The sequence below is a fragment of the Thalia democratica genome, chromosome 1 (genome assembly GCF_965202585.1).
Source record: "Thalia democratica chromosome 1, ktThaDemo2.hap1.1, whole genome shotgun sequence".
Classification (NCBI taxonomy): domain Eukaryota; kingdom Metazoa; phylum Chordata; class Thaliacea; order Salpida; family Salpidae; genus Thalia; species Thalia democratica.
In genome coordinates this window covers 62,688,306-62,760,394 of record NC_139165.1, presented here as the reverse complement: position 1 = coordinate 62,760,394, position 72,089 = coordinate 62,688,306, and the positions used below count along the sequence as shown (strand labels likewise).

The window sequence follows — 72,089 nt, the reverse complement described above, 5'->3', positions numbered from 1 at the left end:
TAGATATCAATACCCCACAGTATACTATGGTTTAATTGTATTGTTTGTAGACTATAATTTGATAGTTTTAAAATTAAAGGTTGTTCTACATTAGTATAATTCTTAATTTATTTTTTATTTTTTTATATCAGCTTAACTCAAACCAATTTTCAAATATTTGTCATTTTTAATATTATTATTTTACCACAGATTTACAATTTGAAAATCCGCTCTGCGGTGAAACTGAGTAATTGTTTATTCTCAAAAATAATAAATTATTAATTATCTCTTGACTAACTATAGTAAATTAACTAAATCTGAAAAATATTAAAGTTTAAAAACAATAAGTTTATTATATACCTGTTATTTAAAATACATGCTTTTATCACTTATTTTGAACTTATTAAACAAAAACGAAATTTTAAAATAAGCTTCATTTTGCTACTTAAAATTGTCTAAGTGTTATAATAAACTAAAACATTTAAAAAGAGTAGTATAAAAATTACTGTCAACTCATTAACTTGTAATTTATGACTGTACTAATATAAAACTTAAATCTTTAAGCTAAGTTTTGGTCTTGTGAATATCTTGAATAACTTTAAATAAACAAAAAATAAAATATACTAATAAACTGCTAAGAGTCTTAATCTAAAAAGTATTTAGTATAGAGACTTTAAATTAGAAATCAAAACAGTTTAACCAACTAAGCTTTTAAAAACATAGCTCATGTAAACAAATTCAGACAAACAGCGAAGTTGTTGAACTAGACTGTAATGTTTTTACTGTATTTTTTATGAACTTTCATAATTATGACGTATATAATCTACTCAAAACAAAATAATAAAGATTCTTAAAATTTTTTAGAGATTCACAAAAGGTTTTAAGTATTTATTTCTACAAATACTGACTGATTTTGTCTTTGATAACTGAATCTTTATTTAGAAATAAATTCACATCTCAATTTGATCTTAAAAAGATTTCTCAGTTTTTTTTTATCAAAAATTTTCAAGCATTTGAACTGAGATTCTCAAACTTTTAAATAAAAAAATTGATTTAGCCTGACGTTTTTCGACTTTTTTCAAAAAAATTGATTTAGCCTGACGCGCACGAACCCTGTCTTATTTAACTAAAAGACTACTGACTCTTTACCTGGAGGACGTCATGTAGGGTTCTAGTGTAGTTTACAACCACACTAAAAACCATAAAAATCAAAATAATGTAACCTAGTTTAAGTTGAACTCATATCAAGTTATAGTACTAAATTACATTAGAAATATTTATTATATAAAAGAAGCTCAAAACTTAAAAATAATAATATTTGATCAAACATTTTTTTAGTTGATACAAAACTCAATATAAAAAAGTAATATAATAAAAGAAAGTGAATAAAACAATTTGAAAATAATAAACAATTTATTTTAAATTACATGTGAACACATGCACAATTTCTAAGCTTTCAAATTAAGTGCTTAAAATATACTTGTAACAAATTATAACTTTAACAAACTACTTGATTTCATTCAAGTTAGTTTTAACAAACGTCATTACGATGTAGAAAGTAGTTTGCTTTGAAAAAATTTTTAAATAATAAAACAAGTCAAATGAACAAATTTAACTTCAGAATCATTATTGAGTATAAACTTGTTAAATATTTTTTAAATAATTCAGTTATTTTCAAATTTACTGTCAAATAAATTAATGTATTATAATAACAGAAAAAAAAAAAACATAGTGTATAAGTTTGAGTAAGTAAAACTTTATGTAATGTATTTTTTAAATTTACTGACAAATATTTTTTTATTTCATAATGAAGATAACAAATCTAAATAGTAGTAATTTACATACATTTTGAACATAGCTAATAAAATTAATATTATGTCAATTATTTTAGGGATTTTTTGTTTAAAAATAAGGTCAAGGAACACATCTGTAATAAAAACTAAAACGTCAGTTTCCAATTTTAATTATTTCTTTTTGGCTCATAACTAAAAAAGTAAACTTAACCAGCTAAAAATTGTTTTTAAAAAATTAAGTTAATATAAGTATATATAAATTGTAAATAATAATTATGTAAATTTATTCACCTTGTTAAAAAATACACGAAGTATATACAGGGTTGCCAAATTTTTTTGGCAAGTTTTCTCCAGGTTTTCAAAAATTTCTTCAGCTTTTTAAAAGTACACATTTTTGGGTCTATTTTTATTTTAAAATTAAGTTTAAGGTAAGAAATGTGTTAAATAGTATAAAAACATTGAAAAGATACTCTAAGGCTACTTTAAATGTGTTTTTTAATATAAATAAATGTTGATGATGACAAAAATTGTTTACCTATTTTTTGAGTCAAATCGAAACTTTACTACTTAACATGTAAAAATTTTTTAAATTTCCAGGTTTTTTTCAAAATTTCTCAAAGTCCAGGTTTTTTAGCCTAAATTGTCAAATTCCAGGTTTTTTCAGGTTTCAAGGCAACCCTGTGTATAAATATATATTAACAACAAAAAATTCTTGAGAAATTTTTATTTAATTGTTACTGATATAAGTTTTTTTGTCAAAGTTTAATGTATAATAAAAGTTATTTGTAATTTTTAAAAGTCTAAATTAAAATAACCTATTTTATAAAAATAAAAAATAATTTACAACTAAATAAAAACAAAATAAACAAAAATGAATAATATATTTTTAAATTAAACTAAGTCTTTATTTTTAACACTAAAACAGAATCAACAAAGTAATTACACTTAAATTTATTTTTTGGAAATTTAAAAGTAAAAAATCAATCATAATAAATAACAAAATGGTTAGTGTTACTTACAAACACAAAAAAAAAATCAATACTAGTTTACTTTGATATACTTTATAACATATAAACTTTTTATAGAGTCAAGTCTTTAATTTACTAACAATGCTACAACTAATCATCGTACGACTGGCCAATAAAACTACTAAAACCTTTAAAACTTATATAAAGCTTAATCAAAAACGATAAAATTTAAACTGCATAATTTAAAACACAAAAAATCAATAATCTTAATCTATAATAATCTTAATTAATTCAATAACAAAATAATTACTAAAAATAAAAAATATTACATATTATAAAAAATTGTATCATAATATAACTAGTAAACAGAAAAATAACAAAACATTACTATACCTTATTAAAATAATAATTTTATATAGTAAAATTAAAGTAAAAAAATTGAGTACTTAAAATTTATAAATTATAAATAGCTTATTTAATTTGAAAGTTAAGATTGAACACTTGTGTCATTTTTATGTATGCAAGACTTTAAATTATTTTATAAGTAATAAACCTTACAAATACTTAGAGAAAAGTAAACCAGTTTTTAAGATTTAATTGATTATAGTTATATAGTTAAAAAATTAAAAATTTGATAGTGTAAATGAAAATTTACGAGCATAAAAACTTAAAAATAAATTATAAAGCTTAGTGTAGTAACTAAAAAATAAAACTTTATAAAAACATAAAATTCTATATAATTTAATGTTAATCACTATATGTGTATTTTTATGCTGTCTTAACATATATATTTGGACCTTATAGTTAATAATTTTTATTGTGTAAGAAATTTTTTTTATTACAGTTTAACTCTAAATAATCATAATGAAACAGAAAATTACTTCAAATGTATATATTTTCCAAAGTGATTACTAAGTAAAAAATAATAGTTTGGTTCAGTTGATGAAAAAAAATTATAAGTTTTAGACATACGAAACTAATAATAATTGAATTAGACTGTAAAGTTTTACTTTTTTTTCAACCAAACTTATAAAAAGGTATAAGCTTCAATTATATCAGTGTAGTTTTAGTACAATAAAAGACTAAATACGATTAATTTACACACATTTAGTTTGTAAATACAGTAGTCTACAGCTTGAGTTGGCACTTTGTATACAGCCCAAACAAACGAAATTAGCAAAATTCTGGTCTAATATAAATCATATTAGAACAGTGTCTTCGCAAGTCTATATTATTTTATAATGCTTTTTTTATAAAGACTTTTGAAAAATTTTATTTTTGCTAGTTAGGTACTATTATATTATTTCTTGATTCAAATTAAGTGTTTTAAAAAATTAAAAATATTTTATCTAAGAAAAAAACATCCCAAACTTTATAAAAGAAGACTGGAATCTCAGAAATAATATAAAAGCATCTAGTTTTAAGTTAATAACGATTCTACTATTAACTACTTTCTTAAAATAACTTAACTCTAGAATAATTTTTTATAAACTGTGTTTTAATTAATGAAAATAAATGGTTTGAAGGTGGTCTGCCTTTTTTATATAAGAAGTTGGACAGATTTGAATAGTTTGAACATACAATGAAATTGGTAAAAAAAAAAAAAACAAAGAAAAAAGCTGCCTCAACTAGTTAAAAACAAAAAAAAAATTCAGAGTTCTATCGTTTTATTTAAAAAAATCTGCTCTTTAAAATAGAACTTTTTTTTTGTTTATAAAGCATTGAGATAGCATTTTTTTTTGGGGTTTCTTTTAACCAACTTCATTGTGTTTTAATTATTAATTAATGTAAAGATACTAATATAGTTTAAAAATATATTTTGTATGCTCATTATTTACGAAATACTTTTATAATTTTAATATATCTGTTTAAAATACGATTAAGTTTGGTTATTGGGTGATAAAAAAAGTTTTTTTTAAGTTTAAAAAAACTTTCTACTTGAAAACAATTTATTCGTCAAAAATTCCGAACTCAAACCGCAGTACGAACTCAAGTAGCATACTACAGTACTAAGTAAGCTGTTTAATATTGAATATCTATTATGGTACAGTAACTAGTAAACTGTAAATGTTTTAATTAACTTATTTATTCAAACTTTACACTATTCTTTGATACTTTGTATTTGGTTTACTTAAAAAACTTATTGAAAAACTTGACACTTTGATAAATGCTATAAACTATAAAAAGAGTTTTAACATATAAATTTAGCCATGTAAAGGGAGAGAGCTAGTTGATGCGATATCTCGCAACACCATGGGAGAATTTTCATTAGAATAAGATGGAGGAGCTTCTACTAACGATGTTTCACTCACTATGCTACCTCTCACTACAAAGCTTCGTTGAAAGCATCTACAAATTTTAGTTTAAAAAACATATTGTTTTAAAATAGATTAAATTTTAATATACAAAACCTTTTTGTAAACTTTAAAAATTTTTAAGTACACTATTCTGAAAAAAATTACGCTATTCTTATTCTCAAATATAAAACACTAAGTAATGAACTTTAACTTATTTAAAACTTCTTCCTTCAAAACTTTAAAATACTTAAAAACTTAACTTATAAACATTGTCTAAGAACTAACAAACATTTACAAGTAAGTTTAAAAAAAAAAAAAGTAAACTTTTTATCAATTTTATAGCAGCTGATTTAGTAGTTACTTTCAATTAATCGAAGTTTTCCTTACGTAAAATTTTAGAGAAAGGCAACCCGTAACATTAAAATTAACTTTAAAAACCTGCAATTAAGTTGGTTGTTTTCATCACAATGACATTTGTACAAATCATCATATGTCGGAGGATCACTGTATGAGAGCACGTTTCCCTGGTCACGATTTGTTTGTAGTCTTATTATAGGAGGCAAAGACCTCTGGTTCTCTACTGTTGATGAAAAATACAAAATTTTAAACTAGATAAAAAAATAAGATTTTTTGTTTGTATATTTCTTACTGCTTGATGTTCTGATAAAATTTTATTCTTTAACACGCTTTATTAAATCATAATTGTCAATTATTTGGAAAAATTTCTATGAGATTTAATAGAAGCTATTATAGTGCAGTAAATTTTAAAATAATTTATTTTGAAATAGAGTATCTTTAATTGAATTTGTTATTAATTGTATCTAAAATTAAGTCCAACTTAAACATCAGAGTAGTTTTTAAAACTTACAATTCATTCTATGAACTCTGCTTCTTCTAAAATGATGACTGTACACAATATGTCGCTTTAACAAGTGCCTACTGAATAATATAACTATTGCGACAACTAAAAATATAAGAAGACCAGTCACCATCATCTGCTGCGATTCATCCAATCTACGGTAATCTAATGTACAAAATAGATTTATTATAGGTTATGTGTAATCAAACTTTTAACAAGGCGAAAAATTTACAAAAAAAGGTCATTGTGTATATATAAAGGAGTAGAAATTAAGTTATTACTTTACTTTTTGTAATAATCTTAATTTGAAGTATGCACATGCATGGTTGCCACTGATCAAGCTGAGAAAAATTTCCTGACTTTTCCTGACTTTTTACAAAAATTTTCCTCACTTTTCTAAATCAAACTCTTAAATTAAACTTATTCTAAAATACATAATCTAACACTTGAAACTATATATAGCTTTTAATCTAATTTTAATACAGGTAATAAACAACAGTTTTTGCTGAATTCTATCATCAAACTTCCAGTACAACACTTAAACCATCTGTGTATGATTGATGTTTGTAATAAACAGCTCTATCAGCAAAATACTTGTATTATTACCTTATAAACACAGCTTGTCTGAAAAAAGACACAATTTTTTAGCATTTCCTAGCATAAATTTATCTAGATATACAAACGACATATAAGGAACTTTTACAATTAAAACCTTGAATTAATAACGAACTTTCACAACTAAAATCTTAAAACAATAACGAACTTTTACAGTTAAAACATCAAAACAATAAAGAACTTAATAAAATATTGTTTTTTTAAATGTATGTACTAAAATTTATCTTCTCAGTTTTTTTATTAGCACTTCAACCTCTTCATCAAATGAAGATATGGTTTCCTTCATCTGAACTGCATTCCGCTTCATTTTCTTGGCAGTTAAAATCATTTGCCTCATTTTATTTAAATCGCTCTCATCTGCTGCCCCTACACTTGTTAAAGAGAATCTTTACTCTAAATCAAGCCACAACTTATAGGCTTCATTTCTTTTCTTTTGGCACTCATTTATTTTTATATTCATTTATAAAATATTTACTCTTATCATTTAGTATAAAATTTGTAACATTTAAGTTATACTCTTATTTACTTTAAAAACTTAAGTTACTCTACAAAAAATACAAATAATAAGTAAACTTAATCTTGGCAAATACCTCTCTTATAACTTGTTTTATAAACTTAAACAACTTTGAAAAAATTATAAAGAGGTAAAGTATACACATTAAATTGTTACATAAAATACTAAACTAGCTGCTTAGTTGTAAGGAACTCAATTATTTACTTAAACAAAAACCACTTTGATTCTAAAATTATGCTAGATAAACTTTTGTGCATATATCACAATTTCACTATGGAAGTGTCCTTGCTACAGATCTTCAATACTAAAAAGCTTACAAAATCTGCTTGTTCAAGTAGGGTACTTGTTCAATATGTTAATAGAAAATTTTTGCAGTTTTGTAAAGGTTATTTTACTAATTTATACCAGATGAAAGCATTGGAAATAAAATTAAATATTTTTATAAATTTCTAGGAAAATTTTGGATTTTTTTTCTGTATTTAAAGGACTTTTAATTAATTTTTACCATTTGAAGGCATTGGAAAACAATAAATTTTGTAAATTTAAACTGACAAAATCTGACTTTTTTTTAAATTTATCAAATTTCCTGACTTTTTTTCAAAACCCTCCATTTTTTCTTGACTTTTGTCATTTTTTAAATTTTCCTGACTTTTCCTGACCGAGTGGCAACCCTGCACATGTAATTTAAATTTGTTTTTTATTGTGATATGTTTATGTATTTACCAATATACTTAAAATAATTTAAAAAAACAATACACACCATACTTTATTCGGGGACTAGTCAAATATGCACGAAGGGTGACTTTTGCACGAAGACAACTTTGCGCAAAGGGTCACTTTGTGCGTACTTGACATCTACACACTATATTCATATGCACATAGATGGTAAAATAAATTATAATTCTGATGCCATAATACTACAGCTTCTTATGATCAATTCACTGAAGTTTAAAGAAGGTTCCAAATTAAGTTTTTACTATAATGCAAATGACCACTTAGTAGTTATTTCATTTCGCTTATGGACTTGTAGTTTTAAGTTTTGAATTTATTAAGATATATTGATTTTAATTCAGGTTATAACTTTTTAATTATTTTTAAAATAATTTTTCTTAAAATTCAATTTTCTAAAAATATTGTGATTAAATTGTGATAAAACAAGAAATTTCATCTTAAAACTTTATTTATTCTCAGCAATACGGTTTTTAAATGATATCCGAGTGTTTAAGAAATTTATGTTTTTCAACCTTTTTCAGTCTATACAGTAGACATATAAGTTAATTTTCACTAAGAGTTTTCAATCATTCAGGCATTTTTGAATTCTACATTTGTATTTATTTTGTACTATTCTTATCTTTAGGACCCTTTAATGAGGTGCCAAGATTAGTTGTTTCTTTTTTTAAATAATATATTTTAAATATGATATTTTTAAAAATTTTACTTTGAGAACTTGGGTATATTTTTAGGGTCGTCTTTTTTGTTAAGGTTTTTCAACAATTGCTAAGAAGTTTTTATCAACTCGTTTTGAAAGCAGTAATAGATAACTTGTTTTTTTTTTGTTTTATAACTGACAGGTGATTGTGATTTTTAATTTACTCAACTTGCATGTTAAAAAATTTGTTTGTTGACCAAATACTTACTACTTGTTGAAACCCTCATAAAATTATTAAGATATAAAGTTCCTAAGTATGACTTATTTGCTAACTAAACAAATACAAACAACTTGTAACTTACCTTTACTACAACAGCATTTCCTACTGACAATATCTGTACTACAATCAACAGTAGAGTCACATATAGGTGAGTAACAGGCATCTACAGTGTTGTTGTGTCCACACTTGCAAAACAAGCAATCCTTACTTCTGATAGGGGTGTACGTATCTCCTGCTTTCACCTTTATGCCTGACTTGTCCACGCAAAAACCTATAAGTTATTATTCAATTTGTTGAACCTTGTTTTGAAGTATACTTAACTTAGTCTTTTATTTCAGTTTATTATTAAACCAGGGTTGCCACTCGTTTTTTAAATTTTTTTTCCAGGTTTTTAAAAGTACACATTTTTGGGTTTATTTTTAGTTTTAGAATAATTTCTATATAAGAAACTGTATTAAATAGTATAAAAACATTAAAAAGATACTGTGAAGTTACTTTAATTGTGTTTTTAATAAAAAAAATTTTGATGATGACAAAAAAATCTTATTTATATGATAGATTTTTTGTGTCAAATCAAAATCTTACTACTGATAATGTTAGAATTATTAAAATTTCCAGGTTTTTCCTTATTTTTTTCAAAATTTCTCAAATTCCAGGTTTTTCCAGGTTATTTTTGCTTAAATTGTCGAATTCCAGGTTTTTCAAGGTTTCCAGGTAAAGTGGCAACCCTGTTAAAAATTTTTTAATTTACAATAGATCAAAAAAAACTGCTAATTATCATAGTATTATCATAGTATAGTAAAACCTTGTGTATACTGTAATATTGTTATTATTAACTTTTTCTTTTAGCTATAAAAAAGTCTTCATTTTACTCTAATTCATTTGGAATTACTTTATCAAAGTAAATTTTTATAGTTTCTTTTTCTAATCTAAAATTAATTAAATTAAACTTATAAAACTGAGTTTAATAAAGTGCAATAATACACAAACTAAAGTGCTTGAATTTTGTTTTGTTATGCAAACATAATATATCAAGCAATTTTATTAAGAAAAAAGTATACTTTATTAACAAGACCAAATAGTTCAGTGTTAAGATATATATTTCTTGTATATACTAAAACACAATAAACTAATTATAATATTAGCACATCTACGTATATAATAAAAATGAGTTCTGGTTTTCATATATACTTTTTCGTTTATCAAAAGTCGAACTTATAAAACTATAAGAATCACTTTGTTATATCATTAGTTAAAACTCATAGCAAAGATTTTAAATATGTTACTAATATTCAGTTTTAAACCAAAAATGTTAGCACAAATTTCAAAAACTAATATTATATCAACTTTAACAGGACTAGTTTATTTATACATATATTTACTATTAGTATGTAAAGTAGTTATTGGTTTTTACTTGTGTTATTATTTGACAGAAAATATTTGGCTGAATTATTTTATACTATATAAAAAAGTATTTAAAGTTCTCAGAAACTCAAGTAATCCAAAACATAAAATTTACATAAGTATAAGAAGAGATAAGAAAACTTATATTTAAATAGAAGGTTATAATGTGGATTCTGCTCAAAGATATCAAAGTTATTTTAAGCAAGTACAAATCTTTATTTGATAAAAAATATTAACTTATATTTAAGAGATGATTGTATCAAATTAAAAACAAATTTATTAAAAAGTAGTATGATATTTACAAAAAAAAGCTTAAGGTTTTTACTAAACTTACAAAAAATATTTTAAAAACTAGCCCGAGTTAGAGGCAACCCTTAACTATACTTATTTTTAAAACTTATTAATGAAACACATTCACCTGCTTCTTGAGTATGCACTCTTAACAAAACCCAAAATTCAAAAAATTCTGGTATGTATTTTTTTGCATACATGCTAATTATGATATGCTTAAGTCACTAATGTTATGAAGACTCTAAAACCCCTTTGAACACAATATTAAACACTCATTATAAACATTTTTGCTATGGAAACTATAAAAATAATCTTAATTATTGAACTTTTTAAGTAAGTGTTTTTAATAAATCTTGTAATCTGTTTTGTATCTCCCTCCTAAATTTAAGTTTATTGAATTATTGTTTAAATAACTAATAATTTTTTTTTTACAATGGATATTAACAAGAATAATAACTTTTAGCAGAAAAATAATTGCAATTTAGTTTTGAGATTAAACTAAAAGAAAATTTTCATAAAAGCTTGTAAAAGATTTATTTTAGGGGCTTATTTCAATATTTTCATTCTAAATTTTTAGGATTGTACTGCATATTTTTTAATGTTTGAGTATGTTAATTTTATTTTTTCGTTTAATTTATAAAAATTGATAAAATTAAAGAAACTAATTATTTTATTTTATTAAGAGAGTTTTATAAGTGAAACTTAAAAATACAAACTTGCATTTAGAACACAACATTTTTAGGTAAAAAGTGGGTACCCAACAGGAAAGTTACTTTTTTGAAATTAAATACAAAATTGTGTGTTTAAATCTATCCATTATTTTCATTTACTTTGTGTATATTTCTGTCAAATTAAAAACCTTCCAGATTTTGACAATTGTCCTCATCAGTTCCATCTAAACAATCATAGATTCCATCACATAAATTAGATTTGTTTAAACATGTTTTGTGACCATCACAATAGTAACCACTTGCTTTCATATGTGAGTTACAATTACTGTAAAAACATTATTTGCTACTTCAGTGACATAATTTCATATTTGTTTATAACTCAGATAATTTCTAAAGATAAAAAATAACAAAATATGTAAACAAAAAACTCTATATAAACTACTTTTCTTAGAACTCCATAATGTTTAATCAACAAAAATCATGTAGCTTTAAACAGAAATTTATTAATAATTTACCCAACTGATTTGCTACCAAACAATGTTCTAGCTTTTTCAAAAGTTAGCCTTTGATTAAAAGAAACGCTTCCATGTACATTTTCTTTGGTGTAAATATCTATTTTGAATTTTTGCTCCTCAGAATCACCAGTCCAAAGCGATATGAAATCACATGTGTTTCTGTTAAATAGTTTTATTGCATAATTATTAATATTATATATTAACATATAATATTAATACACCAGAAACTTGCTTTAAAAAAATATATATATTCTAGTCTAAACTCATTAAAAACTATACTTATAATGATTAGAATTCATATGTTATCTAATTATTGATAAAAAGAGAGCTTTTGGATTCATATTTAATTCTTAGAGCATCCATATTTTTTTACTTATAAATAAAAATTATATGTTTGATTGTTGGAAAAACAACTAAAGGTCTCTCTCTACTATGTAAAAATAAACAAATGCACTTATTATTTTTTCAATTGTATATTTGTCAAAATAAAAAAAATTCTCGTTCAAAAAGAAGAAATGTTCTATTTGAATAACTATGTTTTTAGTTTTGTTTAAGCATTGACAAGCTCTTTGAAGGACACTTAGTTTGCAAAATAAACTATTGAAAAATATAAAACATAAAATAAAGACCATAAATTGATTTTTACAATACAGTTAGTTAAGTTAAAAAATACTTTTTGAGCTTTTGGAAGTTAGTTTTTCAGACTTAATGTTTTAGTCTTAAGATCTATAAGCAGTTATGATTTAAAACTGTTAGCAACGCTTAATGCAGTTTATTTAAATTTTCAAATTAACAAAAAAAAAAAAATTTTTTTTTAATTTTTTTATTGCATTTTTGATTTTTTAAACTTTTTATATACTTGTTAAAATGTTTAAAGTGTGAAATTTCTAATACTTCTGGTAGACACATAAAAATATATCTTAAGTAGGCTTTCTTACACAAATATTAAATTAAGATATTTCTTCAACTTGAGAATAATTTAATCTTAATCACAATACTGAAGTAAAAACTGTGTATGTAATCTTTACTGGGTTTAAAATTTGTGATAAATTTTTACAAACTTAGAAAAATAAAATTCAACACTAACCTTATATTTAATCATACTTTATAGAAAATAAAAGGTAAACTACTTGGGTATTGTGAAACAACCAAGATGAATAAAAAGCATCATTGACAAACAAATGTGGGGTTACAAAATATAAATAAATAATTTATATTTTTCAATAGTGATCATAAATCTCTTAAAACCATAAAAAGTTTAAATCTACAACTTTAGTTACACCTTTTAGCTTGAGATCAATTAAAGGGTTTTTGTTCTAAAAATTGTTTAAATTTTTTATTAGAAAACAAAATCTAAAAAAAATCTAAATAATATCTTTATAAGATTTTTATCATATCGATTTTCATATTTTTTAAACAATTTGCTTAACTTTATTGAGTTTATGGGCATACAGAGGGTCCAACATTTTTTTTCACTAAATAACATAAGATCTTATGAATGATCTTATTATTATTTTCGTATGAAAGCTTGAAGTACAAACTACAAGCCAGTTTTTATAGAAGAAAAAAATCTTATTTAACTTTTGAGATATTGTAATTTTTATAAAAAGTTTCGGATACAAACGTATGGACCACAAATCACTAAAAATTTATCTTCTTCATTTTTTTAGCTAGAGACCTCAAACTTTCAGGAAAATTTCCTTTTGTAGTTTAAAAGACTTTGATTGTTGCAATTTTAAAAATTTTAGATGAAAAAATCAAAAAAATTGGTGTTTTTTTTTATAAATTTTTGGATTCAATCTTTTTAAAATTTAATAAAAGACTTTCTGTAACAATTTGAAGAACATTGCTTAAAAAATGAAGGAGATAGATGTTTAGTGAAATGGTTTTTATTTGCGATTTTAGTTTGTGCCTTCCATTAGGAACCTGTTGAGGTCACCGACTTTGATCGCTCATATCTCAAAAAATAATTTTGGTTTTTTTTTAAGCAGTTAAAAATTTGTGATAGCTCAGATAAAATCTATAAAATAAGATCAACTTGTAAAAATCAAGGTGGACCCCACTATGCCCTTAATTAGTGATTTTATTCAATATTCAAGTTTTATTTCTTTTAATATGAACATGAGAAAACTGTAATATTTAGTTTTACTTTTAATTATTAGTTTTTTTTAAATAAAATAAAAAGTAACACTTTCAGTTTTAAACACAAAACTTTTGTGTAAAAAAGGTGTAACTATTGGACAATGCATACCTATGAAAGTGCAAAAGGTTTTTTTCAAGAAAAACTAGTCCTTAAAACTAAATTGTTATAACTTTTATTACATGATTTTCACTACTTGATACAAAAATTTCATTTTTTAGTAGTTTACTTATAAAAAAAAAAGTTTTTTTAGACAGTTTTTAATTCAACTTAGATAAATTTTTAGAATTTGTTTTAGATAGTTATTAAATCAGTTTAAATTTTGACTGTTATGTTAACTTAACACAAATTAGATTTTGAAATCTTCAGCAACTTTGAGTTTTATTAGTGTTTTGTTGACTCTTGGCTTAAAACCACAATTTTAGACAATTCTTAATTTCATTTAGATGAATTTCAAGGTATAAAAATGTTATCATTATTATTTTTTTTAAAGAAAAGGTATAAATATTTTATTATTATAATTTTTTTTAAAGAAAAGCTCTGGATTCAGTTTTTTTATTTGACTAGATAAATATTAATTCAATCCTTTTTTTAAAAACTAGTACCAATTTTACCTAAATATACTCTGATATGCTTGAATTTTCGAATATGCAACATTTTTGTTTTTGTTTATATTCTTCACGCATGAATAAGTTTTTAAACAACAGTATAATTAACTAACATTGTTATATGCAGTTACATACTTTATTTCTGCTTGAAAAGGTCGCAATCTCTTGCCACCAAAACCCGTCGCAAATAAAATATAAAGTTTGCATAAATCTATTTAGTTTACTTATATAAATTTATTAAGCATTATCAAAATTCATTTCACTTTAAACTATTACTACAAATTACTCTTGCAGGGTTTCCAAATGTTGTTGGCAAATTTTATCCAGGTTTCCAAAATTTCTTCCAGGTTTCCAAAATTAATCATTTTAGAGACTATTTCTAGTCTAAAATTAAGTTTAAGGTAAAAAAAAACTGTGTAATAGTATTATGTCATTGAAAATATGTTTTAAGGCTTGTTTAAATGTGTTTTTTAATAAAAAAAATTTTGATAGCGACATGTTACTCAAGTTAGACACACATTCAAATACAAATTCTATATTTGACTTACCCCTCCATTACTCACTTTAATCTTTAAATATCCTTTTAATATTTCGTACATACAATTTAGAACATCTCCTTTTTAAGAAATAGAACATATCAAGAAAAAAAGACATTTATTGACGTCATATTGACTGTATAAACCAAATACCAGTAAAAACACCAAATTATTGGAAAAATCTTCCCATTACTCCGTTTACTCCTTAAATATCCTATTAATATTTCGTACATACAATTCAGAACATCTCCTTTTTAAGAAATAGAACATATCGAGAAAAAAAGACGATTATTGACGTCATAATCGACTGTATAAATCAAATACTTGTAAAAACACCAAATTATCAGAAAGACCCTCCCATTACTCCGTTTACTCCTTAAATATCCTATTAATATTTCGTACATACAATTCAGAACATCTCCTTTTTAAGAAATAGAACATATCGAGAAAAAAAGACAATTATTGACGTCATAATCGACTGTATAAATCAAATACTTGTAAAAACACCGAATTTCGGAAAAACCCTCCCATTACTCCGTTTACTCCTTAAATATCTTTTTAATATTTCGTACATACAATTTAAACACCTCCTCATTAAGATTTAGAACATATTCACGTCATAATCAACTGTATAAACCAAATACTCGTAAAAACACTAATTAATCATATTTATTTACCCCACTTTAACTTATTGCAGGGTTTTTAAAAGGTTTTAGCATATTTTTTCCATGTTTTAACATTTTCTTCCAGGTTTTTCTCAATTTACACGTTTTAGGGTCTAATTTTGTTTAAAATTAGAGTTTAAGGTAAAAAACGGAAGTAAAACATTTAACAATATTAAAAAGATATCTGATAGCTTCTTTAACCAAGTTTATAACTAAACAAAATTTGGAAAAAAAAGACTTTATTTGTACAATAGAATTTGGTTTCTAATCGGCATTTTATACGTAAAAGTTGTTTGAAATTAAATTTATTTTTTCCGTAATTTATGCTCAAAATTCTTTTTTTTTTAATTTCCCAAATTCCCGGTAGTTTTTTGCCGGAAAAGACTAGTTCTAAGTTTTTCTTAGTTCTTTTCAGCAACGCTGATAATTCTAAATTTGTAAGTCCGTAAACGCCTTCCAAAAACAGAGTTTTGTACACAATATAGAAACTGATATAAACTTTTTTTTATCCCGTAACTAAATTTAAGTAGTCAATTAATCTCAGCTTTTTGCATAACCGCTCTGACTTTTTTATCATACTTTTAGTTTATCACTACAGTTTTTTATTTTCGCTAGTGAACTAATTTTGGAGAATATAACAATCTGGCTTATTTACTACGGAAATGTAGAAAACATTTATCAGCGTGCAATTAGAATTTATAGATAGTGTATCAATTTATAGTGAGTAATATATGTCCAAGATTAGAAGAATTTACATGGTTATTTAATTAAATATAATTATTTATTTAACTGATTTTTTAATTTATCTTATTTTCGTGTACTTTTCGGAAAGCCTGTTAGCTAGAGAAAAAAAAAGTTTAATTAAAGCTGTAACGAACTGCAGTAGTTATTTAAATTAATCATTTTTGAACTGTCTAAACTTAAGAGAATATTTAGAGCTTGCTGTAATTATGAGTAACTAGGCTTAAGATAACTGATGCAACAGTTCATCAATGCAGTTAAAATTTAAAAATTTAGATTTATGTAGCAGTCAGTGTGTTGTTGTGTAGCTGTTAGCAGAATCTACTGAACTTATTTTGAACTTGTTTGTATTTTTTCATTGTAGGTATTGTTTAAATAGAGATTTAACATTTGTAAATGCACTTTAATTGCTTTAAATTATTTGAATTTAATTTAAACGTTGAACAGTTTATTAAGCGTTATATAGTTTAGTGTTCACTAAAAGTTTTTCTTTAATTTTTATTAACTTGTTTTAAGTCTTTTTAAAATAGATTTAATAGTTATTAGTTTTTTAATTGTGTTATAGTTTGCTGCACTAAGCTTGGTTTATAATTTAGTTTTTTTTTCTGCTAAGTGATTTATAGAAGTTTTAAAAGTTATTCAAATATTAAAATATAGATTTTGTAATAGTGTTTTGTAGTAATTTATTTGTTCTTTATGTGATAGGTAAATGGCTGAAAACGTCTTGTCTAATTTTTTTAAATTAGTGTCAATTAGAAAAAAATATTTATAAGTTAGTAATTAAAGGCAATTTTAGTTAGTAAGGTAATATTTAGTTATAATGAGTATTAGTGATAAAATAAGTGTACCACAATACACACCTTATAAAGCTGGTTTTATTTGAGATTTTTTATAAAAAATGACCAAGTCTCTTATTAATACAAAGAGGAAAAAATGCAGCTTATAAAATTAAAAATAGGTAACATTTAAGTAAATTGCTGGATACTTTTAGCTACATAGTTTCAAGTTTTAATTTTATTATATACTTTGATTTATATATTTTGATTTATGACATGTATGTTATAACTTATTAAGTATTAAGATTTTGAATTGGTCACTAGTTACTACACTCTAATTATGATTAATTAAAAATAAGAATATCAATATTAAATACTTTAGGAATCTGTTTTACGTTCACTATTATGTTCATAAATAAGTTATTGCTCTTTTATGTAAAATAATTTTAAATATTTTTATACAGTTTTTTAAACTGTTTCATGCATAAACAAAAGAGAATTTATTTTTTAAGAAATTAAATTTATATAACATTTTTTCCGAAACTTATGTAGTCTTTTTAGATATATAACCTTTTCAGGTAATCAACTAACTATTTTAAAGCTACATTAAAACGTTTTAATAATAGAAATTACAAAGAGTTTATCTATTTCTCGGTTTGTTGGGTCTGACAGGTCTATATTTATAGATGCTGCAATAAAAGAAAAGTTTTTAGAAAACTTACAGATCAATGAAAATAAAGCGTTTGATCTAACTTTAAGAAAATTGTACAAGAAACATTGGTCAAAAAAAGAAAAACTTAAATACAGAAGAAAACTTAAGTTATTATGGGAAAAAAAGTTAATATAGATATAGAAAAAGTTGACCTTTTTTTTCGAATGAAATAGTTATTTTGTTGCCATTGTATTTATAAACGAGTTTAGATTTATGTTGTAACAAATAAGTTGGTTTTAGTTAAAGATTTCAATCTTCCTATGTTTAAAAAAAGATAACAAAGTTCTATTTAGATTTGATTGTACTTAGGTATTTTAATCTTAAAATTAGTATTTTAACAGCAATGGTAGTATTTGTTTTAATATATTAACTAAATACAGATCATAATTATTTTAAACTTATTTTAACCATGCACTAGGAAAAAAAAAATTAGTAAAGTTTTATTTAAATCCATTAAAAGAAGTAACTAAAATAAAATTTTTGTAAAGTTTGTGTCAGAAAATAAAAAAGTCTACGTTTTTGAATCTTTACAAGTAAGACAACAAGAGATAAATAGAGGAAATGAATTAATAAAAAACCTGAAGTAAGTTTGTTCTCTTATCAGTAAAAATCTATAGAAAGATATAAAGAAAATGCATGATCTACAAAATGTATCTAAGTTTTTTAAGTTTTGAATTTTTTATTATTGGGATTTATTGTAAATAGACAACAAATAAAAGGTTAAAGTTAAAGCTTAAGTTTTTCTTAAGTTCATTAATATCTTTAGTGGTAGTTAATAATTAATTTATAACTTCTAATTATAACAGACTTATAGCTTTAAATTTTTATCATTTTCTTATATATACATTCGTTTTAATAGACATCAATTAGAAAACAACGACAGTTTGTTAGAAAAACCAGATAATTTTCAAGCTATTGGTTTTAGTCATGGTAGACAAAAGGATGGTGTTAGCTGTGGGATACATGTCATTGAAATATAAACAAGTAGCTTTTTTTTTAAATAGCAGTTATTCTTCCTACAGTGTTTTGACAGTTTTCTATTATTTAAGTGCTGTTGTTACGTTTTAGGCTGCCAAACAGTTTATTACTCGCTTCCCTCACCAACTAAAAGAAATACATGTAGAGACTAACAGCAAACACCTTATTTGTAAACATTTGGAAATTGCGACAAGCATTATAAAGAACGGAGGTAATACTAAGTTAAATAAAATATGAATCACTACTAAGCAAAAATAAAAAGTTGCTATTTTTATGATCAATTTATCTAGTTATACCTACTTTCAGTTATAAATCAAGACATCTGCTATCAATGCCATAGAGTCGACCCTGCTATGCACAAACAAATCAAGAATGAAAAGGTAAAATGGATTAGTAAGTGTATATTTATTTTTGTTTAATTGTCCATCAGTACTATCTTATTGTAAAAAAATAACAGTTTTTAGTTTTTTGTGTTTAAAACGTATCTATATTTTCAGTTATGATGCTCAAACTGCAAAAAATTATTTCATTTCTGTTGTCTTCCATACAATAACTCAAACGAAATATTTGAGTCTTTTGATAAGAAGAAGTGGTATTGCGCACTTTGTGGATATGTCCAAAGTTCTGACGAAGAGTGTTTTAAAGAAGATTTTTTTAACCACATACAACTTGTTTAATAGTTAATAATTACGAGATGATATTTTTTGTTTAGTTTGTTTTTGTTTATAATAAATTTTGCTTACAATATGACTGACGGTTTTTTATATGCGAAGGTGGCATTAAAATAAATGACACTCTTTAATTAGTTCAAGTATGTTACATTATTAAAAATTTATTTAAAAAAATTATTAAAAGTCTAGTACTTATGAACAATAAATTTGTATTACTACATTTTTCATTTATAATATTCCATTTTATATAATTATACACTGAAAATGCTATTAGTAAAAAACAAGTAAAAACTGCAAAAAATGTACAATAATTATAACAAAATAAAATTATGAGTATTTGGTACAAAATATTAAGAGGATATTTAAGGAGTAAACGGAGTAATGGGAGGGTCTTTCCGATAACTCGGTGTTTTTACAAGTAATTGGTTTATACAGTCGATTATGACGTCAATAATTGTCTTTTTTTCTCGATATGTTCTATTTCTTAAAGATGAGATATTCTATATTGTATGTACAAAATATTAAAAGGATATTTAAGAAGTAAACGGAGTAATGGGAAGGTCTTTCCAATAATTTGGTGTTTTTACAAGTATTTGGTTTATACAGTTGATTATGACGTCAATAATCGTCTTTTTTTCTTGATATGTTCTATTTCTTAAAAAGGAGATGTTCTAAATTGTATGTACGAAATATTAAAAGGATATTTAAAGATTAAAGTGAGTAGTGGAGGGGTAAGTCAAATATAGAACTTGTATTTGAATGTGTGTCTAACTTGAGTAACGTGATAGAGACAACTTTTTTTATCTATACCAAGGGTCGGCAAACTGTGGCCCGCAAGCTCCTTTTCAGCCAAAAATATACATTTAAAAAAAAAAACGTTATATTTGATGTAATACAAACTTACAATTAGGCTCTTAATTCAATAAATACTCTTTATTGCTCTAATATTGCTTAATTTGTCATATTTTTGATCTTAAGTAATATTTTTCTACTGATTACTAGTATTTTTTTTCAAATAAATGTGGCCCTCTAAAAGGTTTTTCTTAATAGTGTGGCCTGCGAGTAATATATGGATGCCACCCCTGATCTATACAATAGATTTTTTTGTGTCAAATCAAAAGTTTACTACTTAACATATAGAAAGCTGTTTAAAATTATAGGTTTTATAGTTAATTTTTGTTCAAAATTCCAGGTTTTTTACAAAATTTCCCAAGTTCAAGATTTTTCCAGGTTTTTTTAGCCTAAATTGTCAAACTCCAGGTTTTTCCAGGATTCCAGGGTTATTGGCAACCCTGCTCTTGTGATTAAGTGTATTATGTTATTTATCAAAAAATACAAAAATCAAGGGTAAAAAGTAGGCAAAAAATAAAATTAATTAACACAAAATGGTTTTAACTAAATAAGGCTATATTGTAATCAAGTTTTTTTTCTACACAATTTAGGTTAATTTAAATGTATTAAAATAGCTTAGAGTCTGTATAATTTAAAAACATTTGAAAAATGTCTAAAACACTAAACCTATAAATTTCAAAATTATTTTGACAACTATGTTCACTAGATGTTTAACTAAAACAATCTTTTTATAGTATTTCTGACTGCCATGGTCTTCTAGTCCTTTCTATTACAAATGTAATACATAATGTACTTTTACACATGTTTTTTGATTCATGTTTTAAATGTCTGGAAATTTACTTAATCTGGCTACTTTTGTAGGAGAATTTCAATTTGTAGACTACAAAACTTTGTTTGGCAGTCAGAAATTCTATGAAAAGATCATATTTAGCTGTACACCTAGAGAACTATCCTTTTTTGAAATTTCTAGGATGAGTGTTTTGAGAGAATTTTCTAATATTTTTGAACTAATAAAGCTATTATATATTTTTAAACAAATCTTATGTAAAACAACTTCTTTTTATCAATAGTACTTAAAGAATTACTAAATTGAAGAAACCACTTCTAAATTATCTATTTGTAAAATTAAAGTATAATGTAACTTTTTATAGCTTAAGTACAAATTATTACTCAATATTAATATGGTGTACATTATTTAATATATTACAAAACTTATAGAAATTTTCAACTAACTTTTGGTGAATAAAGTTAACACCTAAACAAGATTTTGTATCACAACATAAATTTTTGCAATTTTCATAACTATAAACTTTATCCTGTATTCGGTTTAGATGATCATCTGCAAGTTGTAATGAAGGTTTTTCAATGAAAAAACACTTTCTTTTTGATTCACAGATGTTTATTACTATACTCAAAAAGACAAGTTTTATATAGTTTGTCCAAGACATAATTACATATTGTTAGCTGAAAACAATTTATATTATATTATTTTATATTTTGTAATTTTATATGACAATTTTTTTTATCTATTGCAGAATTGCTAGTCTTAAATGGATTTTACCTTACTATATCAAATTTATTAAAAAAGACTTATTTTGTTCTTAAATATATATATTATGGTGAATGACAATTCAACGTTCTGTAATTCTGAGCTGTTGTTAATTGTTTCTCTTAATGTATGTTCTATTCTGTATGATTTAATGTAATAATCTTTGTTAATTATAATTTTTAGTACATTTTTTTTCAATTTCAAAATATTTTTTTAGATTTGGCTAGCATAAATTTGTAAACTTACTGAAGTATGGCTATTTATAGTTATTATATATAATCTCTTTAAAACATTTTATCGCCATCATAGTTTGTATAAGCTGAACCTTATTGCACATTTTTTATTATATTTTATTTAAAGTTATTTCTTCAGATGGCCCATTTAAAAATGCTAAATTAATGTAATGTTTAGTTTAACTTTATGTATAACAGAAAAAAATTTGAACTTTTTTTGACATTTTAGTTGACTAAATTTAATCTTACCACAAAATGTACTTGATTGTATATTTACTAACTTCAATGTTAAACTCAATTTAAATTAAACGGTCTAATATAAACTCAAATCATGATAAATATTAATTTCAGATTTTAAACAATAACTTCAATATTATTTCTAAGAATTGTTAAGAACTAGCTGCAAGGCTAAAAATTATTAAACAAGCATTTCTAAATCATCAAAAGTTATGTTCTTGAACAAAATCAGTTATATAAAAAAAGAAAATATTAAAACTGGATCAACTAAATCTCATTCTAGATCGAGAAAAAAAATCTATCCTGAAACTTATATAAAAAATCAAAACTATACTGAGTCATCCTAAGTTTAAATAAAATAAAAAATCCTGAGTTGTACTGAGATATAAATCTTATCACAGTGGATAGTGTAAAAAAAATTGGACCCAAATTCCAGCAATGTTAATTGCTTATAATTCATGAAATTTGTAAACGTTCTCTACATGATGTCTTTACTAACCAAAATTAAAATAAACCAGATTTTTTAACTAGTATGACGCCACAATGGAAAATAAGAAGTTGATTTCTATGGAGAAATTTTTTTGGAGGAATTTGCTTATAGAAAAACTATCAACATGAACCAGAAGAAAAGTGTAGAGCAGTGGAATAAAGTATATGACTCAACACTTGTAAACTGACTCTTCTGAAAACTGCAAGGATGGAAGTACTGTTTTGTTTTGATAAGATTTAAATAATTTCTTGACAGTTAAAATTTTATTTAACCTAAAAATATTTTTTTGTTTAATGCAGTGAGTATAGTTTTATTTTAGATTTAATTGATGTTTAGATACTTTTTTAGGTTTTGACAAAAGATGAAGTTTAATTTTTGCTTTGAGTTTTCTTTTTTAATGTAATAATGTAGAATATTAAGCTAGAAAAAATGAGAGAATTTCCAAAAAGAATGATTCTCTCATTTTTAATACAGTTGCTACGCAACAAGTACATTTCAGTTAACACTTTATGTTTTCCACTTTAAAAAGTTTTACATTTATCTTGAGTGCACTGAGTGTGTGGCAACCCTGAAAAACTTAAAACCAACAATTAAAAATAGTGCAGTCTGTTGTGCTAGACATCAAAAAACACATTGTAAGTCATTAAAAATAATTATATTTTACTAAAGATAACCTTTTGACAAACAAAATATTATGTTCTATTATTTACAACTTGATTAAAGGTACATTTGCAAATATTTATTGAATTAAATTTTGTTTTAAAAACTTTTAGAGATACATTATTAATAATTAGGTCACATAACTTTGAAGTATATAACTTATGTTTTGTTGTTTTTTTTGCCATTTTAATTGTAATATTCTAACTATAATTGAAAAAAAATATTGGTAATTACCTAGCATGAATTTGCACCAATATCAAGTTAAATTATATAATGTTTGATGTCTTTTTTTACATTACATTTAGGCTAAAAATCAATGTTTCAAGCCTAATATGTTTAATCTGAAAATATACTTTGTTTAAAACAAGCTATACAAATACAGTATAAGAATTAAACTTATTTATTATAAAGTAATATATTTATTCAGTTTTATTTTGCAATATTGTAGTCAATATAAATTATTGTATTGATATAACTGCTTTATAATGTAAAATAAAAGTGATTAATATCTAAGTTTTATTAGTTTAAGATGAATAAGTTTAAGGCCATAGGGGGGTCAACATTTTTTTTTACAAAAATTAACATTAGCTTTTATACGAAAGCTTTAAGTAGAAACTATAAGCCAGTTTTTATAGAATTAAAGAATATCATTTAACTTTTGAGATATTTAATTTTTTGTAAAAAAATTCCGATATAACCGTATGGACCAAAAATTTTTCGGAGTCAATTTTCTCGAAAATTTTAAAATTCACTAAAAATCTATCATCTTTATTTTTCAAGCAATCTTCTTCAAATTTTCAGGAAACGTTCCTTATAATAAAAGGAAAAGGCGTTACTTTAGAATTTTAGTAATTTAAAAACATAAAAAAATTATCAGAAAAATTTAAAAAAAAGTGTTTATTTAAAAAAAAAAATATATTTTTACATATTTTTTTTTTCTATTTCCAAAGTAACAGTTTTTTGTTATTGTATAAAAATTAAACTGTGAAAGTTTAAAGAAGATTGCTTGAAAAATGTAGGAGGAGATAGATTTTAAATAAAATAGTCTTTTTTTGCTGTTTTAGTTTTCCCTTCCCATAGGGAACTTATTTTGATGCCCTACTTTGACTGGTCATATCAAAAAATAATTCGAATTTTTTTAAACAATAAAAAATGAACAAGAAGTTACTACGAAATTCAAAATTTCGAAATTTCAGTGCACTGGTCTTCTAACATTTAAACATACTAAACCTTAACTTAGAACGTTAAAACTTTTTATTTGTGTACTACTAGGCCTTGTCCCCAATAGGTGTCAATAAAATTGGTCATTTGACCATTTTCGTACAAATGGCTAAGTACCCAAAAATTACTATAAAATTTAATGTCTATCCAAAACATAACACTGGTCTTCTAACATTTTAACATACTAAACCTTAACTTAGAACGTTAAAACTTTTTATTTGTGTACTACTAGGCCTTGTCCCTAATAGGTGTCAGTAAAATTGGTCATTTGACCATTTTCGTACAAATGGCTAAGTACCCAAAAATTACTATAAAATTTAACGTCTAACCAAAACATAACACCTTTTAACATAGTAAACACTGGTCTTCTAATATTTTAACATACTAAACCTTTACTTAGAACGTTGAAACTTTTTATTTGTGTACTATTAGGTCTTGTCCCCAATAGGTGTCAATAAAATTAATCATTTGACCATTTTTGCACAAATGGCTAAGTACCTGAAAATTACTATAAGATTTAATAATTTTGAATTTCGAATTTTGTAGTAACTTCTTGTTCATCAATAAAAACCATCTTGAAGCTTAAAAAAAGTTCTATAAACTAAGATCAATTCGTAAAAAAAATGGTTTACCCCCATTGCGATCTGTTTGTGCTAAGATTTCTAGGCTAAGATCATGAAAAATCGAGCATCTAACGTTCCGCATGAGTAATTTCACTACTAAAAAAGGCTAAAATTTTGCAAATTATATCATGGTATACGCATGTGTCATTTTCATACTTTTCCATATTAAACTTTATTTAAAATTAATATAACACATATCAATACGTTTCCTAGGCTTCGTAGTTATTGAATAACTTGTTTATTTTCAATAAAAACACTTTTAGTATACATTTTTAAGACCTCAAAGTTCGACTTGTTTTTTTCATAAATTTTTCTTTTTTAAAGTACACGTATGTGTCATTTTCATACTTTTCCATATTAAACTTTATTTAAAACTATTAAAACACATATCAATACGTTCCCTAGGCTTTATAGTTATTGAACAACTTGTTTATATTTAATAAAAAAACTTTTAATATTTATTTTTAAGACCTCAAAGTTTGACTTAATTTTTTCATAAATTTTTCTTTTTTAAAGTACACGCATGTGTTATTTTCATACTTTACCATATTAAACTTTATTTAAAATTAATATAACACATATCAATACGTTTTCTAGGCTTCGTAGTTATTGAATAACTTGTTTATTTTTAACAAAAACACTTTTAGTATACAATTTTAGACCTCAAAGTTCGACTTGTTTTTTTCATAATTTTTCTTTTTTAAAGTACACGCATGTGTCATTTTCATACTTTTCCATATTAAACTTTATTTAAAATTAATAAAACACATATCAATACGTTCCTAGGCTTTGTAGTTATTGAATAACTTGTTTATTTTGAACAAAAACACTTTTAATATAGATTTTTAAGACCTCAAAGTTTGGTTATTTAAAGTTCAGCTTGTATAATACGTTTCTGTTTTTGAAACTTCTGTTTAAAATAAAAATTTAGTAACACTACAACTCTTCGCACGGTTTTATCTAGACTTAAGATAAAGTTTAGTATCTAAGTATCTGACAGTATGCCGAATTATTGGTAAAAAACGACAATCAAGATCAGAAATTAAGTCTTAAAGAAACCAATGAGTATCGCAAGCAAATCGCTATCGACATACTTTTGATTGGTGGACCACCAAACGATTTGACAGATTGTGTAGTCTGTTTTAAGTGTGGACGTGAAGTTGTCGAATCGAGTGTGAAACTAACAAACTCCAAAAGAGATACTTGAATAATTGTTTAATTGATTTTAGTTCTACATACACTCTGTAAAAGTTTATTATAACATGGTTTTTAAAACAGACGTATTGCGAAAATAATGACTGTCGAAGATGGTATCATTTGGACTGCTTAGAAATAAAGAAAAAGCCAAAAAAAATGTTAAATGGTTCTGCCCAATGTGCCGAGATTAATAATACATTTATGTTCTATTTTTGTGTTTACTTTGAATGTATGTGAATTATGTTTTGACTAAATAAAAACTGATCTTAACAATGTACGTCATAATTGTATATCTTTAGGATAAGAAAAAATGTTTAAACAGTTATCATCGAACTTTGAGGTCTTAATAATGTATATCAGAATTGTTTCTAAAAAAAACAAACGAAATGTTCATTAACTAAAAAGCCTAAGGAACGTATTCATATGTGTTTTAATTAGTTTAAATAAAGTTTCATATCGCTTATAGTCCAATCGTCACACTAGTTTACTTATCTTTAGAAAACTTTTGAAGAAATTTAGACAAACTTTGAGGTCTTTAAAAAGTATGTTTAAATTGTTTTTACTTAAAATAAACAATTTATTCAATAACTAAAAAAGCCTAGGGAACGTATTGATATGTGTTTTAATAGTTTTAAAGAAAGTTTAATAAGGAAAAGTATGAAAACGACACGTGCGTGTACTTTAAAAAAGATTTTTTTTTGAAAAAAATAAGTGTAACTTTGAGGTCTTAAAAATGTATATTAAAAGCTTTTTTATTAAAAATAAACAAGTCATTCAATAACAACGAAGCCTAGGAAACGTATTGATATGTGTTTTATTAGTTTTAAACAAAGTTTAATATGGAAAAGTATGAAAATGACACATGCATGTACTTGAAAAAAGAAAAAATTTTTGAACAAAACAAGTCGAACTTTGAGGTCTTAAAAATATATATTAAAAGTGTTTTTGTTAAAAAAAAAACAAGTTATTCAATAATTACGAAGCCTAGGGAACGTATTGATATGTGTTTTAATAGTTTTAAATAAAGTTTAATATGGAAAAGTATGAAAATTACACATGCGTGTACTTTAAAAAAGAAATATTTCTGAAAAAAACAAGTCAAACTTTGAAGTCTTAAAAATGTATACTAAAAGTGTTTTTATTAAAAATAAACAAGTTATTCAATAACTACGAAGCCTAGGGAACGTATTGATATGTGTTTTAATAGTTTTAAATAAAGTTTAATATGGAAAAGTATGAAAATGACACATGCGTGTACTTTAAAAAAGATTTTTTTTTTGAAAAAAACAAGTCAAACTTTGAGGTCTTAAAAATATATATTAAAAGTGTTTTTGTTAAAAATAAACAAGTTATTCAATAACTACGAAGCCTAGAAAACGTATTGATATGTGTTATATTAATTTTAAATAAAGTTTAATATGGAAAAGTATGAAAATGACACATGCGTGTACTTTAAAAAAGAAAAATTTATGAAAAAAACAAGTCGAACTTTGAGGTCTTAAAAATGTATACTAAAAGTGTTTTTATTGAAAATAAACAAGTTATTTAATAACTACGAAGCCTAGGGAACGTATTGATATGTATTATATTAATTTTAAATAAAGTTGAATATGGAAAAGTATGAAAATGACACATGCGTATACCATGATATAATTTGCAAATATTAGCCTATTTTAGTAGTGAAATTACTCATGCGGAACGTTAGATGCTCGATTTTCATAATCTTAGCCTAGAAATCTTATCCCAAACAGATCGCAATGTTTACCCCCCCCCCCCCCCATGGCCTTAATTCTATTTATGTATTAACAAAAAAAAAAAAAATTTTAGCCTAAAATTATTGTTAAAAAAGACAACAAACATTATATAATACAAACTTGATATTGTTGCAACATCATCCTAGGTAATTACCAATTTATTTTGATTACTATAAATTGTTTTGATTTTATTTTGTGTACCAAAACAAAGTTAATAAACAGTTGAAATGACAAACAAATAAGAAGGTCAATGAACTACTGCAGTTGCAGTAATGTAATAAGCAAAAAAAGTTTACTATATTAGCATGAACAATTATGACTTGTAACTCTGTGCTATCAATATTTTTGTTTTAATTTAAGATCGAAATAATTATATTGCTGTGTGTAAACACTTTTATAAGTTATATAGAAATATGTTTTTATTAAATTAAAAATTGTATACTGCTTATTGAACAAAAAAAAGCTCTAAAAATTTGGTTAATCACATGGTGTACAATAATTATTTTGATTATTGATTCATAAACCAGGATACAGTTTAATGTCATGTGCAGAAAAATATATACATTTGTCCAAAATGTATACTTGTTTTAATTTAATATTTTATTTTAAACACATTCATCTTATATTTTTTGTTTTAAAAAGTATTAAATATACTTCAAGCTCCTAAAGAAACCAGTATCTAAATGCAACAAATAGTGATCAAGTTATATTGAATGTTAATATAAATACAACAAATTGTTGCAGAATTTATATAAAAATTATTGATTTGTAAGCTATGTTGGGGAAGTACCTCTTAAAGTTATATATATACAACTACAAATACGAGGGTTACTTCGGCTCGAATAACTTTTTTTGGAATTTTTTTTTAAAGAAACTTTAAAAACCATAATTTTTAATTTCTTTAATTCTAACTTTGTACCTTTTTCCATTCTAAAGAAAATTCTTTTGCTTTACTTTTCACAATAATTTTTATTGAATTCGGGTTTGACTTTAGTAGTGGGGTCGGGCGGCCCCATTTAAAAATTTAACTTTAATTTTAATTTTTTTTACTTATTTTAGCTTTTCTCCAAAAATAAATAAGAATTTTTTTTTTAATGATAGATTTTTTATTTTCTTTTAAGATATCCCCAAATAAAATATTCCAAAATATTTAAGTATATAATGGCTTTACTGCAAATATGTAAAATTTAATATGAAAAAATTAATTTTTTATTTTATGACCTACGCAAGTTTTACATAAATTTACATTATTCGAGGGATTTCTGGCTCAAGTGCTATGAATTTAAGTAAAACTTGCATAGGTCATACAAAAAAAAAATGGAAAATTTAATACGTCCTTATTATAAAACTTAGTTAAATGAGAATATTGAAATTAAAAATTATTTGTAAAGTATTATATATTTGCAGTAAAGTCATGATAAATTTGAATATTTAGGAAAATTTTGTATAGTTACATTTTGAAAAAAATTAAAGGAAAAAAATATTACCATTATAAAAAACTTAGTTTAATAAGTAAATTAAAAACACCTATAATTTCTAAAGGGCCAACACTTCTACTAAAGTCAAACCCGAATTCGACGGAAGTTATTGTGAAAAGTAAAGCAAAAGAACGTTCTTAAAAAAAAAGCTCCAAGTTAGCATTAAAGAAATTGAAGTAATGAGTTTTCAATTTTTTTTTTTATAAAGTTACAAAAAAAGCTAATCGAGCTAAAGTAATGCTAAACGCTCGAACTACAAACACTATAACTCAAGTAGACAAATCTATTTTTGTAAAATATTGAAATTTTTAACTGTATTATAAACACTGGAAAGGACTAAACCAAAAAGCAGAAATAAGTACAACTACAACATAAAAACAAAAACTATTTAACAAGGTTTATAAAAATGTTCTAACACACGTTTTAAAAACTTACAAAAATACATCAAATTTAAACGAATACTTTTAAAAAGTTTATTCTATAACAAATTTTTCAACACAATAGTTTAGATAAGAATATAAGACACTATAACTTATATATAAGAAAAAATATCAAGTTAGTTTTTAAGTAAAACACAAAAACCTCTGATATTTTATAGTTTTGTAAAATAAACACATTTTATAGTGTTGCATAATTTATCTGTAATAAAGCTTAACGAAGTTATTAAAAAAAAAGAACAACTCTAAAAACGACATTATTTTTTTCCTTTTCCTTTTTTTCGGAGTAATTGGTTTAATTTTCTATTTTTTGTAGTAGAAAACTGAAGTCAAACAGCTAAACTTTTTTCTTGAAGCCAGAAAAGTAATTTAAAAGAAACTACACAACCATTTAAACTGAGAATAATATCAATGAGTTTATAACTTTATAGATATAGCTTGATTTAAAGATTTTAAAAAACAACAACTCTGTTGTTTTTGTAGATTTTCAATCAACCGTAATTTTTGTTTTATACATTTAACTTAATAAACTAGATAAAACTAGGTTTTAATGTTTTGTTTAATTAAGTTTATTGACAAAGAGAGTAAAACTGTTGAAAACGTTTTGAACTTTAATGTGCAATAAAATTTAAAGATTTTTTCAAAGAATTATTCAATTTTTTTTTTACTTGATGCCGTAAAAGCGCATAACGACGTTGACTATGTTTTGGATAGATGTAAGTGCTATATTCTATATAAAAAGGTTGTCTGGAATTAATTCAAAAGTTAAGAGCTCAATATTCTCCTAAAATAACTTAAAAGAAAACATCAAATTGATTTAAACATAACTCCTTTTAGCAACTCTAGGTTAGAGAACTTTTACATTCTTCCGTCTAGTCCAGACTTACTAAAAAAATTCCTAGCCACTCTTCTAAATAAAGGCTTTATGAAATTAAAATTTTGTTAAGTTTATTATATTGAATTATATTTCCAAACCGTTTTTTAAACTGTTAAAATTATTTTAAAGTTACATAAAATTACACATTATTAAATAATAGTGTAGCACTTTATAGAATTATAACTAAGTTTAATTTATTATCCTTTACCGTCAAATAACTTGTAAAAAATAAACTTTATACGAAAGTTTGTAAATTGTTAAAAATTTGAAGTCATAATTGTTTTTACTAAAACTAATACCCAAAATTAATCGAGCTGTTTTCAATTTCAAAGCTAAAGACTTGATCCCTAAAGTTATATAAAATTATTTATACTAAAGGTAAAACAAAAGATCATGAAGAACTAATGTTTTTGACTTAATTGGTCAAATTTGTGTTTGCAAAAATTTGCAAAAATGTTTTTTTGTCAGGTGGTTTTTGTTTTTGTCTTTTAGGGCGTTTCTCGAAAATGACTTACTTCTTAGAATAAAATGTATACAGTAAACTGAAAACTAAACGAAGTAAAAAAAAAAACATGTTTTAAAGATATTTCAACTTATATTTTTTGCTAAAACTGCCATAGGATTTACTTATTTAGTATTTATTATTAGTTGTAGCTATTAATGTATAATTTACAGAGTTATTGAGAAAAAAACTAATTATTGATAAAACATTTATTCAAGTACAAAAAAATTAGGTAACTACTTAGGATAATGTTGCACCAATATCAAGCTGAAATTACATTGTATTAAATTTTTTTAAACCATAATTTTAGGCTAAAAACTAATGTTTTAAGCCTATTATGTTTAATCTGAAAAGATACTTTGTTTTAAACTAGCTGTATAAATACATAATAAGATCTTTTTTTTCCTTATAAACTAAAATATTTAACAGATTTTATTATACAATATTGCAATCAATACAAATTATTGTATTGATATAATTGCTTTATATTGTAAAATAAAAGCTATTAAGCACTTTTGTTTTATTTAGTTAATGATAAAAATGTTAATATTTATTTTAGTTTTTATAAAATATAAATTTTTAGCCTAAATGGTTAAAAAATACATAGAAGATAGTATAATTTCAGCTTGATATTGGTGCAACATCATTCTAGGTAATTACCAAAAATTATTGATAAAGCTTAAAATTTTTTTGTACTTTATGCTTGCCTCCACTTAGGCGTTTATGAACTTTTTTGAAAAATCAAGCTTGTTTAATATTTTTGCAAAATTTAGGCTTTTTATAACTTAAATGTATTTTTTGAATAAAGTTTTTACTAAGTTTTTTTGTAATTTTTTTCATATTTCAACATGATTGACATTTTTTGTTAATTATTAATTTTTTACTTTACCTGGAAACCTGGAATTGGACAATTTAGGCAAAAAAAAACCTGTAATTTGAACAATTTTCACATGTTCAGTGTAAATAAAAACATTTTGTCATCATCAAAAATATTTATTAATTGAAAAACATAATTTTAGTAGCTTTACAGTATCTTTTTAATGTTTTTTACTATTTAGCACAGTTTTTACCTTAAACATAACTTAAAACTAAAAATAGACCCAAAAATGTATGCTTCCAAAAACTGGAAGAAATTTTGGAAACCTGGAAAATTTTATGAAAAAACAAGTGGTTTCCCTGTTATATACACAAAAAACAACAACAGACCTAATCAAGAACGCTGAGGTAGTCAATTTGACCCTCAGAAACAACATTATTTATAACAGCTGACTGGTTTCTAAGTTTTAAATAACTTTCAATAGAATTTAACATTAATGAATTTCTAATAAAATCCCAAAGTTTTAATACCAAAACTTTATAAATAACTTTATTTAATGTCTTACTAACATTGCAAAATCCTATATAAAAATTTTATAGCTTTTGTAAAACCCTGGTATTTTGATCAATTTATACATTAAAATAAATAGATATATCTCCTTCAGTTTTTGAACAACTTAATCTTTTTTAATTTTTTTTCAATGTTATCTGAAATTTATTATATTCAACTTAATTATAACTATTCAATTATGGTCATTGTTTTTTTTATTTGCATCCTACAAGTTGTTTGTAATAATATTGAGAAGAACATTTTGTGAAAATTTGTATTTGCTTGCTACACTGTACAATGAATATATCTCATTAAGTTAATTTAAACAGAGCTGCTATTGACTCAATTAGTTTAAGATTCTTTTAAAACTCAGGTTGACTTAAACTAGTTTGGATATTTTTTCCAAGTCTCAAGATAGTATTTTTGATCTTAATTTTTTTTCTAAAAAGTTCTGTTTTTATCAAGTCCTTTTATTTTTATTTTGTTTGTTTTAAATATTAAAGCTTAATTAAGGGCATAGGGGGGGGGGTAAACACCCTTTTTTGGTTTTTGATCCTATCTTATATAGTTTTTACTAAGCTACAAGATGCTTTTTACAGATTTTAAAAATTCAAAATAATTTTTAGATATAGGCGGTCAAAGTCGGAGGCAACAATAGGATTTTTATGGGAGGCGCAAACTAAAATGGTAAATAACTAGAAATCACTAAAAATCTATCTCCTCCTACGCTTTTTGAGATAAGTAACTCAAATTTTCAGGAAATGTTCCTTGATATATTAAGAAAATTCTGTCAGAAGAAATTTAAAATAAATTAAAAAACAAAAATTTTATATAAAAAATAAACAAAAAAACAGTATTTTTTTAGTTTTTTTATTACAAAATTTTTAATTTTTTTTTAAATTCCTTTCGACAGAATTTTCTTAATATATCAAGGAACACTTCCTGAAAATTTGAGTTAGTTATCTCAAAAAACGTAGGAGGAGATAGATTTTTAGTGAAATAGTCTATTTTTGCCGTTTTAGTTTGCGCCTCCCATAAGGATCCTATTGTTGCCTCTGACTTTGACCGCCTATATCTAAAAAATTAATTTAAATTTTTAAAATCTGTAAAAAGCATCTTGTAGCTTAGTAAAAACTTTATAAAATAAGATCAGAAACCAAAAAAGGGTGTTACCCCCCTATGCCCTTAACAGTAATTTGCTTTTAGTTTTATGTTTATTTATTTATTTTACCATTTGCTCAGGCTAACTTGATGTTTTGACTTTCTGCCTGAAAGAGTTGCCTAACACTGTTGATTTTTTGTCATAATTCTTCAAGCTTTCAAATAGGGAAAGAGCCAATGTTATTAAAAAAATAATTTGTAGTTTCCAATAGTCTTAGCTGTTTTTACTGATTTAAGAAGTTTATAAACAGTATTAAATTATAATAATAAGGGAGAGTCAAAAGGAATCAAAATTAAACTGTGATCAAAAGTGCTTATTCTAAAGTAGTTACTAACAACCAGAGACCAGCAGATAAAATCTAAAAAACTAGATAACAAAAAGTAGATAAAAAAGTCTAGAAACTAAATGAATAAAATGCATATTTACAGTTGCTAATGATAATTTTAATATTGTAGAAGTATAAATAATATATACACAACTAGTATACTGCTATTAGTTAAGTGAAACTTAGTGTGAAACAATAGTTTATACTTTTGTTATCAAAATCAGTTTAAATGTGCAACTCAGAGTTGTCTCACACTCAGGCTCCTATGTACAACTCAGGTTAGTTTGAAGTATTTAAAAAGCTCAGATCAACTCAGGCTAGTTTAAGTTTAGTAGCCTGATAATTAATCAATTTTTAAGCAAATGGCTAGAAGGGTTTATATATCATTGTATACAAGAAATGACTTAAGTGATGTATTAGTCAGGCTTTTTTTAACCTTTTTTTTAATATAAATAACCATAGTATATCTTGAGCAAAAACTGTAACTTGGTGTTTTAGTATTATGTTGTAGACATAACTGTTTGATAAAAAGAAATATATGTTAGTTTTATCTATCTTTTATTATTATTGCATTTCTATTAGTAAGTGTTTTAAAGACACTTTTTTATTTGTCTAAACTAAAAAAAACTTTGAAAATAATTTGTTATGTATTACAGATAGTTAAATAAAATTTTAATGGCTTCATTTCTGGATAAAAACTTTTCATCAGATGATGATGATGATGATTATGTGCCATCAGGACTTGATAAAAAAGAAACAGATTGTGAGGAAGTTGAGGAGCAAAGTATAAATCTTATAGAGGACCTCAAGCAACAAAAGAATAAAAAGGATGCCAAAAAAATATTTGAAGAAATGAAAGCTGAATCAAACAAACAGTTACAAACAACAGTTTTCAATAAGAAAAAAAGTAATTGTGACAAAACAAATATACTTGTAAATGAAATTTTAAATTGCAGTGCTACACAAATTACATCAGAACCTAAGGACGCGCCAAAAGAAATGAAATCCAACAATTCCAGTTCACAAGCTCAATCTTCAAGTAAAAAGAAAAAAAACAAAAAAGAAATGCTAGAGACGATTACAGCAGATAAAAAGTTTGAAAAAAATCCCACAGCTAATGCCAGTAAAGCTGGACTAAATTTGAATAAATTTATGAATGGAATACCAGAAATTCCTGGAATGAAAACTTTTCCACAAATCAACAAGCAAAAGCGTAAATCAAGAGAAGTTAGTTTGGATAGCATTTTGCAAGGCAAAAAATCAAAACTGACAACTTTTGCAAAATCACAACAAGATTGGAATAAGTTTAAGAAAGACACTGGTCTCGAAGAAGAACTTAGCAGTTTCACAAAGGGTAAGGACAGTTATGTAGAGCAACAGAGATTTTTAGAGAGAGCTGACTTGAGACAGTTTGAGCAAGAAAAGAATCTCCGAAATAAGATTAGGTCAAAGAGAACATAGAAAACAATGCTGACTTTTATTAACAAAAACTAAATAAATTTTATTTTAGATGAAATTGTTGTAGTTATTTTCTATTTTTTTACTTGCTACTTAGATCATGAATAATCTTGTGATTTTAGATAATTTAAATACTTTGCTAAGTTTTGTAAAATTTTACAAAAAAGAAATAGGTTTTAAAATTAAATTGATATTTGCGTATGTTTTATTGTAGTTAACATATTTTGTATAGGTAATGAATTATTTAAGTATTAAAACAAATATTATTTTTATGGTTCCATTTATCTGAAGAATTTTGATATAGCGTGTTTTATACTTGTAGTTAAGCTTACAGCAAATTTTTGTGTCTGCTTAACAGTTATATAAATAAGCAATAAAAAAACTTTATTTTGATATATTTTGCAAGTGAACATACATATAACATTAAAAAAATAAAGATTTACATTTTTATTTGGCAAAACATACAATATATGCTAACTTGCAGATCTTATTTAAATACACTATGGAAGTTTACCAAAAAAAATCTGTTAAAGAACTTGATAATCAACTAAAAATGACAAGAGTTCCAGTAAGTAGTTGTTATTATTTTAAAGTTAGAATTATGACAACTTTATTGTAATATAAATAAGCTAGTGTTATACAAACTACAATTTTTTTAAAGTTTAATGAAGTAATTAATTTCTTATCAAGTATTTCTTGGCTTATAATTTCTTATGATTAATTATAGCACTTAAAACAAAGTACATTAATATGTTTTAAACTAAATACTTTAAAGTAAATAAAACATGCTTTAAATCTTTGAGATAAAGTCAGTTTTGTAAACGAAAAAGTCAACTTTTTGATTATCTTCAACAGTCTCAAGTATCTTTTTTTCTTTAATTTTTAAACTAAAGACTTGGGTTTAAAAAAAACTTTCTTGGACAGTTTTAGAACATTATACATTTGAGTTTTTAACAGAGTTTTTGTACAAGTTTGTGTACAAGATAAGCTCCTTATGTTAAATAATTGAAAAAGTTATTATATTCATAAAGTAATTAAATATTTTTTGATAAACTAACAGTACATATTTTAAGATGATTGGTTAAATTTAAGAAAATAAGTTTGAAATGAAATAGTTACTTTTACCCTATTAGTTTTCACCTTTTTAGTTTATTTATTTATGGCCCTATTGATTATATCAATATGATTTACTTAGTTTTTACAAGTTAATTATACTTTGTAGAGTACCTTTGCTACCAAAAGCTTTTTCAAATTAACAATATTCGAAGTAATTTTTGATGTATAAAAGCTCATAAATGTTATAATTAAGGTTATAGGGGGAAATCACTTATTTTCAAATAATAATAATGATCTTCACCACACGACTATCAACAACAATATCCGAGACAACCTACGACCGGTTTCGTTCTTATTAGGACTCATCAGGCAGGTATAGTCGCTAGAAACCACTAAACCATAGGTTGTTTTGGATACTGTTGTTGATGGTCATGTGGTAAAGTTCATTTTTTATTATTGATATCGCTTAGCATCTCAACTTTGGTGATGATGGCCGTACTAAATACTGGTTGTTTTTACATATTGATGTTAATTTAAAGATCTTTAAACTAGCTTCTTACAATTTTAGAATACTCAAACTAGTTTTTTAGGCAACACAGTTTGAGAGGTTCCTTATGAACGACCAAATTAAAAAGGTGAATAAAAGTTATTTTATTCAAAATCTATCTTCTACAGTTTTTAAGCAATCATTCTTAAAAATTATCAGTCTAATCTTAACTTGTAAATAAATAATCACTTGCAATTTTTTTAAAATCTGATGTAAAAATATAATTATTCTTAAAAATAAGGGAAAATCCAACTTTTTTTGTTAAAATTAACACTAAGCTCGAATTCTCTACTATATGCAGGGTTGCCAAAAAACTTGGAGAGTTTGATAATTTAGCCAAAAAAACCTGGGTTTTCTAACAAAATCACTACAACAATTGAATTTTATACCATTTTTACATTTAAAATAACAAAATTTTGATTAGAGATTCGAAAAATATGTCATATAGAAAAAAATGTTTGTATTGTTTTTTGTATTGTAAAAAATGTTTGTATTGTTTGTATTTTTTTTTTCATAAAAAGAAAAAATTTCAAGTATCATTACAGTATATTTTCAATGTTGTTATACTATTGGAGTAACATAAGTTCTTCGAAATTATTTTTTAAGTTCGAAATAAGTTCATAAAAAGCATTAATTAAATTTATAATTGATAAATGTTTCTAATGTTACTTAAGTTTATTTTATGTAAGCTTAAAAGTACTAAAAAAAAAGATCTGAAAAGTTGTAGTACTTCAAAATTACTACTCTTTAAAATTCGTAGTTCATCTAACTTACTAAAAGCTTAAGTTATCTGATACTAGAATATGTTACAGGTTTCAATATCTGGAACAGAGCTTCTCTCTTTTGTGCTTGAACATCAACCTAAAGATTTTCTCATTGTAAAGCCACCAGACAATCCTTTCAAACCAAAGTCGACTTGCATGTTTCTATGATTTTAAGTTTTGTTGGTCTGGTCTGGAGTTAAATATGTTTTTACTTGATAGTTATCAACTCAAATTCATTGAGTCAATTTAAGCTATATAAAAACAGGTTTAATTTCTACCAGCAAAACTTTAAAAGCATTTATAGCCTTTAAATAATTTGTACATATACTAGACTACTCATGTCTTAAACAAGTTCTGCCTACTTATACTTGGTGCTGTTTTATACAGCTATAAATATATTCTATTCAGTTTTTTGTGTTTTTGATTATTGTCCATAGTTGTACAATTGCTTTCTTTGAATAATGCGTTTTATTGGCATCTATCTATATAAGACTTTTATCAAGTATTTCTACACAATAAACTTTATGCTACCAACTAAAGTGTATTTTTTAAACAAAAATAGTATTGCATCGAATCTGAATATAAACACTGTGCACCAGGTTTTCTATTTTCAATCAAATAGTTTTAAAATTATCTGAAAAAAAAAAACTAGAGCGTTACATTTAAACTTAAAAGCAAACAAACATTTAATAAGTTTTCAGTTTGCATAGAATGATAAGCATTCTGAGAATGAGAACCCTGTTGTGCACAGTACATTGGCAAAGTACAAAACTGAGCCCCTTAAATTATAAAAAGGATTTTAATTTTTAAATTACTATTTTTATGGTTTGCTGTCTTTATGATAGGTAATTAATATATAAAAAACTATAAAGTTTTAAAATTTTATAATACAACACAGACCTATTTTGAAACATTTTAGCCACACCTGAAATTTTACGAGCATGGTAAGGATAGTCTATAATTACCATGTTATTTACTATTATTATGAACTAAATTGTTTTAAAGTTTTTTTTTTTATGTATAACAACTTAAGTGATAAAAGTCATAAAATATGTCAAAAATATTACACCTAAATTTAAATTTTTTTTAAAGTTTTTTAATGATAGTAGTTATAACATTTTATATTGAAAATTAATTAGTTAGCATATCGTTTGACTAGGTTATATTTATATTAAACATTAAATGTCGCGAGAACTATAAAGTAGTAGTTTTTTTAAATTATTTTACAACACTTTTATTCAAATTTTTGATCATCATTAAAACAGTAAGAATATTTTCCGAAAACTGCTGTAAACACTTTGAAAAAAAAAGTTGAAGATTATTAGTTGGAACTCATCAAATTGTTTATTTTGTAATCTATAAGTAATTTTCTATACAGCAGAAAACAACATATGAGTTTATTAACTTAATTTTTTACAAGTAAGAAAAAGTTACATAAATAAATTTCTTAAAAAGAAGATAGCTTGTTATTTATTATTTAGTTGTTTTTAAAGCTCGTTACAAACAATTTTTTTATTTACATAAAATTTTAAAAGTATTAAATCAGAATAAGTCAAGTTTTATATAATGTTGTCATGTATTAAACATAAAATGAACATATTTTTACAGTGTAGTACAATATAATTACATGAAAAAAATTTTAACGGAAATATTTCAAAAACTATCTAAAAATACTAAATAGAAAATTTTGATGTACAAGTATTTTTACGTATCTTAACTCAAAAATATAATTTTTTGTCGACATCTAAAGTTATATCTAACAAGTAACGCATTACTAAACTTATGGTATTTATTACTAAAAATTATATAAATTAATTGTTATAAGATGTAACGTTAAATAGCGTTAAATCCTGGAGATCCTGATAAGCTAAGCTTATCGGAATATATACCACAGATGTTTTGTGTCAAAACGCCATTAGTCGGAATAAAGTTTTGACACAAAAACATCTGTGGTAAATTAATTGTTATATAAATAAAATTATTTTTAAGTTATATACTACAGTTTTATTATAAACTATGACTTAACGATAAATAAGTGTTTTTGTTAATATATGATACTTATGGAATTTTTTAAAGATGTAAGATTTTTTTAAATGTATGTTATTTTTATAAATAACTGAAATAATTTATAATGTATAGTTTATAAATATATAATGATTAAAGATTAATTTTACATAAGTCTGCGAAAGTTTGACGTCACACATTTCTAAAACAAACATTCAATATATATAACTTCTTCGTTTAGTTACAAATATGTATTTGTGCTGTTTCTGGAACTTTAAAATAATAGCAACATATTTATTAATCAAAACGAGTTAAAAAACATGTCAGCGAAACGATATGTTTAAATATATTGTACAAAAAACATATGTATATTTCCAGAATTTGCGAAAGTATTTATAAAACTACCAATCAGATACAAAAATAAATAACTACAGAGGTATTAAGTTTCTATTAATATTGTAAGTTTATTGTTATTGAACTTTTTCCTCTTAATCTCAAACAGGAAGTTAAAATACTGTTGAAAAGTAAAAACTCATAGATGTCATGAGACTGGTAAAAGTAGTCTCTTTTCTCTAGTACCGTTTAGTAATCCTTAAACTCAACTATTTACAAATGATGTTCCCAATGACTTTTTATCGTTCTACTCCACGTTTAAAACAGGTATAGCCACTAACGTAAGCGAGCAACAAGATTCTGTTGTTCAAATGAAAAAAATTAAGACTTTTTTTGCTAAAGAAAATTTACTTTGACAAATTTAAGAAAACAGTCTTATCTTGGTGGAAGTCACACAAGAAAAGATGTTCACATCTAGCAAGGTTTGCAAGGAAGTATCTTTCGGCTTCATCTTTTGTTTATTCCGAAAGTTTATTTTCTTAAGCTGGTAACTTATACGAGCAAAAGCAAAATCGAGTGCTTCCTAAATGCGGATTTTTTTTTAAATTTTTTTATCACATCTTTAAAAAGTCAGAATAGGTTTCTTTGTAGCTTAATAGCGTTAATATGAGTAAATGTTATTTACTAACTTACTTACTTTTATATACCTAAATTATTGTTAATCTTCATCTTTTAATTCAAACTTTCGTATATTAAAGTTAGATTTAAGCTGATCACAAAAAAATATTAAAGCTTGTTATTTTTAACCATTTTAACGTATAATTTCTTTTCCACCATACAATGTACAAAGTTCAATTGTAAAACTAGCTTGAAGTCATATCTTAAAATTTAAACTGAGCTTTCGTATAGATGTTTTTTCTTGTTTGTACGACGCTTAACTTAAAAAAAAGTACAAAAGTAACATTGTGTTTCTTTTTTTATTGGTATATAATTAAAAACTTTTTACTAAACTAGTGGTATTATAATAATTAACTGTTCTTTTTTTTTTTTTTGACGAACACTATATAAAGATTAAAACATTTATGATCCGGATCCATATAAAAAAGATCAGGATTTGGCCGGATCTTAAATTCAAAAAAGGACCAGATCCTAATTAGTGAATCCGGTAGATCAATTTTTAGAACATGATGTTTAATAAGGTTTTAAATTAATTTTCTTTCTTTTAGCCAATGGTAAATTTTATCTAAAGATTTTTTATAGTTATGTCAGAATGGCTAAAATTTTTTGTGTCGTCTGCGAAGAGGTTAATGTTGCTGCTAACATCAGCTTCTAAAACTATAATATTAAAAAAAAAAACAATAGTAGGCCAATAACCTCTACTTGAGGCACGTCACTAAAAATAGATAGATTCTAAAAATGTCTTACCAATTAATACTTTTTGAGTTCTACTATGAAAAAACTCTTTAAACAAACTAACTAGACTATTATAAATTTTGTATTGGGTTAATTTTTAGATTTATTTAAAATGAGAGACAGATTCTTTAGCTTGTTAGATGTCTGTATGAGTTATTTTGGTAGTTTTTTTTGCTCAAAAAAGACTCCAATCATGAGTTAAAAGCAATATGTTCGGTTAGGGAAAGAACGAAAATGATTGGGTGAAATAAGGATATATAGTAAAAGATAATCAAGTTTTTTAAGAAAATTATATTTTTAAAGATTTTGCAAAAGCTAATTGTTAGAGAAATTGATCTTTAGTTTGAATGTTTGTATTTGCTACCTTTTATAACATATGATATTTTTCATTGGTTTTGTATAAAAGATTTAGCTAGAAAAAAACCAAAAGCTAGTGAAATTAGAATAAATAGAGAATAAATTGTACGTTTAATATAATATGAAGGAATATTTTCAGGTGTTCTAATTGCTTTCTTAACTGGTAAACAGATTTAGTTTTTATCTATACTTATTAAGAATTGTTGCACTTCTAGACAGTTTTAATAACAAGTTTAATTTTTTTGTCTTCATCATGTGTATTAAATACTTTTAAAAGGACTTGTAAAAAATAAAGCTTTATAAAATTCAGATACTATTGGATACTACTGTTGTATATAACTTAGTTTTATTTTCTGAAAAACTTTGAGTATTAATCCAAAATTTAAAATTTTAAGAATTTATACTCGTAGAATTTTATCAAGGTTTAACTATTAAACTAGCTTTTTCAAGTGTAGCAAAAGTTACAGGAAGCTAGTCTAGAACCGTCCTTATATTATAGTTAAAATTTAGACTAAAACTGTTTTTGAGTTTAAATGAAAAATAAGCTTTAATGTTTTGGAGATTTTTTTAACTTTAGCTATTTAAGTTGTTGTTCATACAGCGATAAAGCTTTTAAAGTTATCAATTTTAAACTGATCATATTTAAAACTATCAAGTTAGAAAAGTAAAGTTTTATATTGACCAATATTAAAAGTTGTTTATAATATGTATCTGCCTCGATTTTTTAACAAAGTAGTGAATTTTGATCAATAAGCTAAGTATATAAATCTAAAAACCATCCCTATTTTCTTAAAACTTTTTGACTTTAAAAAATTAAACTAGATTTTTATAAAATAGTTCTTTTTTTATTTAAAATTTCTAGATTATACTTATTAAAAAGAACTGTTACTTATTTTATTATATTTAAAGAATAAGTTATAATCTTTATAGATAGTTTTATATATCGTGATCATATATTTATATTTTTCTGTAACTTAAAATATATATTTTTTTAATATAAACTTCTATAGCTAAATAACATAAAAACAATAGTTTTAACTTATTTGGTTCTAGGACCTGGTGCACAAAAAATTTTTCGAATATATTATACAGTTTTTTGAACGAAAAAAAAAGACACTAAAAATATTTGGTCCCAAGGACCTGGTAAACAAAGAACCTTTCGGTTATTGAGTCGCAAACTACGGATAAAATTCAACGTCCTGTTGAGAACTTAAATATGCATTTTTCTTAAATAAATGCTTATAAATAACTTATTCTAAAACTGTCGGATATAACAATCTTAGTTGATTTGTAAGAAACTTAAAAGACGCTGAAGAGCAGTAAACATATCTATTAAGATATTCTAAGTAAAACACAATAATCTAAGTATAAAACTGAAAGAAGCTGACTGCGGAAAGCTAAGTCTTTCCGGTAAACTGGATCCGGAGCCGGAAAAATCACAACTAGGATCCGGATCCAGCCGGTTCCGGGTCTTTATTTTATATGGGTTTTGGCCGGATCTGAATCCAAGCAAAAAACAGCCCGATCTAGATCTTGAATCCGGTAGATCTCTAGTTCTAAATATTAAAAAAAAACCTTACTTTTTTTATATTTAATTTTAATTGCTGAATACTAGTTGCTAAAAATTTTTAACGGAACCATCATATTAAATGGTATATTAAAATTTCCTACCCGCGCACAATTCCCACCCACACGATTCCCACCCGATCAATTTCCACCCGAATTATTTCCCACTCGAATCAAATCCTACCCGATTAATTCCCACCCAACCAATTACCACCCGTATCAAACCCCACCTGAATCAGTTCTCCCCAGAAATAGTTCCAGCCCGATCAAATATCACCCGTATCAAATCCCACCTGAACCTAATCCCATCCGATCAGCTCCCACTCGATTAATTCCTACCAAGTTGTTCGTCACTTTCTCAAGATTCTTTTTTTTTTGCACGGTGTTATTTTATGCGGGTTTCATTTTTGCACGAAGCTTCACTTTTGGAATAGTATCCAATTTTGCATGACGTCTTTTTTGAACAAGTTGTCATTTTTTCAAAGTTTAAAAGTTTATCATTATAAAACTATATTTGAAATAAATTAAACTAAGCTGAGTTTAAATTTCATAAACCTTAAAAATTAAAACAAAACCTAGAGCTATATTTCAATTTTTACTATACAAAAATTTAATTTATTTAGTCTATGAAATATATTAGAATCAAAATAAACTCAACGTAGAACTAAACTTTTAAAAATGTTTATTGCATATTAAATTAAATTTTTTATTTAAATATTTAAAAGATTAAAGAAAAAAGTCACAAAATCTTTGTTTGTTTAATTTCTTTAGATTTTTTAGTAGATATCAATTTAAAGGTGACTTTGACTTGGTTTAAAGTCAAAAACACAACATAAAATACATAGACGCAAAAAATCACGCACAAACCAGAAATTTTGACATTAATGTTAAATTATATTCTTTTAAGTTTAATTGTACTAATGTAAAAATTCTTTAGAAAAATTCTATAATTTAAAACTTTTTTTTGTAAAGTAAAAAATGTTTTGATAGTTTTACTTATTTTTCGATAGTTAACAGTATAGAAATTTTAGTAATCTTTATTTTTTTAAAATGTTTAACTTTTCATTACAGCTTAAAAATTTGCTTAAACTTATATGATAATTCACGTTACAACTTTTTTAGACTTAACCTAAAACTTTTCGTGTATGTCAGTATTTTAACATTAAAGTAAAGTTTAGTCTAAAAAATAGTTTAAAGTATTTTAGTTTATAACTGTTTGCCCCGTATTGTATGTAAGTGCAGTTTTAAGCAATAAATTAAATAAATTACTAATTTGTTACATAATTTTTGGAAAGATTCGTGTGTAAATAATGTTATAAATTTTTATTATATTAACTTTATGTCTTACAAACTCAATCTACCGTACAACTTAAAAGTAGTGATGTACCGGACCCACAATTTCGGGTCCGGCCGGACCCGGATCCGGACTTTTTTTTCAAATTAGAATCCGGCCGGAACCGGATCCGGACTTTTTTTTCAAATTGGAATCCGGCCGGAACCGGATCCGGACTTTTTTTTCAAATTAAAGTCCGGCCGGAACCGGATCCGGACTTTTTTTTCAAATTAGAATCCGGCCGGATCCGGATATCAGACAAAAATGGCAATATCCGGCCGGACCCGGATAGTGAGTCCGGTACATCACTAGTATAAACTAGCCTAAGTCAGAATGTTGTTTTTAAAAACTGAAAAAAAAAAAGAACTTTAATATAATAATAAGTAGAACAGCTGGCCACAAGGTTTACAAATTTAGGTCTTATTTACAATTAAAAATCTGAAATCAAGTTCTGGAACAAAATACACTAGAAAAATACAAAATATTGAAAACTGGACTAGCTCAAACTCATTCAAAATCTAAAAGAAAACTAGCCTGAGTTTTTATAAAAAACTAAACTAGCCTGAAGCAGTCCAAGATTTTCTAAAATTCCCAAAAATTTTCAAACCAGCAGGGTTGCCATTGTTTAAGTCAATTTAACTAGCTAAAGTTTGTATAAACAAGTCGGAGTCAGAATGAGGTTTTTAAAAACTGAAAAAATTACTTTAATCTAACAATCAGACAGCTAGCAAAGGTTGACAATTTGGTAGTAAAGTTGTCGACTGATTGTGGTACACTTAACTTATTAGTACTATCCATCATAATTAAATCCTACCTTATTTAGTTAATATCTAACAAATACTAAATTCTAACTGAGACTACTTTCTATAATCAGACACGACAGTTTTGAGAGATGAATCTTTTATATAAAACACAACAAGAAATACTAGCATATACAAAATTATTAATTAATTTAGTAACACTTTAAAAACTGGAAGCTATTTAAATCTATATCAAAAGACTTAAAAGAACAAACTAAAAATTAAATAAAACTATTAGTAAACAAGAAACTGTAAAATTTTTAATAAACTATTAAACTATAAACCTGGCTTAAATATTTAAACAATTAAACACCAGTTGAAATATTCACTTTTAAAACAAAACACTACTTACAATAAGTATTCACAAAAAAGTTCAAGATATTTTGTTGCTTCAAGCTGCACACTAAACTAACTAACTGCTTACATATAAACTGCCTGTCATGTTCTGATGTTTTGTTGCATCAATATTTAGTTTGAAACATTTTGTCATATGACTCTCATTTGCTCTTACATTCAACCGTATTAACTCTAAATATTCTCTTTTCACAACTTAAAACAATAAATAATGCAAGTATTCATTATAAAGCTCTTAATTTTATAAGATATGTAAAGAGTTGCATTTACGAAATGTTTATTTCATAGTTCAAATGTATACAAATGTAAATTAGTCACGTGTAATGAATGAGCCAATCACGGTAGGTGTTTAATTTTAACTGACAAAAATGACTCTTATTAACTTACACAGGGTTTGTTTTTGAAAAAATACTTTTCAGTATGCTCTTTTTTACTAACTAGATCCGGGTCCGGCCGGATCTCTGTTAGGATCCGGCCGGACCCGGATCCGAACTTTTTTTTCAAATTAGAATCCGGCCGGAACCGGATCCGGACTTTTTTTTCAAATTAGAGTCCGGCCGGAACCGGATCCGGACTTTTTTTTCAAATTAGAATCCGGCCGGATCCGGATATCAGACAAAAATGGCAATATCCGGCCGGACCCGGACCCGGATAGTGAGTCCGGTACATCACTACTTAAAAGTTAATTGTTGTAGAATGTATGTACTGATTCTTGTTCTAGTGTGCCTTTCAGTTTTCTTTTTGTTTTGCATTAAAGTCGATGCACGTTTTAAATTATTCATACTTAAACATAAAATAATAACAAAATTTTAAATAATAGGATACAGCTATTTAAAATTATTTTTGTTCTTTTTTTTAAACAACTTTAAAAATTGTGTTGTAAAAAATTGATATTCAAACTAAGTTTAAAATATGGTTTAAATTTTTTAGGTTAAATTCAAAGTGAAATAAAATGTTGTATTGCTTTTATTGTCAGCAGTTAACTTGCCTGAAAAGTTATAATGTTATTAGACTCTCTTTTGAAAACGTTGTTGCTTTAACACTGTATAACTAAGTGTGAATATTCGGACCTAGTAAAATAAAAAGAATGAATCTCAAAGTAAAAATAGAAAAGTAAGTTCAAAAAACAAAATTTTGATTAAATAATTTGTTCCTTTAATCGTCCGTATTTTTTTATAAAAATAAATTTTGGTAATTTTTTTTTACTTTCCTAAAAATAGTTTCAATTAGCTTTTAGCTATACTTTTATTATATTATCATTATTATATTGTTTATTGTGCAATGTTGGACTCAGGCATCAAAACCTGAGCCACTTAAAAAGGACACACAAAAAGAGAAAAAGAAAATAAACTTTTATTCAAAACTTTAAGATAAATTATATATATATATATATATATAAATATAATTTAAATGAAAACACAAAGTTAAACACAATATGATATACAAATGAACTAAATTAAAAATTCAATTTAAAAAATTCAAACTTGTATATTACTTAGTACACACAACAAAGAAGTTTGTCTAAAATCATCGCTTATAAAACAAAATTCATAATTACAAAATAAATAAGTAAACTAATAGTTTGTAGGGGGGAGGCGTAGGGAAACGAATATTTTTTTTTTTGTTTATAGTGGAAAATTAGTGAATTTTACTGGTATTTATTGTATTTAAATCAAATCTTTTTAGCTTTAAACAAAATTGTTCTACCCCCTCACAAGATACTATATCCTGGGGTAGTCTGTTCCACATAGCTTTTGCTCTGTGAAAAAATTCGCCTTGTCACTGACTGTTTTGTAAATCATGTTTACATTTTATTTTCAAATTATTTCCTCTTAGTTGATATTTATTTTGGGAAAAATTAAAAAACTGGTTAAAAAAACTTTTATATTTGCCATTGATAATTTTGTAAAGAGTTAATAGATCAAATTCCCATCTTCTATATTCCAGTGATTTCAAGCCAAATTTAATCATTCTATCATTAAATGATGTGTAAGATATGTTGCAACGACTACAAATATGACGGGTAAAACTCCTTTGCACAGATTCAATTTTATTAATATCCTTTTTTAAATAGGGTGACCAAATTTGGATACTAAACTCAAGTTTAGGGCGAACGTATGTTTTAAATAGTTTTGTCAGAATTGAAGCAGAATTAGTTTTAAAACTTTTTAATATTTGATAACATGTACTTTTTGCAATCTTATATAAATAGTTGATATGTTCATTCCATTTTAAATCTTTAGAAATATAAATTCCCAAATCTTTAAAAACTTTAATTTCTGGTAACTTGATGTTATTGATTAAGAGGTCAGTTGGAGAAGATTTTTTTTTGTTAATGGTTAAAATTTTACATTTGCTAGGATTTAAGTTTAGTTTTTCTGTTTTTAACCATATGTAAATATTATCTAAAGATAGTTGTAATGAAGTATTTGACTGACTTAAGATTTTGGCATCATCTGCAAATAAGCTTAACTCACTTTCAATATCAATATTTCAACAAATATCATTAATATAAATTAAAAAGAGAAGGGGACCAACTACACCACCTTGTGGTACTCCACTGTAGACTGTTAAAGAGTCAGAAAGCGTATTATTGATGAGTACTCTTTGTGATCTATTATTTAAAAAGTTATCAAACCAATCAATTAAGCTTTCATGTAGCCCATACTGATTTAAAATTTTTAATAATCTTTTGTGTGATACTGAGTCAAAGGCTTTTTGAATATCCGTATAAACTACTTTAGTAAATTCATTTTTGAGATAAGGAACTAACCAAGAATGTAAGCATGTTAACAGTTGTATGGTTGTTGAGCGGTTTGGGACAAAACCAAACTGTTTGTTACTTAATAATTTGTTATTAAAGAGGTGACTGAGAATTTTTACAGATACAATATGTTCATAAATTCTTGAAAAGCCACTCGTTAGAGATATTGGTCTGTAATTTAACGCATCGTGTATATTACCTTTCTTGTGCATAGGAATAATAAAAGATGTTTTCCATTGTTTAGGAACATCAGATAGTTCTAAAGAGAAATTAAATATTAATGATAGTGGAAAAATTATTGGTTGGATAACATGCTTGATATAAAAGGGTGGAATGTTTTCTGGCGTTCTTATAATTTTATCTTTTAAGTGGTTAATTGAACGAACTTATAATGTCTTCATAGGTTATGAAATAAATTTGCATTTTACTACAATTCTTTTGGGGTAGCTAAAAAAACTGGTAACTCTCGTCTTTTTTAAAAACTTTTTGAAAATTTATGTTAAAAATTGTGGCTTTTTCAAAATCTGAGGTTACTGTTTTGTTTTTATCATTATCATATAAGAGATGTATGGAATTATTTAATTTAAGTTTAGATTGCACGTAGCTATAAAACTTTTTTAAATTTGGGTTTTTGCAGAACTTGTTTTCATATTCGAAGTTGTATTTTTTAACAGCTAATTGATATTCTTTAGACTTGTTTTTGTATTTTATCAAAAGTGATTTATTTGTCTTACTTTTTTTGTATAGATTCGCTTTTTCTTTTAATAACTTTTTAATATGAGATGGATATTTTTTACTTTTGTTATTTTTAGAATAAATTGGAACAAAACGTTTGATTGAGATTTGGATTAAGCTAATGAATTGATCGTAGAAATGCTGGAGATTTTCTGAATTTTTTAACAAAGAGGTCCAATTACTTTTTGACAGGAAATCATTGATGCTTTCAAAATCTGCTTTTTTATAATCATATGAGACTTTTTTAGCAATAGGTACTATTTTATTTTCAATTTTAATTTTTAGTGAAAGCAAATTATGGTCACAAGTGTTTGTTAATGGAAAATTAGTTGAGATATGATTCTATCTAGACCAAAATGATTGCAAATTATGAGATCGAGAATGTTACCATTCTTATGGGTTGGATTTTCAATTACTTGGGTTAAAAAATTGTCTGTACAAAAATTAAGAAAACACTCATGGGGTTTATTGAAATCTGTGCTAGGAATTCTCCAATCTATGTTTGGCATATTAAAATCACCAAGAACATAAAAAGAACACTCTTTTGGAAAAACCATTTTAATCATTTTAATTACATTTTGAACAGTCAGTGCGCATCTCGCAGACAGTCGAGGAAAGTAGACACAACAAAATCATTTCATCTTTTTTAAAATTACATCTACACATAGGTATTCAAAATTGATGTTGCTAGTAGAGATAGAATCATTTTTAACTTTAATATCTTTAAGCAAATTTTTGAAAAGGATAGCAACACCTCCACCCCTACTAGACCTATCACTTCGGTAAATGTTATAGTTAAAAGGACACACTGTGGCATCGTTGACCTTATTAGTAAACCATGTTTCAGTCAAAAAAAATAAATCAATGTTATTCAAATTTATATAGTTCTCTAAAATATTAAGTTTATTTAAAGCAGATCTTATATTAGTGTAACAAACTTTTAAATAGTTGTTGTTGCAATTTATATAGGAAAACTTGTTAGTGTTAAAATTAATCCTATCACTTAATAAATTTATACCCGTTGACTCACCATTTCCTCCACTAATCCCAGATGTCCTGGGATCGGTAACGAAAGGGCTGTCTTGTTAGTTCAACTATCTTGTTGTTCCTTATAACATATTTTATGTTCAATTTTTTCTCATCAGCGATGGCTTGCTTTATTTGAACTTCTTTTCTCAGTGTTCTAAAAGCTTCAATTTCCAAGAAAGTTCTGTCAGGGTTGATGTAGATTTTTGATTCAATTTCACCATTAAACATTTTTAAATCTCTCAGTCTTAACAGTCTGTGTTTGGATGCTAAATTGTTTAATTTGACTATAATTGGTCTGATTTTGTTATTTAGTTTTATTTTAATTTTATGTCAAATTTATTTTGATTTATATTCAAGTTTTGTTTTACATTAATACGTAATTAATGTTTATACATGTACAATTTACATTTAATACAACTTTAGCTTTTTATTGATAAATGTATTTACATAAGGTTTTTTAACTGAGTTTTATTATATTTTTGAAAAACGTCAGCCATACTAATGTGACAACTGGCGCAAAATATGGCTCCATTAAAAAATTGATGCTGTGCAAACAGAACGGTTTGTGTAAAGTGAAGTCATAAAAAAGAGATAACTTGTGGAAAAGTGACACCTATGAAAAAATAACTCTTCGTGCAAAAGTTGATTCGGATGGGAAATGATTCAGGTTAGATTTAATCGAATGGGATTTGATTTGGTTAGGAAATGATTCGAGTGAGAACTGATCGGGTAGAAATTGTGCACGGGTTGGAACTGAGCGGCTCCCATATTAAATACCTTTAGTGAAACGCATCAACTATATCTTTTCAAGAATAAAATCTACACATATAAACATCCTTCAAAAATTGTATCCGTAGACATTCGTTTTAAGTTGGAATGGAATATAGTACACTAACCTGGTCTGAATACTTAAAAACAGATATTAACCTAAAAGAATATGTTAAAAGAAAGTGTACCAGAATAATCTTTAATCGCTGCAATATTTATTAACTTATTAGACTAACAAACTTTAAAATTAATATTTGAATAGAGAAAACTTAAATTTGTAATTCTAGATTACTAGAATTAATTAACGTTTTTTGAACTAGTTAACAGTGAAACTACAATTATTTTACAATCTATTTTAATCAAATACTTTGGTCTGTTTATTTTTTTTGAGATTTTGGGGCTTTAAGTTTTGTTTTTAGTCAACGCACTTAAATTTTTGATATTTGTGTTTAGTGTAAGTGTTATATGTTAAAAGTGTCTTTTTGTTAAGCTATAAATTTATAATCATTTTTCTATGTTTTGTGCTTTAAACAATAGGAATTTTTAAGTTATCATTTCTTTTTGTCTCTACCTTATGTATCTTTTAGGTTAAATGGCCCAGGTTTTGATACCTGGGTTCATTGTAGGATAATAAACTTACCATAATAATAATACATGCTTGAGTGTATCACGACTAAAATAGTAATAGAGCATGAAAGCAAATTAATCAAGCTGTATAACAAAAATAAACAAAAAAAATAAACGGTTTTAATTATATATAGTAAGTTTAAAACATGCAAAAACAACTATGATAGTGTAGAGTGTAGACTGGAAAGAAGTACAATATTGTTTGTCCTGGACAAGACGTAAAAAGGTATCCTTGGTTTACGATTTAATAACCAAAAGGTTCTTCGTTCACCAGGTCGTAGGACCAAATATTTTAAGCGTCTTCTTTTATTTTGTCAATAAATCACAATAATATTTGTTCATGATTATCCGTTATAACTACGAAATCAGTCACAACTGTAAAATTATCATCAGGGGTTACTAAACTTAATCTAAAAATTATTTATTGGCATGTTTATTCTTATATCTACCTAATATCACATTTTTTGTTGAATTTTGCAATTAAATAAAAATTTTCATATTTCAAGTATATTACTGTCACAGATGTATCATTTTTTTAAGGCAAAACCTATGGAGGAGTCAATTGTTTAGGTAGAAAAAAGTAATAAGATTCTAGCAGATTTTTTCATATTGTAGCACGTTTACTATATGCTTTATACAAAGATATATAATTAAAAATTTTATCACAATAAAATAATTTGAAAAATAACTTTTTGCAGTACGTTGCACATGGTTCAAAAAATACCTGCAGTTGATTTGCCTGTGAGATTATGTTATTTGTAATATTCATAGCTGTTTTTGCCATTGTGTCTACTTAATTTTAATAAATCTTCAGTAAGTTGTTTCTAAATTAAACTTTAATTAGTATGTTGTACATTTTATACTTTAAAATTATGAAATAGAAAATTTAAAATGTTTTTCATTAAAGTAGTGCTAGCCTTAAACTCTCATCATATAATAAAACATATAGTTATAAATCAGGGAAAGGCATTTTTAAAGGTTCAAAAATGGATTGAAAATTTATTGTAGTTTTCCTTTAACTAGTTCAACAACTACTGATTATAGATAGTTGTCATTTAGGTACATACGATTGAAATGAATTATAAACTTACAAATAATTTTTAAGAAAAATAAAATTTTATTAAAATTTAACTTAAGATACACTGCAAACTATTAACGCAGGGGTCGGCAGGCAATTGGTGTTCCCGGGCCAAATTTTAAAATCTTCACCAGCAGCAGTTTTAGGTTCGGTGACATTTTTAATAATCTATTGGTTATAGTCGTACAAAAAAAGTTTTATTTGTATTCACTTCATTGGTTTAAATTACTTTTAGCTACATATTGAGGGCCGATTTAAATTCTACATATTTATTGGTCTAAAGTTTACAGTGACTTATATACTTAAATCCGACTAAATTATCTAGTATCTTAAACATTTAAAAACTTTAGCTTAATAATTTTATTAATTTAGTTACCACCTAACTCTCTATAAAAAACGAGCTTAAAAATCATTTATGGTTTACTTTTATACATTTTTTATATAATCAACCACTCTGTTTTTAAATATTTAGTGTTATAAATAATCTTTGCGTATTAAATAACTTTCCCTTAAAAAAAATTCAGTAATTTTAATTAGTTAGCTAAAATATATCCATACCTATTTCTATTATTATAAACTAAAACAACTTTTTAATATCATTAATCCTAAATACTTCAGTTTTTTGATATTTAAATAAATAGTAATTTATAGAAAAGATAATTACTTTATTAATAATCAGTTAGGAGTCTTATAATCAACTTTCTAAAGCAATATTGCCTGAGTTACTACAAACTAGCCTAAGTTTATTAAAAAATATAAAAGCCAACAAAACTAAAAAATTGCTTTTTATCAATATAAAATAACTAAAATATCATCATAAAAAAGTATATAATATGTAGCTAGAATAAAAACAAAGTTACAATTTAAAAACAGCTGTCTTAAAAACTTTCTGGTAATTTGAAGATTTATTCAAAATGGCTGAAATAAAAACTTTACACACATATGATTTTTTTAAAGGTCTTTAACAGGGTTAACCTATTCTAAGATTTTTAAAAACTTTAAAACAACCTTAATTTATAAAGTTTAACGGGACTAGGGCTCCCGGTCTTTTAAAGCAAAGCAAAATTAGTCCTAGGGACTAAAAACTATCTTGAGTCAGCCTAAATCTATTGAAGTACCTTAAAAAGGTATTCAGACTTAAATTCAATTACTTTTAAGCCTGTGTGCATTGTTCACACTTGTATGTTTATAACTTCAATATTTTAAGACTTTGTTTTCAACCTTATATTATATGTATACAGTTAATACAAACAATATACTTATTATGGCAGACGCGAGACTTAAAATTTTACATACAATTAAAACCAACACTGTGAGATGGACAAAACATACATCAAAAGCTTATTTTGCTACTCTTTAAAGCAAAAAAGCCAGCCTGAGTGACTAGCAGCCAGATATTAAAAAAAAGGCTAATAAGTTTAAAAAAAAACTCAACTTTCCTGAGATTTTTATAGTCTTCAAACTAACCTGACTCAGTCTGCGTGAGTGGAAATGCAAGGTTTACTTGTATATTTGCTTAAATCTAAACCATTTAAGTTAACAGTATACAGACTTATAAATTAAACTTCCCTTAATCAAATATTCTGTAAAAAGCTAGTTCTAAAAAAATTATATGTATACATTAGTAAGTAAAGCATAGGAATCAAGTTTGTTTAGAAGAAATTTAAACTTATTCTGAACAAATTATACTTTAACTTGTCATGTACTGTTTTTAATGTGTCTATCTTAAAGTAGAAACATACAAGACAGAAAATAATGTTTAAACTATACTTTATCTAACTAAAGTACTAGTTAAAAAAAATTTATAAAATTGAGCACCTAAAACTGTGCAGAGTAGTTAATTTGATGTGCCCAGACAATTTAATAAAAAAAATTATAAATGTATACTGAACAAAATACTCTTTTACCTTAAATCACATTCATTTTTTGTTTAAAAATATTTATGCGCCCTTTGAATTAAATATGTAGTAAAAAAATCTAATAAAATAGAAAACTATGCTTAAATTACATGTAACCTAAATTAAGTAAAACTTAAAAATTTAAAGTGAGCATCTATGTACATTGGTGTGCATATAAATTAATTTGATGTGCACAGTAAATTTACTTTAAAAAGTTAAAAAGTATTTTGAACAAATATTTTTTTACCTTAAATCATGTACTTATATTGTTTGAAATGTGTCTGTAGACACATAAATATAATTAAAGTGAAAAAAAAATTATAATGCTTAAATTACATTTAAATCTAAATTAAGTATTAGTTAAAAAAGTTGTTCCAAAAATTAGAGTCTGTTTACATTGGTTTGCATAGGAATTAATTTAAAGTGCACAGAATATTTATTTAAAAATTCAAAATGTCTCAAAACCAAAATAAAAAATTATAGCTTATGTCTTATTATTGTTTAGTTTCAAATGTTTTTGTGTACACTAAAAATATGTAGTAATAAAAATTTTTAAGAGAAACTTATGTATAAATTGCATGTTAAACATAAAAACGTAAACTCTAAAGAAATGACATTTTAGTTAATTAAATGGCATATCTCTTATACAATATGGAAAACATTTACATTTAGTTTTTTATCTAATAAATGTTACATAAATAACTTATCATATATAAGTTTTTTTTTATGCTTTTTTTAGTTCTTCAGTTGCTATTGTAAAATGGAAATTTTATCTTAACTGTGAAAAAAGACTGCTAATCTATCTTTTTCAAACTTTTAAGCGTAAGCAGTAAACTTTTTTAGTTTATGTTCTTTATTTTTAAAATTTAATTTTTACTATCACTGTTATCCTTAACTCTTGATTGGTAAGCGGTTCTTGGATTTGATCAAGTTGGAATTGTGCGCGGATTGGAAGTAAGCGGTTCCTATTAACGTCATTTTAGTCAAAGGAGAACAAATCTTTTTATGCTAGTAACAGACTAAAGGGTTCATTTTACTTTATTTATAATGTCATTAGACAAAATTAATCTTATTTAAAAGTTAATACCCCCTTCAGTTAAACTAAATATTTTAAATTGTAAATAACTTTATAAAGAAAATAATGACTTATTTTATAATTAAGTATCGATTACTATAAGTTAAAATGATAAGTAAAACTAGATATGCTTAATAAGTTTAGAAACTACTAAGCCAACCATTTACCGGAGTTATCTAAAAAATAGAATTCAAAAGACAACATTAAAATTCGTTTCTGTGTTCATCCTTGACAATGATTTTTTTGGTTATAGTTGTTAAGTTGTCTTCCATTTGTGTTTCATCAATGTCAAATATGCTAATAGAGTATTTATGAAATTGCATAGCAAAAATTAGTTTTAAACTATCTAAATATCGTCTGTCGCTATTTTTAGAGTTTTTGTTTTATTTAAGTTAGTTTTGTGTATGGAACTGAAATTTAATTGTTCATTTCATAAAACTTTAACGCATTGAAGATTGAAACAGAATAATCCTACCAAAATATCACTTACTAAAAACTATTCATGATTTTGACTTCTTAACCGATTTTAACTCTTATAGTTTTCACTATTAGTCATGCTGGGCAGTGAAACGTTGTAAAAACTTAAAAGGTGGTACAAAAACATTTATCTCTGATCTTCACAATTAATCTTTAAAGTTAATAAATCAAGTTTAGATTATAATGCATTTCAGTTGCTAATAAATGAGGACAATTATTTAATTTATTGGTCAACTTCATCAAAAAAACCAACAACCTAATTAACGTTATACTGCTGTAAACTAACTTAACTAAAATATTAAAAAAAAACTCATGTTCAAGATTTAGGAAGTTTTATTTCAATAATTTTATTTTCGAATTTATCAATTGATTTCTTCCTTTTAAGTAAAAAAGCATTTTTTTTGCAAATATCTTAAGTATTTTAATATTATAGTTAATTATAGTCAAGTCAATGTTACTTAATATATAACTAGTCATTTAGGCAATAAATGTTGGCTGTAAAAGGCATAAGTAATGTTCAAACAAGAATAAGACATAGTATATGTTGGAATGTAATTAATCACGTTGGGCAACTACTTGTCTGTAGATGATAGTCATATAAACGAGGACGAGTAGAAGAACGAACAGATCATCGAGAAGCCCAAGTAAGCCGAGGACAGCTTCAGGTAGAATGTCGAGAGGGGAGACAAGGTAGACAATAATGGCAACTACGCATAAAACTATCCTTGCACGAAACATTATCACTAGGCCTCCTACACTGAAAAATTCTCTCAGCAGGTGACGTAACAATGCTGGTAAGTCGTACAAATAGTCCATTATCTGAATTTAAATTATATGAAATATATGTAAAACATAAATAAACTACAATTGTATCTAACAATTACTAATTATTGACTCGAGTTTGGTAATAAATATGTCTCACTTTATACATCAACTACTTTTTTATCTTAAGATCAATTTAATAGCAACTTAACAAAATACTTCTAAGATTAATATCAACTAACAGGTCTGGGTTGTCCGCTGAACCTTTTATTGTAATCTCTAATATTTTTTTCAATATCTTCTCCACCTTCTTCATTGATAGGAAAGTCTCTGAGTAGTAGAGATACTGTCTGCCTGCAAACTGGACATTGAACTGCACCCAACCAATTGCCGAACAACCAGTATGTCACAATACACTGTCCTGTAAACATTAAAGCACATATAGAATTAACAAATATAAAACAAAAAGTATTTTTAGGGATTTTTCAAGTATGTCATCTATCACAAAAAAATATAAAACTTTGTAAAACTCTGTAGTTAGATTTTCACAGGCAGTACGTCGTAATTTCTAAAAACCTGAGTAATTTAAATATTGTAGTTATTATGTTTTAACTAACTTGTTTTGTTTGGAATAAATATATTTAATAACTAAAATTTTTATTTTTTGTAATATAAGTTAACTTATGATAATAATGGGAGCCAATCACTTCTAACCCGCTATCATTTCTAACCCGATCACTTCTAACCCGAACCTTTCACAATACAAACTACTTTTATTATAAGAGTCAAGTTATATAAATTAATCTAACTTAATTATAACGTATATTTCATAATATTTAATGCTCGCTGAATATTCTAAAGTTTTGTGTTTTTAGAGACAATAACTTTCTAAAGATATCAAGAAATTTATTATAGAAGTTTCTATTCGTGAGAAACTGTTTTTGCAATTTTTAATTTTGAAAACTTTCAAATTTTTATGAAAAGTGTAAAACTATTTTGCTCTATATACATAATATTTTAAAAGAAAAATTCAAAATCATAAGTTTTCGACACTTAACTTTTTTAGTTAAGTACATTATATTTCTTATTTAATCTTTAGAAATAATATACCATTGGCTAAAAGTTAAAGTTCTAGTAAATAACAAGTTCTAAATGTTAAAAAAAAAAACGTCTACCTCTACTTTTGACTTTGTAGTAAACAGTATAGACTTTCGTTTTAAGAACTTAGAGTTTAATAATGATAATTTTAAATGAAACCACCATACTAGTTACGATTACTAAATTTTATTAACTGTAATATTTCAAGTTTCATATATACTGATATTAATATTCTTTAAAAGTTGAATTTCATATAAATTCGCCCTAAATTTAAAATCAACTTGCCAATCTGGTCTCCATACTTAAAAAATATATTTTAACCATATAAAATCTTTCAAAGAATAAGTACAGAATAATCTTTAAGCGCTGCAATACTCATTATATTTCTTACATTGACGACTATCAATACTTAATATTTAGAATACAGAAGACTTATACTTTTCCTAATGCTTAAACTAATTAACTAACGTTAATTTATAACTAATTTATGAACCTTATTAAAATAACTAATTACCACGAAAATAAATCGAAAAATGCATGCAGTCATAATAATCTTTCTGTTTAAATGCCGAATTAGCTTTTAAACAAAACTAATTTTTGCAAAAAAATTGAAAAACTTTCATTTAAGTTTACTTTATTAAGATAAGATACTATATACTAGAAACTATCAGTAATTTAACAAGTTTAAAACTTATAAACCATTGATTTAATATGTAGGACTTTGTTCATTCTATAGCTTGATTTTATTAGCAGCGCCTTTCCTCTATGAATATTAAACCATTTTTCAATATTTTCGATAGATATCTATTCGACCTGTATTCTTAGTGTGCTTTGGACTTAAGATTTTAAACTAAGTGGTTAGTCAATGCACTGAAACTTTTGATATTTTTTTACAATTGTCTGTACCTAAATTCGAATAATGCTTATTTTAATTGTTTCGATTATGCTTTGGCAAAGCGACAAAAATAATTGATAAGAAATAATGAAATACCAAACGTTAGCACAAATGTGCAGAACCTATCTTTAAAAGTCAGGATGTGTATATCCGGTTAATGTTTGAACAAGAAGAAAACTTATTCATGAATTTTTGTAGTTTTTATGAATTCTGACATTCTAGTATCTTCTAAATGAATTTCATAAAAGTAACCCTGAACCTTATTTTTATGTAGAAGTGCGCGATTCAAACTATTTTGCTGATTGCTGCACTTTGTTGAGATTAGTTTGTTTTTGAAACAAAAGCTTATTTTAAAAAAATAACAAATAAACATATTAATACAGATCGGGTTAATAATTGTCGGGTTGGATCGGGTTAGAAATGATCGGGTTAGATATGATCGGGTTAGAAATTATTGGGTTAAATCGGGTTAGATATGATCGGTTTAGAAGTGATCAGTTTAGAAATGATCGGGTTAGAAGTTATCGGGTTAGAAGATATCGGTTTAGAAATGATCTGGTTAGAAGTGATCGGGTTAGAAGTGATCGGGTTAGAAGTGATCGGGTTAGAAATGATCGGGTTAGAAATGATAGCGAGTTAGATATGATAGTAAACCAATAATAATAGACATCAATTAAATTTAACGAACTGTATATAAAGACATTTATAAAAAAACATTTAAAATTTAATTAATTATCATTACTATTAATTAATAAAATAAATTTTAACTATTCAAAATATAAATTTAATCGTTCGTTAACAAAAGATCCTAGCGAAACAAGTTCACTGGAATATATTATAATAACAAATTATACAGTATCCTTCTTTTTATGTAGTACTTCCTTCATTTTCATGGCTCCGTTGAACTGTGTTAATCCGTTAACACACAGAAACATGTGTTAGTGTAATGAAAGAAGGATATTGTATAATTTGTTATTATTATTTTAAATTTTATAATTTGCATCGAGCTTAAACATTAATACACAAATCACACAAAAAAACACAATGACGTTATTATCAAATTTTGTAGAGGACAAATTTCAGTGCAAAAATTGAACAACTTTTGTTTTTTGTGTGATTTGTGTCTTAATGTAAAGCACAGTGCAATTCAATTCGAACTTTAACAACTGAAGATTACAAGTAATAGCTTGTATGAAACAATTGTACTGTGCTTTTGAATTTGACAATTTGAAATAAACTATTTAAAAGCTCTTTAGGTAGGCTCTGTGGAAATTGATTTAGTTTACCTAAATCTATTCGTTTCTATATATATATATAGAAACTTTTGTATCTTTGTTTAGTACAGTGCTTTGTATTTTGAATTTAACTGGCTGATGATCAAAGCTTTATGAAAAATTAAAGCTTTGTGAAACATATGTTCCAGAATTTTTAAAAATCGCCATTTGAATAAATTATTTAAAAGCCCTTCAAGTGGGCTCAGTTGAAAGTGTTTAAGTTTAAACATTAACCTTATTTTATATATATATATATATATACCATTTATATATATTAATTTTTTTTTAAAGTTTTAGTCGATAGCGCTCGACAATTTGAATTGGAGCTATAAATTTATTTTATTATACAGAAAATAATTGGTTTATATGACCGTTTCATAGATATATTACCTCATATACTCATCAGTAAAGCTAATGTTTATGAATAATGCTTAACCAAATTTAGAATTTGAAAATAAGTATTATGACGTAGTAATAATAATAAAGGTCTTTGTACAGCAAGTTGAGTTTGAAAAATACGCTGATCTTGTTAGTTTAAGAATTTATGCATTTTGAAAAATTTGTAAAGGTTGTATTAGAATAATGTTTTAAACTGTTCGTGTTTGCGGCTTAATTTTACTTTAATTTAATATTTAGTTAGTTTTAATTATGCTAAAAAAGTATTTTTAGTAAGTAATGAATGCATATATTTTGTCTTTCGCTTTTCTTGTTTAGTGTTTAATCTTGCCTCATTTATCAATTTCTATTTTTTCTTAAGTTGCAAAGTTTTCAATACTAAATTCGGCTGCAAACTTTGCAATTTAGAAAAAATATAAATTGATAAATTAGACAAGAACATAAAACTCCTGAAACCTTTGAAAAAAATCTACCATAAAAAACTTGTGAAAAACAGATGACATTCTACGTATTTGACAAACTAATTTTCTTAGATATAGTTTAAAACAAAAACTAGAATTAATGAATTGGAGGGGTATGTAAAACATTTTAAATGATAAGACACTTATAAACTGCAAAACTTTTAAGTCATTATTTAGCTAACGTGTCCTAGTACACTATTCTGATTTAAATAAATTTAAACTTTTAAATTACTCACTTAAAAAAATAAGAAAAAGACAAATTGAATAAACAAATAGTAAATACAATGATTTAAGACAAACCACAAAATAGATGACCACAATTGGTTTCTACAGCAAACGATGCATCCTGCAGACAAATTGGACACTTTCTATCATTGTAGTAATGTCTAGATCCCTGTTATTTGGCTATTGTCAAAAACACAGTTTTATAAAACATAACTATAGAGCTAACTTAGTATGCTAATGTTGTAAACAGTACTTTTGAAATATTTTTGTTTTGTGAACATAAGTTGGAAAATTTGTAAATTAATATTATCAATTTTGATTTGAATAGTATATAAAGTAATATAGTAACTTTTGAAAAGATGTAACAATATTTTAATAAACTAGAAACATACAGCTCGTTGAGAGGCTTCAACTTCAGTTTCTTCTTCAGGTGGTCTAGCAGAAGGATCGAGTCCCAATCTACTACGAGTTTCTTGGACACGAGGAACGCTTTCAGGATGAATATCATCACCCTGAACTAAGCTACACCTGAAAAGTATAGTGTAAACCAGCTTAACAGTATAATTTTTTTTATAAAAGCTAAACTTTGTAGATAAAGGATCTTTTTACCTTTGACAAGTTTGTGCACAATTGAACTGTTTACTAAAGTACTTCAAAAACAAAACTTAGATTTTTACTGTTTTTAAAAATAAATAGATTTATTTAATACTAAATATTTTTGTGTGTGCAAAATCTAAAACAATTAAAGTATTTAACTGATATAAGATAAACTAATACAATTATACTATAGTTTAATACATGAAGAATGGCAGTAAATACTTATTTTTACAGACTTCTTTAAGTAAAGTAAATAATAACGAAAATTCTTAGATAATAACTTAACTAACAAAAAAAAAGAATTTTTTAAACTCTAAATAAAGTATAGATATCTAGATAACTTGATATATTTATTTAAACCTTTTTTAAAAAAGTAATTTTTATTTTAGCCCAAATATAATCCAAGTAGTAGTATAAGCTGAAAAGTGACAAGTGTAACTGTTAAAAGGGGCTATTGCAGAAGTACTGTTTTGGAAAACTTCTAACTTTTTCTATCTATGCAAATGACAGGGTTGCCAGATGTTTTTAGCAAATTTTCTACAGGTTTTTAATATTACCCGTTTTAGGGTCTATTTTAAGTTTAAAACTAGTTTTAATGTAAAAAACTGTGTTAACTAGTATAACAACATTGAATAGATATGTTAAAGCTTCTTTAAATGTATTTTTATATATAAAAAAAACTGATAATGACAAATTTTTTTAATCTAAATGACATATTTTTATAGTCAATTAGAAATTTTACTACTTAACATGTAGAAGTTGTTTAGAATTCAAGTTTTTTTAGTGATTTTTGTTCAAAAATCCAGGTTTTTTTTTCATAATTTCTCATATTTTAGGTTTTTTGGCAACCCTGAAATGAAAAACAGTAAAAATACAACAGTAAAGTACTAAAATTTAAATTGCTCTCTGCAGCCTATTTTACCTTAAAAAACCTTTACTCTAAAGTCTTAAGTTTAAGGGCATAGGGGGGTTAACATTTTTTTTTTGAAATTTGATCTTATTTTATATAGTTTTTACAAAGCTACAAGATGCTTTTTACAGATTTAAAAAATTCAAAATAATTTTTGAGATATAGCTGGCCAAAGTTGGAGGCGACAATAGGATCCTTATGGGAGGCGCAAACTAAACGGCAAAAATTGACTATTTCTTTAAAAACCTATCTTCTCCTACGTTTTTTGAGATAACTACCTCAAACTTTTAGAAAATGTTCCTTGATATATTTAGAAAGTTCTGTCAGAACAAAATTTAAAAAAATTAAAAAAAAAATTATAACAAAAAAACAAAAAAAAACTTTTATTTGTTTACTTTTTTAATTATTTTTTTATTTTTCATAAAAAAAAAATTCTTTTTGACAGAATTTTCTAAATATATCAAGGAACATTTCCTAAAAGTTTGAGGTAGTTATCTCAAAAAACGTAGGAGAAGATAGATTTTTAGTGAAATAGTCTATTTTTGCCGTTTTAGTTTGCGCCTCCCATAAGGATCCTATTGTGGCCTCCAGCTTTGACCGGCTATATCTCAAAAATTATTTTGAATTACAAATCTGTAAAAAGCATCTTGTAGCTTCGTAAAAACTATATAAAATAAGATCAAATTTCAGAAACCACCCCCCCCCCCCTATGCCCTTAACACACCTTACCTAAACATATAACAGATAGCACTTTTGAGTAATCAAATGACACTTAAAAGTTAATTTAACTTCTAAAAAGCAATTAAACTTTAACTAAAAAAAATTTGAGCAGTACTACAGCAGCCAGCAGAGCAGGTTTAAATTTTATTGAATTTCATACTAGACTATTGAATCTTTGTTTAGGTTAAAGCTTAGTTAACTAAAATTGATATCAGAAAAACAAATTTAAAGTGAAAAACTCAAAAATTGTTTCTTTAAAATAAAAGTCTTCTATTTTTGAAGCTAGATTAATACAAACCTGTATACATAATTACTGGGCTAAAAAGGTCCAGTATTTTAAACATTACCAACAAAATATTGTACACAAAATTACAATTATAAAAACATTACTACAAAAATTTTTTTAAGGACACTTTTATTATTTTAATATTTAAATTTAGGGTTTGTTTTATGTAAAACTAAAGCTAACTTAATTCTTATTTTGAAATGTTAAAACTAGTTTAAATGGCTAAAAGAGTTATATAGCAGGGTTGCCACAGGTTTTTGAGAAATTTCTTCCAGATATTCTGAATTTCTTCCAGGGTCTATTTTTAGTTTAAAGTTACGTTTAAGGTTAAGAACTAAGTTAAGTAGTATAACAACACTGAAGAGATACTGTAAAGCTATTTAAAATGTATTTTATAAAAAAAAAATTTTTGATCATGACAAAATTTTACTACTTCACATGTAAAAGTTGATTAAAATTCCAGGTTTTTCCAGTCTCTTTTTGAAAAATTTCTCAAATTCCAGGTTTTTTCAAGTTATTTAGCATAAATAGTCAAATTTCAGGCTTTTCAAGGATTCCAGGTTTTGTGGTAACCATGTATAAAGACATGTTTTCTTTTTCTGAAAAAACTTTTTTAAGGTAGTCATGTAAAAGTAAACAATAAAACTACAATAAACATTTTTCGGATATTTCTTAAGATAATATAAAAGGCAGACTATAAAAGTACAACAAGTAAGCTTTACGGTATACAGAATAAAACTAGGGTAGGCATTCTTTTTGAAATATTTATAGTTATATGTATATATATAAGCACAGCACTTTAAACAGGAAATGGGATACAAAAAGTAATGATAGAGCATTAACAAAAAATAATATTAAATTAAAGCGGAATTTTTAGCTTTACCTCATAAAATTTCTTCTTATTGTTTTTTAAAGAAAGTTTTAATCTAAAAAGTATCTTTTGGGCCGCACATTTAGACTTTCAAGGCCTCATTTGACCTGTAGGCCGCAGTTTGCCGACCCCTGGAAACAACACAGTTAAAAAGTTTAAGACATGCACATTATATTGTAGGGTTGCCACTTTTTAAGTCAAAAAAACTTCCTTGAGTGATCAAAAACTGTCCTGAGTCACTTTACTGAGTCCTGAGTGTCTTGAGTTTTTGAAATTCTTTAAAAAGTTTTTTTTAACTTTTTAAAATAGGAAAAAAAAAAGTTCTTCAATAAAATTAGTTATAAAGTAACAAAGTATTGTAAATAAATTGATTAAATTTTATTCAAAATCTACAAAAAAACTGTCCTAATTTTTTTTTTAATCTTAAAGTTATCCCTAGTTTTTTTTGAAAAAAACAAAACTAACCTGAGTCAGCCTGAGTTTTAAAAATACTTCAAAATATCCTGAGCTGTCTTGAGATTTTCAAAACCATCAAGATATGCGGAGTTATCCTGAAAGTGTAGCAACCCTCATATTGTCTTCAACAAGCATTCTATGAAAAACTATTAAAATATAAATAAAAGTGGAAAGAAGACACGAAAAAATTATTATAAGACTCAAGGAGAGAAATAAACAGCTATTTTTTAGTTTTTAAACAGTATATATATCTTTAATTTTGAATACAATTTAATTATTTTTAGAATTAAAATACTATAAAAATTTAAATGCTTATTTTACTTTATTTTTTATTATATTTCTATTAGTTCTATTATATTATTTAATTGATCAATAAAGTAGACACAACAGCTACATATCTAAATACATGTACGTTATACTTATAAATATACTTTTTATATTTTCATTGAACCTTAATAATTTTTTTTTTAAACTATATTTTAATTTTTATAAAACTTTTGTAAAATTTTGCAAGAACTTCAATCAATTAAAAAAAAAGCTATTCAAAGATTTTTTACTGTTAAAGTCTTTTGATAATAGGGTTGATCACGCCAATTCGATCATCAGACCACAAGTTTTGGTAGACTGAGACCGGTTTCGTTCTTATTAGGACTCATCAGTCAGTCACAACCGAAAAACTTGTAGTCGTCAATCTACAAATGGTTTATCATGTTTTCACATGACTCAACCACTTGCTAGCAATGATCAGTGACGTCAGCATTGTCATTCGCATTGTCATTCAGACGGCAAACAAAAGTCCAGGCTTCGGTACTGCTGACTTTCGCCGATGTTTTTTGTTGAGTCTTTTGATAACTTATTATAATTTTAGTTTTGAGATTCCAAAAATAGTTCATTATTTGTTTAATTAAAAACTAATAAATACAATTATGTGAAACGTCAAACTTTTGTTAAACTAACCTTTATCAATTTAAAAACTGTAAGTATTTTCATTTAACTTAAAATAAAAATATCGCAAGATACAAGTATTTAAAATAATACAAGTATTTAAAATAATATAAATACTTTATCAAAAAAATTAATGGTTTCACTTTAAAATAATGTGATCCAAGCTACCTGAATCAAAGTAAGAAAAAACTAAATTGATTTATTACATAATACAGAGTAGCTAAAAAAATTTGACAAAAACTATTAACTAACTAACCTATACATGCCGTAAAAAGAAACAATTCCTATTGAAACTGCAGTTAATAGTTCAACTACTTCATCACCAAATCCTTCAATATAACTTCCACTCTTACTCATTGCTTTTTTTAAATATGCTGTTTGGCTGCGAAAACCAGCCAAGACACAAACATTTCAATCAACATATACTTTAAACATGACTGTAAATATTAACTTGAAACTATTATTAACAAGACTATTACTAAATAAACTACTTTAGATTAAGAGCTGAGAACTTGGTTTAAGTTTAAGCAGCTCAGGGTAGTTGTTTTTTAAAGTTTATATTATTATTTAAATTTTGGCATGAAATAAAAAGTATTAGTTCAAGTAGAGAAATAGTTATAACAATTTTAAAAGGTAACAAGTTTTGCAAAAAACCTACATAGAAACATTTTTAAACCTCAACTTTTACTTTATAAAGGAAGCAAGTTACAGTTATACATTACCATACTTGGACAGAAAACTGATTATACAAGTTACAATTTTTGCAATTAGTGGCTAAGAGGATAAATTAAAAAGAACTAAGTTAATAGCTAAACAAAAGTATTATCTTATAGGTCAAAAGACTATGACTACAGATACTGCTGCATTATAACTGAGTGCAAAAAATTAATAAACAATAGAAGTAAAGTATTGAAAGTAAGGGCTAAGGTTTACAGGTTCTGATAACTTAGGTTTACAGGTTAAGATAATTAAGGATGTAAGTAGGTTCAAGGATCAGAGTTAGGATGAGGAATTTATATATCAGTAATTAAGGGTAAAGGGATGTTTTTAAGAATTTTAAAGAATATGATTTCAATAACTAAGAGTGAGAGGTTGAGGCTATCCTAATTTACCTTATACTTATAATAAATTTTGTTTACAGAAATTAAATAATTAAGGCAAAAGGGGGGAAATCACTTTTTTTCCAAGTTTATTTTATTTAGTTGAGTTTTAACTAAGCTACAAGTTACTTTTAGAAAATATTTAATATGCAAACTGTTTTTTGAGATATAGTCAGTTAAAATTTTAGATTCCAATAGTTCATTATGCAAGAAAAAAATATGAATAAGTAGCAAACACTCAAAATCTATATCCTCTTAAGTTTTTTTACATAAACACCTCAAACTTTCTGTTAATGATCCTTTCAATATTTAAAAAAATTGTCAAAAGGAGTTATAAAACTTTTGCTTGTTTTTTTTTAATAAACAAAAAATAGTTTTATTTTCTTGTTTTTTGGTCATTAAGTTTTTATTTATTTATTTTTAATCTTGTTATTTCTAAATAATGCAAAAAAAAATCAAAAAATACATGGCATTTTTAATAATAAGAAAATTTTTAAAAACATGCTTTTCAATTACTGCTGTGTTAAAATAAGCTATATAACAGGGGTTGGCAATCTGCCGCCCCCGGACTAAATGAAGCCCTCAAAGCCAAATTTTGTGGTCTGTTAGGTACTTTTTAGCTTAAAACATACTTTTTAAAATACATGAAGATAAAAAGTTTTGCAAAAAAAGCAACTAGGCTTTTAGTTTAATTAATAATTTTTAAAGGTTCTATTTTGTTATATTTTTGATGAGTACCTTTTGATTGACGTTTTTTCATTACCTTTTTGCAATAAGGTCATATTTAAATTCATTTTAAAACTATCTCATTTATTAAAAATTAATTAAAGAGATAATTTGTATATAGGTTTTAAAACAATTTCTTTTATACTAATTACAAAGTAAAAACAGTTGTTTAGGATGCAAATAAAACTTCGCACTCTTTTGGAACTAAATTAATCAAGATTAAAAAAAAAATATATATATATAAATTTTTTTAATATGCTAAAACCATTTATCAATTGTTATTTTTGTTTTCTTTATATGTTTAAATGGTCTATACTTTGAATTGAAATATTTATGAAACAATTGAAAGACAGTAAATAAGATATTAAGCATTAGCCAATAAGAAAATCTACATTACAAAAATGACAAAGAGCTTTTTTTTAATCATTATTATCTGATAATTACTTTTAAATGTCTGTATAAAGTTTTACATTAAGAGAGTTGCATTGTTGACATTTTATAAATCAAACAGTTGTAGTAAAAGGAAGACATCAATTAGTAGCCCCACAAATGAAATTTAATAGAAGGTGTTAATTCTTACCAGTGATGTAATTGAAGATATCTGCAAATAAACTTAATGATAGAAATATGGTTTTTTTAAATATACGTTATTAAAAAACGAACTAGAGTAAATCAAAAATTGAGGAGTAGTTATAAGATTTTTTTAAATATTCTACTTAAATATTTATAATAAAAAAAACTATAGTGTTACTACTTTAAATTATATTACTTTTATAGCTTTGACTAAGATGAGAAAGTCAAAGTAAGTAAATATGCTATAAAAAATATCAATAAAGACTAGTTTGAATTGAATAGCTGTAAATATTTTAGAAAGTAAGTAGTACTAGTTTCTAAATAGTTTCTTTATTAATAGAATTTAAAGAGGTCATCATGTACATAATGACTAAATATTTTTGTTATTAGATTACAAATTTTTGTAAAAAATTTTTTTTAGGCATTAAAATTGGTTAAATTTCTTTCAAGTAGAGCAATTATTATCTATAAGTATATATTTTAATATGTGTTTTTTTGATAATAACTTACTTATATACATTTTAAAACTTTTTTATTCGACTAATCAATTTTTTTATTGCTAAACATAAAACAAAACGTTTTACAAAAAACTAAACTAAAATTTATTTGTAATTCATAACTAAGTATATGTAGTAGTAATTATTTTAATTTATGCTTTTGCCTATGTGTTTTAAAACATGTTTCGATAAGTAACGATAAGATTTAAAGTTCAGTATTACCACTGACTATAATGTTTTGCAAGAATAGAAATTGTTGCTGTTTAGTCAAGCATGCTTTTTCGTTAATTTCGATTTATTTCAGTTCATTCTTTTGGAGTTTTTAGAAACAGTAAAAAATATTATAAGTTTTTATTCAATAATATTCTATTTACTCAAGTTGTAATTGTTAATTGAACGACAAAAAAGCGCTCAAAAATTTGGTCTAGACTCTAGAGTCCTAGCAATGGCGTGTCTAGACTTTTTTCAAGGGGGTTGCAGAGTTTTTTTTTTTTGTTTTATAATAGAGTATTTTTTGTAGTAACTTTTAATAATGCACTTTAGAAAACTACATAACTTTTTATCACGTATCTGTCTAAAATTTCTCAGGTACATAAAAAGTTTAAAGTTTAAAAAATTAGAAATTACCAGGAAAACAGAATGCAAAGTCTTAATAAGTAATTAATTTCATTAATTTTTAGTAAAACAATTTAGATAGAAACCTAAGTCCTGTTTTATATATACAATGTAAACATTTTGCCTTATATTGTAAAGCTTACATGAATCATAAAGGAATTTATACTTAAGAAAATAAAAACGAAATACAGTCCAAAAATAGTAAATAACTTTCTTAACAATAGAAAAACTCATTAAATGAAATATTAATAAACCAATAATTTTTCAAACCGTTCTCGTTAGAAATATTTATCTTAAAATTATATATTAATCATAAACAGTTTTTTTTTAACAAACTAATAGCAGACGTAAACATTAATTTCCAATTTAATGATAAAAAATAAATTGTAAATACAATTTTTCTAATTTTTTAAAAATAAATTAATATGCGATTTTGTTAAAAGTTTCCAAAGTTAAAAGTGATACCCTTTGAGTTGTTTGAACAAATGGTAATATTTAAATATTGTGAAAAAAATAAAATTCATAATCTAAAATAAAACTACCGACCAAGGGTAACGGTTGGGGTACCAGTGATAGTAAAAAAATAAATAAATGTTAAAAAGAATAAAAAAATAGTAGGATGAAAAATAAAAACTACAGACCAAAGTAAAGGTTATGGGTAAGAGTAATAATAATAATAATAAATTTTTTAAACCGTTCTAAAATGACTCCGTGAAAATGTATCTTCGTTCAAAAGTGACCCTTTGTACAAAAGTGATTTAGTGCAAAAGTACATCGCGCATTTCTGACACTTACCTATGCAAATAAGATAAGGTATAATACAGGAGTATATTAATTAATTCAAACCCCTATCCCTAAACCATTTTACAAGAAATATTAATCTAATCATTACCCTCATCTCCATCTACCCAAACATCTGACAAAAAACTATAAAATATATATAAATCAAAAAAGCCTTGATTTCGTAACCGACATATGTATTGCAAGTTTGTGTAACGGTATTTTGATTTCAAAGTTTTAAAATATTATAAAAAAAAAATTTAAACTATTAGTTTTTTTTATAAATCATCATATTTTAATAATTTAAACAATATTAAAAAATTGTTAAACTTTTTCAAACAAGAGTACTTATGTTTATGTTTAAGTAAAAATATTCAACAACTAGTTCTAAAGTATTGAACATCAAACAAAACACTAACCTATTCATTCCATCATAGTACTTTTTCAGATGTTTGAGTAATTTTATTTTTTTAATTGTTAGTTGAGTTGATAATGTCATCTTAAGTAAAAAAAAATCCATGTTATTACATACTTTTGAAATCGGTTTAATAAAATCTTGGTGTTTTCGGTCTTTTTTTATCTACACCTTGAAAAGAAGGTTTTTCAAAAGCAGAATTTAATAGTTTGTTGTTATCATTGTATAACGGGGTAAAAAAGGGTTTATCTTAAGTTTGGATCTGAAGTAATTGTTAAACTCTTTTATTTTAGCAAAAGATGTTTTTTAAACTTATAATTAAATACTTTGACAGCTAGTTGATACTTCTTCTATTTTACTTTATAGGTTTTATAAAATTAGTTATTTGTTTTTTTTTGTAAACATTTAGTTTTTATTTTAATAATTTTTCCAAATGAGGCGGGTACTTTTGTTGATAGATTGTAAGTGAATAAAACGTTTATCAGATGTTAGGTTAAGCTAATGAAATTTTGATAAAAAATTTGTAGATTATTTACTTTGTTGAAAAATGAAGTTCAATTTATTTTTAATGAATATTTATCAATTTTATAAAAATCTATTTTCTAAACAATATGAAGAGGATAAAAGATTTTGTTTTATAATACTCCTAGATATAATGTTAAATGAAATAGTTTTTAGTCACATTTGTTTGTTAGAGGGGAAATGA

The 72,089-nt window shown here is 25.0% G+C and overlaps 4 protein-coding genes across 4 annotated transcripts; 2 read left to right on the top strand and 2 right to left on the bottom strand.

The window, feature by feature from the left end:
• Window positions 1–3,532: 3,532 nt before the first annotated feature.
• On the bottom strand, window positions 3,533–21,692 carry LOC145843062 (uncharacterized). Its single transcript, XM_082950531.1, has 7 exons — window positions 21,468–21,692; window positions 11,556–11,714; window positions 11,229–11,365; window positions 8,757–8,945; window positions 5,906–6,061; window positions 5,476–5,617; window positions 3,533–5,089 (listed from the first exon to the last, which is right to left on the bottom strand). Exons 1-7 carry the CDS (start codon window positions 21,680–21,682, stop codon window positions 4,945–4,947), a joined length of 1,143 nt encoding a protein of 380 aa, XP_082806657.1. The 5' UTR covers window positions 21,683–21,692; the 3' UTR covers window positions 3,533–4,944.
• A 13,318-nt stretch (window positions 21,693–35,010) lies between these two features.
• On the top strand, window positions 35,011–36,278 carry LOC145830221 (uncharacterized). Its single transcript, XM_082938157.1, has one exon. It carries the CDS (start codon window positions 35,021–35,023, stop codon window positions 35,804–35,806), a length of 786 nt encoding a protein of 261 aa, XP_082794283.1. The 5' UTR covers window positions 35,011–35,020; the 3' UTR covers window positions 35,807–36,278.
• Window positions 36,279–36,291: 13 nt separating this feature from the next.
• Window positions 36,292–38,709, top strand: LOC145830213 (guanine nucleotide-binding protein G(I)/G(S)/G(O) subunit gamma-12-like). The gene is made up of 2 exons (XM_082938144.1): window positions 36,292–36,371; window positions 38,219–38,709. The coding sequence occupies exons 1-2, from the start codon at window positions 36,306–36,308 to the stop codon at window positions 38,336–38,338; spliced, it is 186 nt and encodes a 61-aa protein (XP_082794270.1). The 5' UTR covers window positions 36,292–36,305; the 3' UTR covers window positions 38,339–38,709.
• An 18,387-nt stretch (window positions 38,710–57,096) lies between these two features.
• On the bottom strand, window positions 57,097–67,110 carry LOC145831180 (E3 ubiquitin-protein ligase RNF170-like). The gene is made up of 5 exons (XM_082938322.1): window positions 66,934–67,110; window positions 62,285–62,420; window positions 61,968–62,061; window positions 57,786–57,964; window positions 57,097–57,600 (listed from the first exon to the last, which is right to left on the bottom strand). Exons 1-5 carry the CDS (start codon window positions 67,032–67,034, stop codon window positions 57,337–57,339), a joined length of 774 nt encoding a protein of 257 aa, XP_082794448.1. The 5' UTR covers window positions 67,035–67,110; the 3' UTR covers window positions 57,097–57,336.
• Between the last annotated feature and the right edge of the window lie 4,979 nt (window positions 67,111–72,089).

What these genes read in the sequence shown, in the direction of transcription:
- LOC145830221 (XM_082938157.1), top strand. Translation starts at nt 35,021, where the DNA reads ATGGCTTCATTTCTGGATAAAAACTTTTCATCAGATGATGATGATGAT.
- LOC145843062 (XM_082950531.1), bottom strand. Translation starts at nt 21,682, where the DNA reads ATGTCTTGGACAAACTATATAAAACTTGTCTTTTTGAGTATAGTAATA. An exon ending in GTTAACTTTATTCACCAAAA is followed by an intron (nt 11,715 to 21,467) that starts GTTAGTTGAAAA and finishes ACTATTTAACAG; the next exon opens with AAACACATGTGATTTCATAT. An exon ending in CAATTGTCAAAATCTGGAAG is followed by an intron (nt 8,946 to 11,228) that starts GTTTTTAATTTG and finishes AATAACTTATAG; the next exon opens with GTTTTTGCGTGGACAAGTCA.
- LOC145831180 (XM_082938322.1), bottom strand. Translation starts at nt 67,034, where the DNA reads ATGAGTAAGAGTGGAAGTTATATTGAAGGATTTGGTGATGAAGTAGTT. An exon ending in TCTTTTTACGGCATGTATAG is followed by an intron (nt 62,421 to 66,933) that starts GTTAGTTAGTTA and finishes TATACTTTTCAG; the next exon opens with GTGTAGCTTAGTTCAGGGTG. An exon ending in TTGAAGCCTCTCAACGAGCT is followed by an intron (nt 62,062 to 62,284) that starts GTATGTTTCTAG and finishes GCCAAATAACAG; the next exon opens with GGATCTAGACATTACTACAA.
- LOC145830213 (XM_082938144.1), top strand. Translation starts at nt 36,306, where the DNA reads ATGGAAGTTTACCAAAAAAAATCTGTTAAAGAACTTGATAATCAACTA. An exon ending in TAAAAATGACAAGAGTTCCA is followed by an intron (nt 36,372 to 38,218) that starts GTAAGTAGTTGT and finishes AATATGTTACAG; the next exon opens with GTTTCAATATCTGGAACAGA.